Source organism: Centropristis striata, chromosome 2, assembly GCF_030273125.1.
Source record: "Centropristis striata isolate RG_2023a ecotype Rhode Island chromosome 2, C.striata_1.0, whole genome shotgun sequence".
Classification (NCBI taxonomy): Eukaryota; Metazoa; Chordata; class Actinopteri; order Perciformes; family Serranidae; genus Centropristis; species Centropristis striata.
Window position 1 is genome coordinate 28583617 of NC_081518.1, and position 69949 is coordinate 28653565.

General features: G+C 39.1%; 6 protein-coding genes across 7 annotated transcripts; 1 reads left to right on the forward strand and 5 right to left on the reverse strand.

Annotated features, from left to right (window-relative positions):
- Window positions 1–3921: 3921 nt before the first annotated feature.
- On the reverse strand, window positions 3922–42294 carry LOC131983371 (golgin subfamily B member 1-like). 2 transcript variants are annotated; one of them, XM_059348104.1, is made up of 29 exons: window positions 42168–42294; window positions 40016–40075; window positions 37865–38041; window positions 36785–36922; window positions 36411–36524; window positions 35841–35996; window positions 35027–35206; window positions 34807–34929; window positions 34506–34619; window positions 34082–34385; window positions 33499–33614; window positions 33132–33249; window positions 32949–33040; window positions 32721–32871; window positions 28099–28205; window positions 26432–26522; window positions 24755–24888; window positions 24086–24195; window positions 22896–23064; window positions 22701–22805; window positions 10269–21728; window positions 9926–10020; window positions 9311–9347; window positions 8989–9135; window positions 8566–8688; window positions 7698–7795; window positions 7517–7609; window positions 7316–7424; window positions 3922–5828 (listed from the first exon to the last, which is right to left on the reverse strand). In XM_059348104.1, exons 2-29 carry the CDS (start codon window positions 40058–40060, stop codon window positions 5670–5672), a joined length of 14865 nt encoding a protein of 4954 aa, XP_059204087.1. In that variant the 5' UTR covers window positions 40061–40075; window positions 42168–42294; the 3' UTR covers window positions 3922–5669. The 2 variants fall into 2 exon arrangements, with proteins under 2 accessions (XP_059204087.1, XP_059204079.1); XM_059348096.1 differs by having other exon boundaries at window positions 26399–26522.
- Window positions 42295–46517: 4223 nt separating this feature from the next.
- LOC131981938 (guanylyl cyclase-activating protein 2-like) lies at window positions 46518–48779 on the reverse strand. Its single transcript, XM_059346477.1, has 4 exons — window positions 48579–48779; window positions 48299–48448; window positions 46757–46856; window positions 46518–46639 (listed from the first exon to the last, which is right to left on the reverse strand). The coding sequence occupies exons 1-4, from the start codon at window positions 48777–48779 to the stop codon at window positions 46518–46520; spliced, it is 573 nt and encodes a 190-aa protein (XP_059202460.1).
- Window positions 48780–52082: 3303 nt separating this feature from the next.
- On the reverse strand, window positions 52083–54915 carry LOC131983473 (guanylyl cyclase-activating protein 2-like). Its single transcript, XM_059348193.1, has 4 exons — window positions 54721–54915; window positions 54484–54633; window positions 53272–53368; window positions 52083–52204 (listed from the first exon to the last, which is right to left on the reverse strand). Exons 1-4 carry the CDS (start codon window positions 54913–54915, stop codon window positions 52083–52085), a joined length of 564 nt encoding a protein of 187 aa, XP_059204176.1.
- Window positions 54916–59019: 4104 nt separating this feature from the next.
- LOC131983501 (retinal cone rhodopsin-sensitive cGMP 3',5'-cyclic phosphodiesterase subunit gamma-like) lies at window positions 59020–59944 on the reverse strand. The gene is made up of 3 exons (XM_059348228.1): window positions 59841–59944; window positions 59185–59222; window positions 59020–59096 (listed from the first exon to the last, which is right to left on the reverse strand). Exons 1-3 carry the CDS (start codon window positions 59942–59944, stop codon window positions 59020–59022), a joined length of 219 nt encoding a protein of 72 aa, XP_059204211.1.
- Window positions 59945–64312: 4368 nt separating this feature from the next.
- LOC131983492 (retinal cone rhodopsin-sensitive cGMP 3',5'-cyclic phosphodiesterase subunit gamma-like) lies at window positions 64313–64931 on the forward strand. The gene is made up of 3 exons (XM_059348216.1): window positions 64313–64413; window positions 64513–64550; window positions 64642–64931. Exons 1-3 carry the CDS (start codon window positions 64313–64315, stop codon window positions 64716–64718), a joined length of 216 nt encoding a protein of 71 aa, XP_059204199.1. The 3' UTR covers window positions 64719–64931.
- A 2859-nt stretch (window positions 64932–67790) lies between these two features.
- LOC131983482 (retinal cone rhodopsin-sensitive cGMP 3',5'-cyclic phosphodiesterase subunit gamma-like) lies at window positions 67791–68432 on the reverse strand. Its single transcript, XM_059348204.1, has 3 exons — window positions 68125–68432; window positions 68003–68037; window positions 67791–67916 (listed from the first exon to the last, which is right to left on the reverse strand). Exons 1-3 carry the CDS (start codon window positions 68232–68234, stop codon window positions 67840–67842), a joined length of 222 nt encoding a protein of 73 aa, XP_059204187.1. The 5' UTR covers window positions 68235–68432; the 3' UTR covers window positions 67791–67839.
- Window positions 68433–69949: the final 1517 nt, after the last annotated feature.

A 69949-nucleotide genomic window follows, 5' to 3' on the forward strand; every position in this document is an offset into this window, starting at 1 on the left:
TATACTTTTGAGGTCCTTGACTTTTATTTCAATTTATATTACTTTATACTTGTAATCCACTAAATTCTAAGGCAAATATTGTATTTTTTACTCCATTACATGATTTAGCTGACAGCTGTAGTTACTTTTCAGGTCGAGATTTAACATAAAAAACACGATCAATTTAAAGTGATTACACATTTTTATATATAACATTTATTTAAATAGTTTAAATGACAACAGTAAAATGCTGCTTAACATAAATGTAGCATCTATCTATCTATCTATCTATCTATCTATCTATCTATCTATCTATCTATCTATCTATCTATCTATCTATCTATCTATAAGCAAGAAGTGTGTGTGTGTGTGTGTGTGTGTGTGTGTGTGTGTGTATGTGTGTGTGTGTGTGTGTGTGTGTGTGTGTGTGTGTGTGTGTGTGTGTGTGTGTGTGTGTCTAGGGCATATCTCGCTGACCGTTAGTCAGACTGACCTCAGATTTCGTATGTGGCTTGCGCATGGCACGAAGGTGTGCATCCTTGATTTTGAAGATTTTTTAATTCATTTTTCAAAAAAACATTATTATTTACGTAGGACGTGTTGCAGCATTGCACTGTTTCCGATCGGACGGCTTTTAGGGGAGCTCCGCCCCATTGTGTGATAGGCCTCCACCTAGTCAGTAACCCAACTCGCTCTGGATTTCCACGCCTGACTCATCTCATCTGTACGTCTATTTAGCCAATTTATCTTTCGAGTTTTAAAGTGCGCTACAAAGTTCAATTTTCCAATAATATTTGAATGGTTTCCAGCGAATATCAATGTTCAATGTGTATGTGCTGGATGTTGTGCATACCTTATGAAAAGTAAGTGTTTTATAGAGTAACAAATGTTGTAAGCAGAGACTTAGCTTTATTCACTTCTTATGTTGCATTACTATGTAATTCAGGGATGACATTCGTGTTAGCGTAAAGCCCATCATTTGACATGAGATACTTACATGCAATATAGTATATCAGCGAATTGGGTTCATGTTAACTAGCAAGAGTATTACAATCATTGTACATCACACTTTCACACACAACCTCATTTGGCCATAATTGAAAAATCTACTTAATCTCCCACTATACGAATACATACTTCCCATGGGCACTGCACTAGTTAATAATAACCCAGTGATATATTTGGAAAATAATATATTTATATTTAATATATTTATATAATATTTATTCAGGTAGAATCCAAAATATAATGTATTTAATGGATGCATGATAAATATAATATAAACGTATGAAAAAAACATTCTGCATCATGAATACTTTTATTTTGATACTTTGACAAAATTTTTCTGCTAATATTTATGTTTTTTTTATTTGTGACAGGTTGATTAATGTCACTTTGATTTGATTTATAAAAGATGAAGATTTTATTCATGTAAGTGTATAAATCTCACTAAGTTGTTTTTTTAAAATCCTTTTTTATTATCTGTGGATATATTATTTAAGTTACACATTTTTTTGTGCAGATCTCATTTAGCAAATGGAGACAATAACAATGGTATATAAAAGTTCATTAAAGTTAGAAAATGTTATTAAATTAATGAAATTGTTGCATAAAAAATACTTCCATTTTCCCCCCCTACTTTTACTTGTAGGCCTAATGCAGTATTTTTGGATTAGTTTTTCTATTTTAATAATAATAATAATAATAATAATAATAATAATAATAATAATAATAATAATAATAATAATAATTATTATTATTATTATTATTATTATTATTATTATTATAACAATAACAATAACAATAATAATAATAATAATACATTTTTACTTATATACTGTTGCACAATTTATGTGGACAATGCAACAAAAACAGCTTAAAGCACTTTTTATTATAATGGAGAATTCTGGCCAATAATGCTCTTTCATAATCAATTGTTTTTTTATTTATCTGCACCATCAGGATATTTTACACACAAAAAAAGTGAATGAGATTATAGTGTATTTCCCTTGTGTGAGTTTCCACATAAAACCTGTGTGAAGCTTCTTTTACTGCGAGGACGAGAAGCTTGTGTGAAACTTTAATGACCCCTGTGAAATAGAAACATAAAAGAATATAAGTGAGCATTGAGTTCAGCAGCAGCAGAATGTTTCAGAGATCAGAGGAGTGATTAAAAACTCTGCAGCACATCATGAATATCAGGATTTTCAACTAAATTCCCTTTTTTTTCTTGGATCTTTTTAATTCCTGTCGATTAGAATTGTCGACCTTATCCCCTTTAATGCTCTCTGGTATCACACTCACACTTAATTTGCACTATAATGTAAAAGTGCAGCAGCAGTAAAGAGTGCAGCACTTCTAAACGAGTCTCTGGAGAGATCTCTGAGTCTCTGTCGCTGCAGACTGTGGCTCTGAGAACAATCTTTTCTCCTCTGACTGAGAGTGCCACACAGACCAACATCCTGCACAGGAAACACAGTTAATGTTGACAATTCTGCATGAGGAAAAATGTGCAAAATGCAAGTTTCACTATTTCAACATTAAAGTGTATTACATATTTTCTACAGTTTACTATGAAGGTGAATATTATTACACCTACTGTATGTGCTTTATTCTGACACCTTTACTGTTTTTTCTTGATTTCTAGAGTTGTAGATAATGTGTATTTACTTATTGGTAATTGGTTATTGTAGCTATTTTGATTGATAATTAATTGGCTTGTACAATCGAAGCAGCTTTAGATCAGTGAAGTCTGCAGATGATGCTGACTACGTTTTGATTTTGATAAAGCGGTTATTGAGAAAAAAACAAGTCGTTTTCCAGATAATTGAGAAAATGTAAACTTGATTATGACATCATCATAGATCACAGTAAATGGGATCTGCAACCAACCGTTTGGCTGTTTCTAGGTTTTAAGGTTTTTGCTACACAAACACTTTAAGCAGAGAAAAAAAGAATAATAATAATAAGAATGCAAACAAAAGAGCTCCAAGCTGCTATACCTAATGACATCACCATCAGCCTCAGCTGAACTTTGTGTTTAGGTTTAATAAGCTCATGTGAGGATGCTAACATAACAAACTGAGATTGTGGACATGGAAAACATTATATATTTACTCATTATCATGTTAGCATTGAGTTTAAAGCTCCACTGTGCCTAAGTACAGTCTCACGGAGCTGCGAGCATCTCTGCAGACTCTTATAATGCAATCTTGTAAATGCATAAGTTAGATTTTACTGTTAGTAGAACTGCAGCTGCTCTTACATAACATGAGCTGCATTTGCGCAAGGACATAGATAGTACCATTTCATCATAATGGTGGAGCATGTGTCAGTGCTGCAGATGATTGTGGGTCAAAATAGTCAGAAAAGCATGCTGGCTGGTGTACTGGGAAATGTGACTGGATGCAGTAGAACATCCATTTTCTTTGCATACTGCATTTAACTTACTATGCATTGGAAAACACTGAATATTTTCTGGTACACTGAATACCTTGGCTGAATGGATATTGAACATATAGTTGGTCTTGGTCTGAATTTACATTTAAATTAAGGGCCCGTAGTGTATATGCACAGGTGTGTGCCTTATCTCAGGGATAATCAATTAGAAAGATATTTGATATAGATATAAAATTGCAAAAATGTCTAAAAACATATTTTCCCTCTACATATTCACTATTATCATTAGAAGTCATCTTGTGTAGAATTAAGTGCCAAAAGGCTTAATCTTATTCACTTCAAATCACATTTACGAAACAATAAAGTGTGCTGAAACATTTTTCTTTGCCACTGTTTTTTTTGTACAGAATCCATGAAGTTCATCATAATAATTTAAATATCTGTCACATTCATATGTTTTTCCAGATTCATTTAATTCAAAGAAACAGTCTGACAGTTGAGATGGAGTGACGTCAACACAGACACACATCATATAATCAGAGAGAAGAGTTGAATAAGCTTTATTAAAGTTCTGTGGAGATGGTGAAGGTATTGCACCGAGTTCAGCCTCACAGCATCACCAGCTCTTAAAAATAGAGGCAGTAGAGAAAATATGCCATCTGAACATTTATCAGTAGTTCACCTTGTTTTTCATAAATAGATTCAGTTCATCATTTTGTCCATCAATCATACCTTTATGTACACTTTATCATTCGGACAACGTACCAGAAACTCATCAGCAGCTCAAATTTCTACAAAACCGGATCAATTATCAAGCCAGAAATAAATTTTTTATCTTTTGTCCTTAAAAGAACTGCAGATCTGATATTTAAAATATAATTTCTGGCGTGTAAATTTATCCCTTTTGTGAAAACCGTCTCATTTAAACAATCAAGAAGAAATGTACAGTCGTCAAACATCAGGCAGAGAGGATAGAAATGCTTATATATACATACATACAGTCTGAATGTACAGGATGCACACATAAATACAGTAAACCTTAAATACACACAGTATGTACTTTCATATCCTCTGCTTCTTTGTGCAGGACATTTTCAAATGGCACGCCATGAAACGCCTTCTCTACGGGCAGGAGAGAGACATTTTAAAGGGACCAGGGTGGGAGAGGTGTAGTGCTTCTTCGGAGCTTATAGAAGATGATTATATACACATTTGGAGCTTCAGTGCATAGTTTAAACTCAGCATCACGATTATGTGCAAGGTATGACTCCAGGCAGGCAGAAGAAGCAGCAGCTGGTCAGACATCACGCTCGCTCCAGCTCAGGATGAGACTCACGACATCTAGTGTTAATGGATATGGCTTTCTGCACCTTCTTAGGCTTTTACATCCAACTTTAAGTCTTCTTCAACTCCATCAACGTAAGGATTTGAGTCAGAAATTAAAGTTTCTCTCCTCGTCTTCTTTCTACTGAAGCTCTGAGAGGAGAGGGAGAAAAATAAATACATCTGAAATGTTTTCTCTCCTATTTTTATGACTTGATTTCTATGTTCTTTAATAATTCATATTTATTTTTTTTAATCTGTGAAACAGGCGGAGAAAAAAAACAGATGTTGTGTGTTGTTGTAATACTCTTTTTAGCCACAAGGGGCTGACGTGCACCACGACCACATGTTCTCAAAAGTTTTTAGCTTTTCTTCCAGGTGAGCTAAAAATGTCTCCAGAATGAGTATTACAACAACAAAACAAACAAATTTCACCTGGAAAAACTTTTATTTTCTACCTGTATCACAGACAAAAAAAATCTAAGGAACTTAGAAAGATTATTCTGAAAAAAACATTTTTTCATCTGTATTTGAAGTCATAGACACAGGAGAGAAGGACTTAGAAAACAGAATATATTTTTCTGTCTCTCCTCAGGACTTCTGTAACTTTCTGATTGTATCTGAAAACAACAAACTGTAGGCAACACGCTTCTGTTCTGAAGGAGAGAATCGGACTTTAAGGCTTGTTAACCATTGAACATTTAAAGAAAGAAACTTAGAGTTCAGTCTCACAAAAAAACACCTGATAAATAAATATAACATTATATTTTGCAGAGAATCTGTTACCACGTTGTTGCTGCTGTTGAGCAGAATGTCACTGATTGAGCAGAAACTTTAACGTGAACATATTATTAATAACGTTCCCGGACTGGCTGTTTGTGTCTCTGTTAGTGTTTCATCATGCTGCTGCAGCACAGTGAGAATATAAAAAAGCTGTTGAAACTATAAAAAACAGAAGAGTGACAGGGCTACAGGGCTCCAGTGAGGCACATGAGGACGAGCACGTGCAGCGTGAGCAGGTATGCCAGGAAGAAATATCGAGAGCGGGCGCGGCTCGTTAGCAACCTGGAGAAGTAGAGGCTCCGCCCCCTGAGCCAGCGGCGGCACGCCACCATGCCGCCTTTCACCTGCAGGAAGCACACACATTCAGCCATAAATAACAGTTTCATTTCAATCTGTGGAACCAGGAACGCTGTATATCTCTGCATATATTTAAATGTGTTTATTAATTGATGTTTATGTCAGGACATGCAACAACCTATTTAACCTATTTAACATGCTGAAATATATTTTCTCCAATGTGTAATATCTGTAAAATGCAATCAGGAAAACAAACACAAAAAATATATTGTTAATAATAAATGCCAAAAAGCAGAAATGTATGTATATAAGGTGTATAGAATGTATGTATGTCTTATTTTTTATATTCTGTATTCTGCTTTCTACCTCTATGTGTCTGTATCTTGAGCTGCTGTGACAACTAAATTTCCCCACTGTGAGATAAATAAAGTCTAATTTTATCTTTTTTTATCTTATCTCTTTTCTTATTTACACAAGTCTGTGGAGGAGCGAAGGCTAAATTATTTACTAGTAAACAAAATCAATAGGGCTTTAGGAATAGTGAGGAGCTTCTTTCATAACAATGGCCAGCCCTGCAGCTTCTTTTTTATTTTTGCATGTCTATTCATTCAAGTGAAGATAAAGACAAGCACCCCAGGACTTCACGATTCTGTGATTGCAGATTTTTCTGCAGGAGCCTGAACGCACCGCAAAAAAGCAAAACCCCCACATAAAACAGAAACACCGCAGATTTACAAGCTGTCGATAGGGTTTATTTTTGTCATGTCATAGTTAGAAAAAAGGACCACTTGAATGTATTTTGTTTCTGTATTGAAAACTTGAATAAAGGGTTGTATTTTTCAATAATCACACGTGCCTTCCTTTAATCTGTTGGGAATGTTAAAATTTTTGCAAAGAAACTAGTCTAAAGAATCCACCGTGGAATTCTGGGGGGCCTGTAAAGATAAAGGCTACGCTAATATTATTAGTATTTTACCGTTTGTAGAATTAGATTCCAGCGGTGGCGGTGTACAGATTGTTTCCAACTGGAGTGATACAATAATTTCTAAAATTCACAGCATGTTTTTGTCTAATGAAATATTCGGCCTCAATCCATATTTTTTGGTATTAAGCCTGGAAAAAACAATGTTATTGTTTGCTCTCCTGCTTGCTGCACACTAAGTGAGGCACACATCTGCATTATTATTTCAGTTTAAATGTATGCCCTTATTGGATAATTCTGCTGCCTGCAATTGTGATTCTAAAAAAACTGAGACGCTGTGAAAAACATAATGCATGATTTTTGCAAATCCTATTTAAAGCTCAAACTGCAAAACTTATTCTGAATTTGATGCATTCTGTTTTTATTTGTTTTACCAAACATCCCAAACTTTTTTGGAATCGGGGTTGTGCATGACAAAACTGACAATTGTGTTTTTAGGGTGATGATGTCATAAAATATGACAACAGACATTTAAAGATTCATTCAAAAACCTCCAGAGAAGCTTTAAATGTAAAAGATTGTAAAAATGATTAATTGTTGTCTTGTCCGTACCTTTCTTGTAATGAGCGGCTGGTTGGGGTTCAGGCTGAGAGCTTCCCACTCCTCTTCTGTTTCCATCTCGATACTGAAGTCTCTCTGAGCGGACACACTGGAAGCAACACTGCAATACAAAAGCATTTTAAAGTTCTGCACTGTTGAATATAAACATTATATAGTGTGTGTGTAAAGCAGAGACAGAGCCAGATGACGGACCTCTTGGCTCTGTCCTCAGACAGTCTCAGAGCCTCCTCAGCCGTCTCTCTCCTCGCTCTCTCATCAGTCAGACTCTGCTCCAACTCTAACAGCCTGAAAACACACAAACACATATTATATATAGACAACAGTAAGAGAACATCATATAAATCTACACAGAGAGCTGGCTTTGTCTCCTCACCGTTCTCGGAGCAGAGCGGCTTCAGCAGCTTCAGTGATCAGGGAGTTGTTGCTCCTCTCCTGAGGGGCTCCGGGAGCCACCTCAGCATATACTGCACCCTGGTGGAGGGGACACATCACACTTTATGTAATTGTACAACAGTACAGAGAGACAGGAGACAAAGAGAAGGAAAATACAACATGTATATGTGATACATGCTGAAACCACAAAAACGCTGTTTACAGACATGCACACATTCAGCATTATTAATGAGGATGCATCAATCCAAATACTTCAGTGATGATACTGTAGCAAGACTTTGGGTGTCAGCTGATACAGAGTACTGATTTTTTTTATGTGTAAGGCAACATCAGGTCTGACTTATACATTGCTCTCCTATATTCTATTATTTGTTTTTCTTTGTAACAGATAAATACATAAATATAAATGTACTGAATTGTTATTTAGAGTTAAAATCATAAACTGTGCACCAGCAACTTCCTTAAAAGAAAAAAAGAACAAAAAATCGAAATTAACAGTACCGTAATTACACTTCAAGTGTGAACCTTTGAGTCGCAGAAACAAATTGGTCAAAAGCAAAACCTTAAAAAATAAAATTTTCAGTCCACAAGATGGCAAATTCGGGCACACGATAACACATGAGGAAAGATGTATTAGGTATTAAAAATACTTTTTATAGGGGCTAAATCATTAAAGATAGCCATTATCTTTCGAGCACAAGGTCTTCATCAGGCTTTAAAACAGACTGTTTCATGGATCGCCTTCCTGTTTGTTGCTTTTCCCCTTTTCCACAAGCACCCCACACAGATTAGATTTTTGATTTGTGGTTCAATATACAGAGCAACCCGGAGCAACGCTCAACATTTACCTGAGCCTGGACCTGGACTTGGTTTTCCAGCCAGTGGCAGCGATTCTGAGTGTCCCTCAGGGTCTGAGAGACGGCTCTGAGCTGAGCAGAAACAGCTCCTTTCTCCTCCACCGTCTGCTGCAGCTGCAGGAGGAGAAGCGAGGAAGTCAGTGAGGGGAGAAAAGGGAGATTTTTACATATAAACAGCATCCATTTAATCTGTTTCTTTATCCTCAAAGAAATACTTTCATTCTTACTTCACCTATTTTATCTTTTGTTGAAAAAAAAGGGAAATAATTAATGGATAGAAATATAATGAAATGTGTTATAATCAAACAGCTCGCTGCACTGCCCACATCACACAAGAAGTCTGAACTTCTCACACAACGCTTCACCGCCAACGTGTGAGCCACACAGCCAAACACAGCCAAACACACACCGTACCTTCATGTTGAGCTGCTGGAAGTACTGGTCTCGTTGTTGGATCTCGTACATGCAGCGCTGCAGGTCTCCATGCATCTGAACCCGCTCCGCCTCGTACCGACTCACCAGCTCGTCCGCTCCGCTCCGACCGGCCAGAACAACCGATTCCTGTCGCGTGGAAGGAAAACATCACGTGAAAACCTGAGCCAAAGGATTTCTGGTTTACAGAATGAAAAAACTGAACGTTTTCACATTTGAAACTAAACTAAAGAACCTAAACTAAAACTTTAGGAGGATTAAAACATGCAAAGAAATAATAATAAAATTTGAAAGTGTAACTCACCTTGACTGGCAGATTGTCCTTCCTCTCTGGGTCAGAACTGCACAACAGAAAAGGTTTATTATCATAAGGTCATTTTGTATTAAATGTATATTTACAGTAATGAACAGGAGAATGTGGACCAGGTTACAGATTGAGGAATTTATCAACAGTATATAAGGAAAGCATTAGGACCTTCTTTTAATGAATTTAGGTTTTTCTCTCATTCTCCTCTTATCCCACTCCCCTTGTATCACATCCTCATTCACCATAATGCAATGAAGGAGAGCGACCTACTCTATTTATTACAACTTAATTTAGATGCGCAAACTACTACTGATGAACACCTGAACGTGTTGGTCATTTTAAATTCATGTTGCCTTGTAAAATAAAGGCATTTTAATTTTGCAAAAACTCTACAGTGAGCCCAGGATTTTTCGAAGAATACCTGCATTTTATATATATATTTTTTAGGCCATATTTGCATGCAATAAGCCCTTCACAAGATGGAGTAAGCACAGTACACCTGAAGTATTTAAACAGCAACTGTGTGATCACCACAAACACCCAACACTATGTGTCTTCAGTATCAGAAATGAATGAATTAATTATTTTTTCTTTTTTTCAGTCTGCTTTTACCTCAGCAGTGCCATTTCTTCCTGGTAGCTGCTGATTTCTGTTTCCGGTGGCAGTGAGTGAGTTTGCTGCAGCTGATCCGTCTTCTGCATCACCTCCTGCAACAACACCACAGTCGTCAGTGACAAATATAAAACTATTCACCTTTAAAAAAACATTAGTAATCAAACTGAACTCCACCGACGCCAGAACATGTGCATTCCAACAAAAAAGATACCATGCGAGTTGAAGCAATGATGGATAAAATAAATCTACGTTGACGCTGCATGCTTTCACAACATGACACACAGCAGCGAGGAGGAGCAAGCAACAGCCAAACTGAAGTACAGCTGGTGACTGGACTTACCGGCCCTTCTCTCTCATTCTGCAGGGCACTGACACCACTTCCTTTAGCCTGTTGCACACTCAGGGAGGAGACGGCCTCTGGGCTCGACCCTTGTCTGGACTCAAACACTCTCTTGGCTCCGGCCAGCTCGTCCATCAGCCGGTCGCGGTCGTTCTGGAGGCTAGCCATGGACCTGGAGAACGCCGACAGCTGTCTGCTGTACGTGCTGTTCTCCAGGACGACCTGCTTCAGTTCTCTTTCCTTCTCCGACAAATCCTTCGACAGCTCATCAAACAGCTTGCTCAGCTCAGAGTCTGCGTCTTTGCCCTCTAAAGCTGTGAGTTTCTGAACAAGGATGTCTCTCTCTTTGGCGAGCATGGCCAGGTCGGACACGGCTTCCTGCAGACTGCGCTCCACCTTGTTTAGAGCTGCCTGAGTCTCTCGGAGCTCTTCGTCATATCTGTTTCTCAGGACCTTGAAGTCTTCGATGAGCTGGTCTCGGTCGTTCTGCAGAGCAGCCATGGCTTTGCACATAGACTCATTCTGAGCCTTCGTGTCTTTGCTTTGTGTCTTGGCGTCGGACAGCTGCTGCTCCATGTCCAGCAGGTCTTTAGCGAGCTCTGCCACCCGCTGATCCGCCGTCTCCCGCTCATTCCTCATCAGATCCACCTCGCGCTCGAAGGTGTCCAGCTCGCTGTTGTACTTGTCCTCGGCTTCAGCCAGGCTTTTGTCCGTCTCTTTTTCCACCAGCTGCAGTTTTTCCTTGAGTTTATCTGTAAAGATTTTCTGAGAAACTATTTTCTGCTGGAGGTCATTACATTCAGCTGCTTTGGCTGCCACAGCCTCCTGCAGATCAGTGATCACTTTGCCTTCGTTTGTCGCAGTTTTTTCCTTTTTCAGCGTTAACACATCAGCCTCCAGACTCGAAACCTGAGCGGTAAGTTGAGAAATCTCTGCTTTTAAAGTATTGCTCGCCTCTTCTGCCCTTTGAAGTTCCAGCTGAGACTCTCTGCGCTGCTTTTCAGCCGCAGCCTTTTGGTTTTCAAGGTTTTTGATGACATCCTGCTGCTTCTTCAGCAGCACCTTCAGCTGGTTGTCCTTCAGGAATAAAACCTGGTTCAGATCCTCTCTGTACCGGACCAGCTGCGCTCTGAGCATCGCGTTCTCAGAGTTCAGATCATCCATCTGATGCAAGAGTTTCCTTATTTCATGTTTAAGGCCTTTGGTGGCGCCACCTTCCCCGTCAGCAGAGCCCTCTTTACCCTTTAAGCCTAACTGACTCTTTGCTTCCAGTATTCTGTACTCTGACATCAGTCGCTCCCGCTCACTCTGTAAAGACACCATCGAGTTCTTGAACGACTCCACCTTAGCAGCCATCTGCTCCTTTTCCTGGATGGACCTGTTCACTTGAATTTGCAGACTTTTAACCTTTGCTTCGAGGCTTCTCAGCTCTTTGTCGGCCTTTTCTCTCTGGTAGCGTACAGAAGTCAGCCTGTCCTCGTACACGGCTACCTGAGAGCGATAATTAGCCTGGAGTTGTTCTAGATATCCCGACATCTGTCCTTCTTTACAGGACAGCAGGGAGGAGATCTCGGCGTCTTTGCTCTGAAGGAGTGTTTTCAGTTGCAGAGTAATTCCCTCCTGCTTCTCAAAGTCAGCCTGAACTTTGTCTTTTTGAGAGTGAAAAAGCAGCAGCTGAGCATCTGAGTCTGCATTAATCTGCTCGATTTGCTTGAGGTTTAGTTGCATTTGGGAAATTACATCTTCTTTGTCGGCAAGCTGATGATTCAGAGCATTTTTATCTTGTTCTAATCTTTCAGCGTGAGCGCTCAGTTCCTTTACCTCCACACTCATAAGCTCCAGAGTCTCACTGAGCTCGGCGTTGCTGGCGCTCATGACAAAAAGCTGTCTCTGCTGTGCAGCCGCAGCCACAGAGTATTCGTTTAGAGTCCTCTCCAGTCTCGACTTGGTCACTCGCAGCTCGTTCACCTCTTTGTCTTTCACCCTCATGTCCTCCAGGAACCGTTTGATCATGAAACCCTGTTCAAGGAGCTGGTTGTCCTTCTCGTGTAGCGTCTTTTGGAACAAATCGTTCCAAAGTCTGGAAGCATCGGCGCCCTGAGGAGCGGCGGATAACGCTGATAGCTTCGTCTCATTAGTCACTGCTGATCGTTTCAGAGTATTTATCTGGAGATCCTGAGCATCCAGCTGCTGCCTCAGCTCATTCACTCTCTGACTTTCTTTATCTTTCAGATTCTTCAGGTCCTCTATCTGCTGCTGTAACATGAACTGATTCTCCATATAAGAATTGAATTGTTTCTCATCTGTATTTTGTGATTTCTCTGTGACCTGATCCTCTGACTTCTTATTCTCCTCTGACATGTCCAGAGCCAGCTGGTCTCTTTCAGACTCCACACTCTGGATTTTTTCTGTGGCCTGTTGGAGAAGATTCTTGTGTGTGTTCAACTCAGCTTCGACTTGTGATCTTGTCTCCTCTAAAACAGACACTTTCTCTGAGCTTTTCTTCAGTTCTTTCTCCATGTGCTCGCAGGCCGACCGCGAGGTCTTCAGAGAGCTCTCCAAATCTAAAATCAGCTCCTGGTATTTGATGCAGTTTTGCTGCAGCTGATTAATTTCCTGGTGTTTCTCTCTGAGCAGCTCTTGCAGCTCTTTCTTCACATTCTTGGAGCCTTCGCTGCCTCTCTGAACCGTCTTGAGTTTCTCCTCAAACTCTCGGACTAACTTGAGCTGCTCCTCCTCTTTCTCCTGACGGACCTGACTGCTCATCTCTTTACTCGCCGCCAGCTGAGAGGACAGCTGGGAGTTTTTGTTTTGCAGAGCAGAGATGGACTCGGTCAGCTCGTCGATCCTTTCAGAGTTTTTGAGAATCACGGTTTCCAAGTATTCATTTTCATTTTTCACTTTGTCTGAGATCTCCTGAACATTTTCCAGCTCCTCCTGCAGTAGAGACTTATCGTCCTCCAGGATTCTCACCTTCTCATTCAGACTGATAGTCTCTCTGCTGTGTCTGTTAATGATGTCTTTGAGCTCTTTGAGGTCATCATCTTTCTTTCCCAGATGCAGCTCGTGATCATTCTGGATCGTCTCGATTCTTTCAGAAAGACTTTGCTTCTCCTTTTGTAACAAATTGTTGATTTCCATCTGAGCACTGAGTTCTGTTTTCTGGGTCTCGATCTGGACAGTGAGTGAGTTATTCAGACTGAGTGCTTCGTCCAGTTTGAGCTGCATGTTGTTTGTGTATGTATTTGATTCCAAGTGCTTCTCTTCCAATGAACTGCTGGCTTCTTCAAGCTTCTCTGCCAGTCGGTTATTTTCAGTCTCCAATTCACTGAGCTTCAGTCTGAGGTCCTGTGATGACTCGTTAAGTCTGCAAATCTCCGCCTCCAACTGTTGATCTTTGTCAGTCTGTTTGTTGTTTCCCTCCAACTCATTCAGCTCTTTTTTCAGTTTCTCATTCTCTTCTTCTAGCTCCTCAATCTTCTTCTGTTTCTCTTTGGAAAACTTGCGCATCTTCTCTTTAATTCTTCCATTTTCTTCCTCCATCTCTTTCACTTGCTTGTCGAGAATCTCCATTTCGGTTTCGTGTTTGTGGATCTTTCGAAGGGCTTCTTGCCGGTCTCTCTTGGCGCCCTCCAGAAGCTGTCTCATCTTATCCATTTCACTGCTCACATTCTCGTAAGCTTGTAGAAGAGACTCGTACTCTTGTTTCAGATCGGCGTGCTTCGACTTCCACTTGGACAGCTCGTCTGTTTGAGAGTCCTTCAGAGACTCGAGCTGGCAGGAGAAGGCTTGTTTCTGCTGGGTGATGTTTTCGATGGTTAGCTTCAGGCTTTCGCAGGCTGCAGACAGGCTGCGGTTATCACTGAAGACGTCCTCAGCCTCAGAGCTCAGTCTGTCTTTCTCCTTGTTCAGAGACGACACGGAACTCTCCAGGTCCACAGTCTGTTGTCTCAACTTCAGCAACGACGACTCCAGAGCGAAGCACTCGGCTTCTTTAGCTTCGTGTTTGGCTGTCAGTGTTTCTACATCTTCTTTGAGTGTTGCATTTTCCTTCAAGAGTTCTTTCCTTGAGACTAAAGCTGCTTGAAGTTTCCTGGTGAGGAGAGTAATTTTATTCTGGCTGTCCTGATGATTAATCTTGGTGCCGTCGTCTTGAGATCTCTGAAGCTCAACGGCCTCCGTTTTCATCCTGTCAATCGTAGTTTCATGGATTTTACTCTGCTGCTGTAATTGCAGTTCAAGTGCAGCAATTAGTTCTTCTTTTTCTGAAACTTGAGCCTGAGAAACTAACAAAGCATCATCTCTCTCCTTCAGTTTCACTTCAAAGTTTTCAGCACATTTGCAAGACAAACAGTCTTTGTTTAAATCTTCCTGTTTGATGCACATTTCGGAGTTGTTTTGATGAAGCTGAAAATAATTTTCTTTCTCCTTCAGTTGATTATTCAGAGTGGTCACCTCATCTCTGAGCTCATCGATTACTCTGAGAGAGTTTTCTTTTTCTTCCTCCAGCAGATCCAAACTCCTTTGTTTTTCAGCGAGATGCAGCTGTGCTTTTTCGAGCTCCTCAGTCAAAACGTGTTTGTCGTCACTGAGCTGCTGTTGTGTTTCTGATAATGTCTGTTGGATGGTTGAAACTTCAGAGGATTTCTGTGAAGCTAAAGCAACAACTGTCTCAAGTTCCACTTTCATCTGGTTACTTTTCTCCAAAAGATCCTTGTTTTCTTCTGTTAACAGTTGATATTTTTCTTCATGTGCATGCTTTTGTTCTTCAGAGATTCTCAGCTGGTTCTCCAAAACTTCTTTTTCATTAAATAAAACTTGCTTCTCCTGTTCTGTCTTTAGCTCAGCAACTTCAATAGCTTCCCGATATTTCTCAGCTTCTTCAGCTTTCTCTTTAACTTGTGCATGAGCTTTCTCCAAGTCATTCTCTGTCATGTCAAGTTTGGATTTCAGAGCTCCAGCTGTTTGCTCGATGATCAGCAGAGCCTCGTCTTTACTTGCCGTCTCGAGAGACAAACTCTCAAATTTGGATTTAACATTTTCTAGCTCTGTTTGTAGGTTTGACAGAGAATGGCACTGGCTCTCTTTCTCAGCCAGAGACATCTTCAGGTCTTGCAGAGTTTTGTCCCTCTCCTCAACGAGCTGTCTCAAAGTGTCCAGTTCGTCTCGATCGGACAGAGAGTTTTTCCGGAGGTCGTCCAGTTCTTTAGCCTTCTCGTCAAAGTTTAACTGGACAGCGTTGAGCTCATTGGTCTGCTGACAGCGCTGCTCCAGGAGTGCCTTGTAGTCGTCTTTTAGCTCTGCCAGCTCCAGAGTTAACTTCTTCTCCTTTTCCTGAGCTTGCTTCAGTGTCTCTTTGCGTGCCAGCAGAGCAGCCTGGGCTTTTTTCTGGAGCTTCGCCTTTTCAAGCTTCATCTGAGCAAGCTCATTCTCTAAATCAACAGCAGTGGCAGTGGAGGAAGACTTGTCCTTCAACTCATCTTTATAAGTCTTGATTTCAGTTTGGAGCTCATCTACTTTCTGCTCCCAGCTGTTTCTGTCCCTCTCAAAAGCTTCTTCTTTCTCAGCAGCACTGGCCTGCAGCTTCTCAAGCAGGAAACATTTCTCCGTCAGTGTTTGTAAAGTTTCTGACAAACATGTTTCTTTCTCATTGAATGTTGATTGCAGAATTTCTTTTTCTGACTGTAATTGTTCCACAAGTCTTTCACTTTCTGTTTTCTGTTCAAGAATCTCAGCTTCCTTCTCAAGGATCTTCTTTTCAAGAAGAGAAACACTTTCCTTATACATCTTTGCAGCAGCCTGATTTTCATTTGTAACTTCCTGTAATTTATCCTGTAACAGTGAAGCCTCAGTTTTCTCCTTCACACTCTCTTCTTTCTCGTTTTCATATTGCTCGAGTTTTTTCAACAGATCCTTTCTGACGACGAGAGCAGCTTGGAGCTTCTTCTTCATTGCCTCTTTTTCTTTAGATATTCTGGCCACTTCACTCTTTAGATCGTCATTTTTGTGAATCAGCTCAAGTTTCTCTGAATTCTTGGTCTCGATTTCAGTCTGAGAGCGTGCAATATTTTCCTCCAACTGCTGAGAAATCTCCTCAAGCCTCTTCATGGAGCTTATGTGTTCTTGCTCCATGCTTTCTAACTGTGCTGTCAGATATGTTTTCTCCTCACTGAACTTCATTCTTTCGTTTGAGGCGGACTCTATGACCTGAGCGATGGATGCATCTTTATCCCTTAACTGCTGACTGAGTCCAGCGAGTAACTCCTTCTGCTGACTGATCTGAATGCTCATACAGTTGATCGTCTCATCTTTAGCTTGTGATTCACTCTGTAATGAAGAGTGTTTGGCAGCAGCGTCTTTCACTTTCTCTAATTCAGCCATGAGCTGAGTCTGCAGATGCTCTACCATCTCCTGCAGGACACTAATCTGCTGACTCTTCTCATCCTGACTCCTCTCTCCTTCATTAAGTGTATTTTGTGTTTTCTGTAACTGCGCAGCTGTTGCATCCAACTCGTTTTTCAAAGCATCGACCTCAAAGCGATGACTCTCCTGCAACTGTTTTATCGTGTCCTGTAAAGAAGCTTTTTCTCTCTTTAAAGCAGCTGATTTCTCAGACGCACTTACACGTTTCTGTAACTCATGTTCTGCAGCTTTTAGAGCCTGTTGCAGATTCTTGTTCTCATTATCCTTCTCTTGGACCGAGGCTAAGACCCTCTCCAGCTGAATCCTGGACGCTGATGCCTCTGACTCCTTTGCGCTCAGCTGATCAGATCCCTGCCTGATTGCAGAGGAAGCCTCTGCTAGTTTCTCCTGCAAACTGTCCAAGTCTCCTTTCAGAGCATTAACCTTAACATCTTTAGACTTCATTTCATTCTCAACACTTTTCAACTGTTCTGCAAGCAGGTTCTTATCCTGTTTCTCTCTATCCAGAACTAACAGCCACTCTTTCTCAGAGTCCTGCAGAATTTGCTCTATCTTTTGAATGTTGTCTTTTAACTGAGACACTTCTTCATCTTTGGCACTAACCTTTGCTCGCAGGCTCTCCTTCTCAGACATCACTTTCTCCATTGTTTGGTTCATGCTGCTGGACTGCTGCTCCATTTGCACCTGCAGCTCCCCCTGCGATGCCCAGATTTGATGGTGTCTCCTTTCCAGCTCTTCCCTCTCTGCAACATGTTTTCTAACTTCCTCTTTCAAGTGTGTGTTTTCAGTACTAGCGGCTGTAAGGAGCTTCTTGTGCTCTTCCTTTGACAAGTTAATTTCCTCATTCAGTCTCTTATTCTGCTGCTCTAGTTTCTGCATTTCTGACACCAGCTGGGACGTGTTTTTGGCCTGGGACGTGTACTGACTGTTGATTGCATGCAGAGCCATTTCTCTCTGCTCCAGGTTTTCTGTCAGGGCGTTCATTTGTGCCACGACTTGCAGATGTTGTGATTTGAGTCTTTCTATTTCCACGGTCAGCAGCGACACACTGGCTTGATGAGACTCAAAAGCTGCGTCCTTTTCCTTTGAAAGACTGGAGTTCAGATCTTCAGTTTCATTTAATTTGTGATGGATCGCAGATAACTCATTTCTCAGTGTTTCTATCGTGGTCTTTGCTGAGTGATGTTCTTTCTTGGTATCATCCAACAACTTCTGAAGGTCGGAAACCTCGTCAGCCCTTTGGGAGAGTTGCTGTCTGACATCTTGCAGCTCCTCCAAGTTTGCAGCATATTTCTCTTGCAGGTTGTCAAAGGCACATTGTGTTTCCTCTGCTGACTTTCTGAGAGTTTCAGACTCAGCAGACAGGAGCTGATTTTGACTCTGCAGCTGTGACACCAACTCTGTGCTTTCCATGAACTGACTTTTGAAGAGTGAAGCCTCGTCTGCTCTTCTCTGAATGTCCTGAAGAGACTTTGATTGCTCAAACAGAGCCGATTCTTTCTCTTCTAAGACCTTTTTCAGATTCTCTGCTTCAGATATCTGGACATGGAGGCTGCTGTTGAGCTTTGTGACGGATTCTTCAAGGTGTGACATCTGTTCTTTAAAGCTTTCACACTCTGCCTCTCTAGCTTGTAGTTTTGAATTAAGATTTTCAACAGCAGCTGAAGAATGACTTTGATATTCAAGACTCGACTGCTCCTTTTTCTCCAAAGTATTTTTCAGCACAGAGGACTCTGAAGACAGACTGTCAACCTGTCCCCTGAGCTTACAGACAGAATCTTCAAGCTCTGAAACTTTTGCACTTAAACTAACATTGTCATCTGCTTTGTGTTTGAGCTGCTCCTCCTGCTCAGTAATCCTGCTGCTGAGCTGCTGGATCAGATCCTCCTGCTGCTTCAGGGACTCATCTTTTCCTTGCATGATCAAACTGAGCCTCTCCTTCTCTGAGTCTGCTGTTTGCAGATGTGTGACCTCTTCGTGCGTTTTGGACAACTCCGTCACTGTTTTCTGGAGTTCAGATTTTAATCTTGAGTTCTGCTCATTTAGTGCTTGAATGTTATCGTTAAAATCGATGATCTCAGCTTTCCTCTCCTCCTCTTTCTGCATCAGCTGGGACTTTTCTGTGCTGAGTTTCTGCACATTGGCCTTCAGGTTTGTGATTTCAGCCTCCGTCTCTGCAGCGCTCTGGTTCATGGCACCAAGCTGGCTGCTGAGTGAGATCACAGACTCATTTCGTTTGTTCAGCTCGTCTTTGTGGTTCTGCAGCTCATTTGTTACTTCTTTAAATGTCCGTTCTTTCTGCTCAATCTGCTGCTTTGCCTCTGAACAGTCTTGCCTGAGCGCCTCTGCCTCAGCCTGCAGCTGTGATACGAGAGCTTTCTGCTGCGCAACTTCACTCTGATAGACGCTGCACTCCTCTGCTTTCTGCTGGAGCATCGTGTCTTTCTCCATCAGCGCTGACTTCAGGACAGATCCTTGCTCCTGAAGCATTGAGACAGTATCCTGAAGTTGCAGCAGTTGGTTCTGCTGAGCTGCCAATTGGGAACTTTGCTGACTAAGTTGCTTCCTAAAGCCGTCAAGCTGTTCTTCTAGAGTCTGAAGTTGTTCCTCTCTTTCCCTTAACGTTTTTGACAGATGAGCACATTCACTTGTTTTCTCAAGCAAACTTGCAGAGTTTGACTGTTCGCTCTCCTGGAGGATCTTTTTTAATTCCTCTTCTGCAACAGTTAGCGTCTCTTTTTCCTTCAGCAGGTCGTCAATTATTTTCTGACCCTCTGAGATTTTAATTTCAAACCCAGACTTTTGCTCTTGCAGTAGATTCATCTCAGTGACTAGCTCAGAAACTGACTTGATGTTGTGTGCTAGCTCGTCTTGTAGCCTATGATTATCTTCAGTCAGGCTGCTAATCTTCACAGTAAAACTGACGTTCTGTTCAAGAGTTGCTTTAAGCCGTCCGTCCAGCTCAGACAGGACTTGTGTTTGCTGAGCGAGCTCCTTTTCTCTGTACTCACAAGCAGCATGGAGCTGGCTGTTCTCCTGACTCACTGTCTGGATGTTGCTGTTCAAGCTTGCTAGCTCTGTTTGCCTCAGCTCTGCTTCAGACTCGAGCTTTCTGGCTTTTTCTTTCATGACGTGGATTTGGTCACTGAGAGACTTAACAGTGTTGTTTTTATCATTCAGTTCATCTTTGTGTTTTTGACACTGTTGCGTCACATTCTTCAACATTTCCTCTCTATCCTCAATCTGCTGCCGGAGCTGAGAGCGCTCCTCATTAACCGATTCAGCTTCTGCTTGTAGCTTGGACACCAGATCTTTCTGGAGTGTCATTTCATTCTGCAAACTGTGACACTCCTCCTGCTTCTCTTTTAAGACTGAATCCATATTCATTAGCCCAGACTTCAGGCTGCCTTCTTGTTCTTGGAGCAGAGACAGAGTTTCCTGAAGTTGTGTTTGCTGGTTTTGTTGGGCCTCTATCTGCGCTCGGTGGTCTTTTATTGTCTGCTCTTTGTCACACTGGAGCTGCTCTACTTGAGATGTCAAGCTTAGCAGTTGCTCCTGCAGCTGCGTCACCTGCTCCTCCCGCTGCCTGAGCGACTGGCTCAGATTACTACATTCATTTGTTTTTGCCAGCAGAATCTCTGAGTTTGAGTTTGTGCTTTGCTCAAGAACTTTGTTCAACTCATTCGTTCGAAGAGTCAAATCCTCTTTGTCTTTCTGCAGCCGTTCGATCACGGTGCTGTTCTCAGAATGCTGCGTTTCCAATACGGACACTTTGGCTTGTAAGGAATCCTTTTCAAGTGTAACACCTGAAATAGTTTTCACGCTCTCAGTCACCTCCAGTTCCAGACTCTCCTTCTCTTTTGCGAGACGTTCAACTTGATCCTTCAGACTGCAGTTGAGCTCCAGAGCAGCAGAAAGCTTTTCACTGAGCTGATTTACATTCTTCTTGTGAAGCTCGTGCTCCTCCGTCAGCTCTTTGTGTTTGTCTTGAAGCTGCTTTTTCTCCGTCTTTGTATTTTTTAACAGATTCTTGAGTTTGGAAAGATTTTCAGATTTGCTTTGAAGCTCTTTATTCAATTTCTCATTTTCTGAGTCCCGCTTTTGTAACTCCATGTTGAATTTCTGCTTCTCATCCTCGGCCTGTTTGTCACTCGTCTTCAGTTGGTTTTCCAGAGATTCTATGGTCTCCAGTTTCTCCTGCACCTCCTTTTTAATGTGCTCCTCATTCTGTACCTGCTCCTCTAATTGTTTGGATAACGTCTGCATTTCATTGTTGTATTTTTCCACCTGTGCCAGGAGTTTGTTCTGTTCATCCTTGGAAGATTTCAGTTCCTTTTCATACGTCTGCTCTTTATCCTGAAGCTGCTGCTGTAGCTGCTCGCTGCTAGTGTTTTTGTTTTTGAGCTGCAGAAGGAGAACTTCTGAGTCCTGCAGCTTTTGGGAGGATGCAGTTAGCTGTTCCTTCAGTGACATGATATGCGTTTCACATTCAGAGAGATGATTACGATGGCTCACAACCTGCTTCTGGACCTCCCCCCTGAGGTCCTGAATGGTTTTCTTGTCCTCTTCAGTCTGCTTTATCAGATGTTCCACCTCAGAAACTTTAGACTCTCTTTCCTCTTTGACTTTCACCAGCTCCATCTCAGCATCTTTGAGTTTCTCCACTAGCTCTGAGATCTTGTTATCGAGGCTTTGCTGATCTGAAGTCTGGGATTCTCTGATGATCATGGCCTCCCGCTCGGCTTTACTCAGAGCACTTTCCACTCGAAGCAGGTTCTCCTCTTTGAGTTTCATCTCCTGCTTCAGCACCGTGATCTGTTCTGCGTACTCCGCCATGTTACCAGAGAGCGCTGAAATCTCCTCTTCCTTTTCCAACAGGAAGTCTTTAAGTCTGTCGATTTCCCGCTCGCAGCTTTGGAGGTCATGGATGAGTTGGGCTCGTTCCTCCAGGTGGGCGGTGTTTAGTTTGTCCAGCTCCTCGTTCGTCTGATCGAGCTCAGTCTGTAAAGTTTCGATGGTGACCTCTTGCTTTTGTGTCTGAAAACAAGGAGATAAAAAGAAAGATAACGAATCGAGAGGCAGGAGAGTTTTATCACTAGTTCAACGCCACTTAAGGTTAATGAAAAATACATTTTGAGTATGACAGTATCAGAGTATTAACTGATTAACCTCTGTGCCTTTGGTTTTTCAATTATTCAATCATTCTGGCTGTGTCTATGCATATGCCTTATGTTTTGCAGTATTTGACAACATGCAGCAAGTATTTTGCCATATATTTCTATATCCAACACTGTGAAAAAAAATATCCCCATCATTCAGTATACAGGAAATAATTCTGTTTTGGTGTTTGAGGTTTTTTTTTTCATAAAAAACAACAAGCTATGTGAACAAACAAGGTTTAATATTCTGGAAATTAATTAATTGTTGTCATGATCAGGAATGATGGTGGTTTAAAAGATACTTAGATAACTAAGTGAAAGTGCAAAATAATACAAAGTCATTTTCCATGGATTTCTTAATAATGATTTTGGTTATTATAAAGAAAATCATGTTAAATGTCTAGAAATCAGCTCTTAAATTAAACTCTTACGAGGTATTTTTGTTGTTATCATTATATGTGTCCAAAAAATGTACCTTTAGTTGTACCAGCCATTAAAATGAACAAGAAATTGAAGAAAAAGGGTGGTCTAATATTTTTTTTCATGACTGTATGTAGTTTTTCATAGCAGTTTTAGAGAAGTGGGAATTGTTTTTGACAGACAGTGCACAAAAAAAATTAAAAAGCATCAACGTTTCCAGTCTGAAAAAAAAACTTACTGATACGGTTTAAAAGATTTGACTCAGTGAAAGTGGAAAATAATATTTATATAAAAGTTTTATAGTTGTTTTTGACATTTGTCTTCTAAGGAAACCAGTGCAACTATTTAAAATGAGGCACAAGAGTTAAATTCAATCTACACAGGTCACACAATGAATGTATAAAACATGAAATAAAGATTAAAGTCGCACCTTCTCCTTCAACACGCTCAGCTTCTGCGTGAGCTCGACCACTTCTGCCTTCAGCTCGGAGCATTGTTTCTCTGAGCTGCTGCACTTCTTGGAAACATTTTCAAGCTGCGAAAAGAATAAAAAAAACAAAAACTAAATCAGTTATCGCTGAATATTAAAGTGTGAGAAATATAAATTCACAGTCCGAACTCTTACAGTGTGCTCGGCCTGGAGGAGCTTGTCCGACACGTCTTTGCACTGAATCTCTTTGTCGCTCAGAGACTCTCGCAGGCTGCTGATCAGCTCCAGCTTCTCAGACGTCTTGGCCAACGTGTTCTCCTTCTCGATGAGGGAGCTCTCCAGGCACTCTTGAGTGTTACTCAGTCTGACAAACACAATCACAACCAAACTCAGTTAAAACATTTAATACTGGGCTGTATGCAGCAAAGCAAAGTACTTGTAATAATAATTTTTCTATATGTCTGTTTGTGAATATCAGATGGAGTTTGTTATATATGATAAACTTGTTGTGAAATTGATACATTTGGTTGGTTTGTATTTAGTCCGTTTTCTTTCACAGATCAGAAAAGTAAGCAGACTAAATAAAACAAAAAAGATTTGCAGAGGGGCGCATACGACAGTGGAGGGCTGGAAATATATTCAAACTATTATTCATTATTGGTTGGTAAGCTGGCGGTGAAAAATGTAAACACGGAAATAAACAAAGCAACATGGAACTGAGTGCAAACAGAGTCTGTTTGATTCTAGCGGCCGTGATCTACTCTGGTGTTCACTAAACACTCAAACTAATGTGGAGAGAAACGGTCTGAAGGAGCTCCTGTTGAGGCTCCGGGGCGTCAACAATGCGTCGATCCATTATTTTCACAGATGATGTGCTGCGATCAGACAGCTTTGAGAGCCTTGATGCTCCTACCACGACCCGTTTAACCACCAAGGTAAATACTAAATACTTTTGAAACCGACTAAACTTTGGGTTGTTGTCACCATTAAAAAAGCTGATACCTTTTTAAGAACTGACCTAATTACATGCACACACACTATTTTACATCATCTGTCTCAGAAGACTGAGCTGAAACACGTCGGAACTAAGCCCATTTATTAAAGGCTTTTACAAAGAAGTGTGCCTTGTCATTTCTTGGTAAAGACTTAGTGATCACAAAGTGAAGTCTCACCATTTTCTTTTACGGTCTCATGATATATCCTTGGATCGAAAGAGCTCCTTTTTCTTTTAATACCTTTATTTGTGTAGTAGCACTCTTTGGCTTTCTACATATGTGGACATCACAGGCTGAAGAATTGCTTAATGAGAAATCAAAAAGGCAGCTTTTACAAACGATCTTTTCCTCTGTCTGCTGCTGTATTTGTGCAGTGGATGTCAGGCTCACCCTTTGAGCTGTTCGTTGAGGTTGCTAACCAGCAGCTGATGCTTCTCTGCATCTCTGCTCTGTTGACTCCGGACGCTGGCGAGCTGGCTCTGCAGCTTCTCTGACTCATTCTGTGTCGGCAGAGAGAGACAAATCAATATGCACAGATTAAAGAAAGAGTACTGGATGAAGAGATTCACACTGCACACAGACGTGGAAGACAGCAGACCCGCTGGAGAACACTCACTGTTTATCATTTTTATCAAATATTTATTTTCCCGTTTCAAGTGACAATAATTAACTTTGATATTCACCACTTTGGACAGTGACACCCAGTGAGTCTGCGAGAGCACTTAAAGCAGCACGTGTTGGATATTAAAGAAGCACACCACACCATTAGCCGTCACCGCCAGAGGTGCTCTCTAGCGCACACACACGAGAGACCCAACACACCTGAGAGACCCAACATGGCTGCTCATCTTCATCTACATCAAACGTCACCTGTGTTAGAAGGGTTTGTTACAAAGTCCCAGTCCTCGGGGGGGAAACATGCAAATCACTCATCTTTTCCTCCGTAACTCATCAGTAAGTTATGACATAAAGTTATATTTCACACTGTGAGACGATATCTAACAAGAATAATACTGGTTTGACTCAACCCTGGGGCAGTGACATGTCAGGTGAGTTTACCTGTAACGCCTCGATGCGAGCCTGCAGCTGCAGTCGATCCTCCAGGTCCTGACAGCGCTCCTCCAGGCTCAGGATCTGCTCCTGGAGCTGGTTCCTCTCCAGCTCCAGCTCCTCCACAACGGACCGAAGACCGTCTGGAGTCGTCAGCAAACAGACAGGGATTAGAAATGTGACAGGAGCAAATAAAATCTAGTCACAATTAAAGCCCATTGAGGGAAAGAGGAATTTATTGTTGCCTAACAGGACAAATTCAACTGTTAACGTACGTTTCTATCTATGCATGCGTAATTCACTATATGTGTGTGTGTGTGTGCCCTCTCAATATGCAATATGCTTTGATATAATGATCATGTGCTAATATTGCTTTTAAACTATGATTACTACATTTATTCCATCTGCTTAAACTTAGTAAGATTCTATCATCACAAAAAAGATATATATTTTATGTTTTATATATTATATAGACATTGCAAAATCTGTGTCTCAACTAATATCTCGGCGAACCATTAGAGTGGCAGATTGCAACTGCAAATTAACAGAATTACATCAATTTCACAACACAGTTACAAAGGAAGGTTATGTTTTCATCTCAGTTTGTTTTTTTGTCAGCAGGATTATAGAAAAAGTTTGTGCCTGATTTTTATGAAACTTGGTGGAAGGATGTAGCATAGACTGAGGAAGAAACCCAGTAAATTTTAAAGCAGATCCCAATCACGTGGTCTATAGTTTGATTCTGGTTCATGATTAAGTCCTGTAGGTAGCATTTGCATTAACAAATTACATGATAGTTGTCGTGTTTAGACTTGACTTTTTAAAAACATGACAGCTCTATCATATTGGTAAAACAGGAGGAAAAGTAGGTAAAAATCTGTAGGAAAGGTCAATCAGGGGGATCACAGGATGCAAAGCCTATGAAGAAACTACATTTCTTTAGAGCATGAGCTAATTAAAAATATGTTTTCATTGATTGATCATTCATTGATTAAAGACAAGGTTTGAAATGCAATTTCAAGCTCAAGGTTTAGTCACAAACAACCAAAAATTACATCCATCAGCTCTATGTTAAAAAGACAAATTCCAAACTATAATTTTCATTTTCGTTTTGTTTTTAGAACTGTTGATGTACTTTTTGGTTTCATGACAAGCAGCTTAAAAGACAACCAGAAGGGATGAAGAGGAAATGAGGAAAAAAAAGAGCAGAACATGCAACAAACAATAAAAAATAAAACTTACCACGATGTGGAGCATCTTGCCACCTACATTTATACGATCTCACAACAATTCAGTGCATTCACTTATTCCAACAAACACTAGCCAGCTCAACCAGCATGCACGTGTCCAAAGAAAAATACTGTAAACTGATGAAAACCAATGGATGGATGAGTGTCTGACTCTTTGGATTACATCAATTGTCCCAATTTAACAAATAACACCATAACCCCAAGATAGATAGCCCAGGTTTTAGAGTCAAAATATTGGCAGGTTAGATGAAAACATGGCAAAAACAACCAACAGCCACAATCCAACACTCAATGAAATAAGTTTGGAGTGAAAACAACAAAATATCCACCCAAAAATAATTCCCACAGTGATGTGCGGATGAACGTGTGCATGCCAGTTTAAACTGTCCAGCGGGTCTCACACCTGTGTCAGGAGTACTGTACTCGGGCCACCAACCTCCCATGTTCTCTCCCTCCATCGGGGTCGTGCTCTCAGAGGTGCTCCGTGGGTCCTGGAACGGGGTCTGCCCTTCAAACTCAAAGTCCTCCTGCAAGAAGAATCAACTCTTTTCATACAGCTTTTTAAGAAACTTTGTTTATTTGACCAGCTGTTCATAAACTCTACGATTTGATCTTGATTAATTAATGCGGTCAATTTCTGGAGCAGTGATCAGATGTGATTAATAGGGATTTGTCTAATTATTAGCTGGCTTAGCTCGACTGGTGCAGACACTAGAAGGCACCAAACAAATATCTGAAGGGGATAGTTTCATTTCAAATATTAAGAGTTTTTCATATATATATATTTTTTTTTTATAACCTTGGTCTGATCCAGCTCACTGCTTAATGCACAGACATGAGCGGTATTGATCTTCTCAACTCTCAACAACAAAGCAAATTCAGTGTTTCCCACACATTGATTCATTTGTGGTAGGCCCGCCACAATATCAACATGGACCGCCACATATTGATTTTCTATTTCTTACTGTTTAAAATGGGTTAAATCTTGTTTCCTTGAAGAGCTGTGCACAGGGTATTGATTAGCTCTGTTCCTAATCGACCCACTCTTGCTCTCTTACCAACTCATGGACAGCAGGCACGTCTGTGTGAACAGACTAGCTAATATAGTTATTAATTAACATTAGGATACAGCTTGGTTGTTGAGATTTGTCAATATTGACTGCTCTTTGATAACTTTAGAAACACGGGTGTGCTACTTACCACACCACTCCCCAGCTACCACCACAAATACAATCTAATTCTGTGGGAAACACTGAAACATACATTTTTCCCAAAAAATAAGAACCTTCCTTTAATGAGAGTATTAGGCCTCAGTCTGCATGAGCAATCAGGTCATCCACTATGTTGGAGTTTGTTTTGCCGATTGTGAATCAAAAGGGTTATTTTTTGCATCTTTTCTGAAAGATCACAATTCAATTACTTACCTTAACCTCCCTGCTGTCCTCAGGTCAAATTTGACCTGGTTTCAAATGTTTTTATTTCAGATATTTGGGCGTCTTTCATCTAATTGCCACAAAATAACATGAATAAATTCCAAAAAGAAGTGTTAAACTTGTGGTAATGAGTTGGGATTAAGTTGGCTACAGTGTAACACAGAACTGAGTGATAATTTATACTTTATGTTTTATAAATGATCAAACAAAATTGGGTCAATTTTGACCAAGTAGGACAAAAGTTGTACGGTCGATGGGAAGGCAATATTAAGGCTAATCGAAACCTGCATTACAGGGGGAAAAAAGCTGTTACAGAAAAATAACAATAACACAACATGCTATTAATTCTGTGACTGTGCAGATACTATTATTTGCCTGGCTTTGAAGCAGCATTCAAAATGCTCCATAAAGAATGAGAGCAAATATAAGTAAATTTGACATAATTGTATCTTTAAAATGTTTTAGGGCAAGTTAGGAATTTATTTGAAGTGTGATTTTGATAACTTAATGCAGGAAAGGGCAGTAATGGGTAAGAGTTTTCGCAAAATAATTAAAGTTTGGTTGAATTTGCTTTAAGTGTTTTTTAAAAACATTTCAGCATTCAGCACATTCTGAGAGTCTGCTGGTATCACCAAGGCAAAGCCACGCTGATGTCAGCCTGTCCACCTACCTGCAGGCTTCGCTGGGACGGAGCTGCCAGCTTCTTGGCCCTGTGCTGACCGAGCCCCCGAGTCTGAGCCAGCTCCTCCTCCAACTCCTGCTGCCGAGTGGCCAGTGCTGGATCGGAGCAGCCAGGAAAGAACCAGTCATCCTCAATCAGTTTTGTGCCACAGGGAGAGGGGGAATGTTGGGTTGGATTGAGGATGAATTTATGGATGGGAGGTGGGTTTGACATGGATGGGACAGAATGATGGCAGAGTGAAAGAAGACATGTTTTTGAAGAGATGGAGGACAGATTAGTGTGTTGACAGAGATGGTGTTTTGATGAAGGGGGAGATGAGGCACTTTCAACGCCGCAGATGAACTTCGTGACACAGAAAACAGTTTGATCCAACAGTGAAAGCAACAGCAGAGACAGACTGTGAGAGGTATGGTGACAGAGACTGAGAGAATCAAGGATGGATAAAGAGAAAGTTACTCAAACTCCAGATATATGTGTGCACTTTTGTATTTGCATAAAGAACGTGGACCTGAGAAACACTTCAAAAGCAACATTCTGGTCAGAGCCATGCACACCTAATTTGCATAGCGAAGGAAAACAGCAATCAAACATGTGGGAGACAGGGAGCACAAGTGGCTGTGGGAGGAAGGAGAGGGCCCGTTTTCATGAGTCACACTTAAAGCCAGTGTTTCTTCAACAGGAGGGCCAGACAGTTATTTAGAGTAACACAGCGGCGCAGGTACAGAGCTAAAGGAACTCTTACAGTGCATTTAATTTTATTTGGATTTTTCATTTAGCAGCATAGGATGCAAGCAGGGCAATGCCAGATTGATTAGGCTGAACAAAACATGTTCCCATCTGTTTTGTGACAACAGGCTGATTTTTGGTGTGTAGGGGAGGGAGGGGGGGAGGGGGAGGGCAGCTCAAAGCAAAGGGAGGGGCAGACAAAGAAGAGGAGTTCAGTGGGTTAAGCAGTGGCCAGCGTGGGTTCAGCATGTCAGCAGGGTTAAGCAGAGAAAGGCTCTATTCTACGGGACTATGCATACATCATTTCAGCAGTATAGTGTTGAATTTAGAGCATGCAGCAGAAGGTGTGAGAGCATTTAAATCATATAATCATGTAGAATAAAGCAAGTGTGAAGCAGAATAGAGCCAGTCTGTCTCACACCGAACACTTCACCTACACTGACCACAGCAGGAGGGATTATATATGTAAAAACAGAAGAGATGTGAGTATTATTCATGAAGCCAAAACAGTTAGTAGCTGCTAAATTATCTTAGAATTAAATCCTGCTGGTTTTTAAGAGGATTTTATTCTTTCTATGCCTGAGAGCAGAAGTGTCTAACTTCTATAACTTTAAAGCTGGAGTAGGAAGTTTCTGGAAACAGCAAAAAATATAAGAAAAAATTGAAATCCAGCCCTCCTCCTGCAGCTCTCTGCTCTATGTCCTCAGCACCTCTTCATACAGTAAACTGCACAAGTACTAGTCATCCATTTCAATCACAGCTGCAGCCCTGAGCTTCCGGCTACAATTAGCAGAGGGATAACTAAAGTTTGTACAACTTTTTATGAGTAAAAATCTTTTTAAGCTCTTTCAGGCACCTAAAAATAAACATTTCTAGATCCTCAAAACCTTCATCATCACATCTAAATTGTAACCTCTGTAAAATACAATTTATAGAATTCATCTATACCTACAACTAAGGGGTATATTAGAATTCAAGTATAGTCCTTATCCTTAAAACATAATGGTTAAAATTAAGCATTTACCAAACTTCAAGATCTTGCAACCCTGCTATAAGGAACATTTTCTCTCCATATCTGAAACACTTTTTGGGACACTGTAACAAAGATTTCTTGCTGCCCTTATTGTTGTCTGCAGGAGTGAAACAGAGAAATAAAAGTAGTCAACATGTTTTAAGATGTTTATAGTAAATAATAAGCTCGAACCCAGATACCATTTGACTCATGAAACAGCATGCATGCTATTATCACCCTAAAAGCCACATGAGAACAACTTGTTGCTCACAGTTTCCACTTCAGTAACACTCTGGTAATTAGTGTTTCCAGCAGCACTTGATGGCACCAACAACATAAGCTAGTTAGTGAATATGCACCACTTTAATTAAGTCACCAAGTATTACAACCATAGGAGTGATTGGACTGAATGCAAAAGCTGAAGAACTGAGCAATAAGACATGAAAGCTTTCTAAGAAACATTAGTGCAGCAAGACGCACGGCTCGATAAAACTCCTGCAACTAATTAACTGCAGTCGTCTTTGAGGAAAGGTGTTAATTAAACTTTAAGCGCTTTGATTTTTTATTACTAAACTCTAAGTTCATTAATGTCTGCTCCACTTCATTGGTTCAGCAAGTGGCAGTGGCACACAGCTGGTCAAAATCAACAGCCAGGATTAATTTAAAAAGGGACCACCAGCCCTTTTAATTTGGGCCTGACTTTGGTTTTATTTACCTTATAATGGATGAGGAGTATATTCTGTGCGTTATTCTTTTTCATAGATTAGCTGAATGTTTGGAGGGATTATTGTTTGGTTACTTGTATCGTCCTTTTCAAACCAGTAAGCTCTTATGAAATAAAATAATTCTACACATTAAAACACCTGCATTGTGCAAGCTTTCTCAGTAATGACTGAAACTATTCTAATGCGATGAATACAATGACTTCTTCTCTATCTTTTGCACCATAAAGCTACAATCAAAGACATTCTGCATCAATGTTATTACACATATTAAACCTCCTCCCAGAGTTAGTGCAAATCTAGCAATCCCACCACAAAAGGAAAATCACAAATCATATATTTGACATCAGGATATTATTATTGGAGGATTATTCCAGTATATTTTAGTGGGGCCACACCAGAAATCAAAGGATGGAAAGAAGAAACAGTGGGACAGAAGAACAAAGAGGGCTGGAAGAAGGAACAATACAAAGGAAGGGAAGAAACAAAATGACGGACTGTAAAAGTGCAGCCTGCCACTGTACTGCCTGCAGCTCGCCCCAGCAAAAGGAGAATTTCAGGGGAGCTGCAGGCAGTACAGTGACCGAGAGCTGCACTGCAGGTTTTGGGGAGCCTGCATGCACAAAACTGATGGGAAACTGTTCTGTGTGGCTGCTCCCATCCCTGGAGCAGGGGCAGGAGGGGGGGAGTGGGGGGTGGAGGTCCACAAGATGGGAGGCAGCACAGGATAAACCAAATGCTCCCAGTTAACAACGGTGAGGACGGGAGGGGGAAAATAAGAAAAAGAAAATAATGTCAGACAACAGAGGACACGTGATAAACAGTCAAACAAACCCTCACTGCTGCACGACATGGAGGTGGAGTCGCTGGTGGACGGAGTTGTAAAGTTATCACTTCATTAGGTTAATTGAATTTTAGGTGATAATATTAGAAACACTTCGCAATGCTTTTATAATGCAAACTATAACCTCCAATGTCAAGTCAATTTTACTCATATAGCCCAAAACCACAAATCACCAATTTGCCTGAAGGTGTTTTATAATCTTTAAAAGCATTATATTGGGAAAAAACTTGGGAAGAAACACAGGAGGAATGGACAGACATGCAATCATGATGAAGTTTAGATGATAAAAAATAATAATGGTTAATCCTGGATCATTTCATTAGATATTTGCAACTAAAATTTTCAAATGGGGACATTAAATTCATAAACTACGCAGTTTAGGGATGATGGAATAATTTAGAATGGAAAGTTTGTTATAGCAGATTTAGCCCACAATTTAAATTAAAGTATATTAAAGAAAAAGCTGACAGGAGAATTCACAACGAATGGATTGCAGCTGCAGATTGCAGCTTCATCACTTTCAATCTTAAGGTCTGATTCACAAAATATATTGTACTAATCATGTAACAGCACAGATAATTTTGCAGCTGAGAGCAATTTGGCATTTTTTGCTGCCTGATTGCAATTATCCATGTGCCAGAGTGTAACATTTTCTCAAGACTTCAGGCAGGAATTTAAATAGGAATATTAAACAGTATTATCCTCGTCTGTCAAACTCTCTGAAGACGCTAATAATTTCACTGCAACTGTGTGCTGATCTTTGTGAAATGGACTGTTTTGCAATGAGGCTCATTTACATTACCTCATTCAAATATGTGCAAATAACAAACAAGATGCCATTTGCTTGACAGCACGGTTACAGGGTGAATTTCATCCTTTGTGTGTTTTTTTTTCTTTTTGTCTGATCTGTGCACGTTTAGCAACCACAGATGCTGTGCAATCCTGTTTTGAATTCACCTGTGAGATACCTGGACACAATAGAAATTAATGTTTGCTTATGTTTGTGGCATGTGATGCATTTTTCAGAGAGCAGCATTTATTGCAGTTATTAAAAGGAAGGTTTTTGATCAGATATTAGTTACTTAAATAAAGTTAAAGAAGAGCGTTTGCAGTGTGTGAGATGTTTAAGCAGGGTGCATTCGGCAAGTGTGTGCACATAAAAAATACAGACATGCATGTGTGATTTATTATGCAAAACAAATGACTGATGATGAGAGTTTAGACCCTGATTGTTTCTCCTGGATACTAACTGGTGATAATCAACTGAGCCTGTTGAGTTTGTGTCATCCTCCAGAAACAGCCTTACCCTCTCTTTCCTCCTCCATGTGGCTAATCCGGAGCGCCATGGCAGCCTTCTCCTCCTTGGCCCGGTCCTTGGCACTGACCGCCTCAGCAACCATCTCCTGCCACTCCAGCACCTGGCTCTGAGTGTCATCAGCACTGCCCGACTCGCTGGCCTGAGAGCAGCAGGAGCAGAGAGTTACAGGAGAGAAACAATGAGCAGGTAAGTGTAGGGAAAAAGCTGGATCCTGACCTGAGAGGCCGCCCTCTTGGTGAACTGCTCCAGGTCTGCTTGAAGTGTCCTCTGCTGCTCCTCGTAAACCACCAGCTTCGCCTCCAGCATTTCTTCAAAAAAACATCAAGCACACAATGTAAGTTTTGGCATCACAGCTACCAGTGTCAGTGCAGAAGCCACTCAGCTTTGATGTGTTGGTACCGTTCTTTGATCTGAGCTCCTCGTATTGCTCCACTTTCCAGAGGTTTTCCTCTCTCTCCTCCTCCAGTGCTGTGATTTGACTCCGCAGGGCATCCAGGTCTGGGGGGGCAACCCCAGCCTAAAGGGGACAAAATTATCCTATTTTAAATGCTCTAAAAAAACCTACAGCCTTGACAGTTAGTCCTGCATGCTGATATTTAACAAGTGGACATCAACACAGTGTAGCAAATCAAAGGTTAAAGAGTCCTGTAATTTAAGAAAAATGTCATTTTGAGGATAATGGGAGGGTTGATATTGAGGGGAAGAATTTCTAAAAAGGAGCATAACAAATATTTTCAGATTAAATTTAAACATTTTGTCATCTCACCTGGCTTTTCTTCAGCTCGTCCTCCAGCTGTCTGATCCGAGATTTAGACCAGGCTTTCATTTTCAGGAACTTTGCCTCTGATTTGCTAGCTTCGTCTGTTTTTTGCTTTGCTTGGGCTGCAAAACACAAAGAGAGAGAAATCCAGATGAGATGATAATATTTAAGGCTGTAATGGTTTCTGAGAAAGCCCACAGATTTACATGTATTTCCATGACAATAAATAGGGATCAGTATTTTATCAAATAAGGTCATTTTATTTTTACAACAAAATTTGTAAAATATTTGATAAAAACAAAAATCTGGGTGATAAATCTTGTTTGTTTTTTAATATGGTTTGGTATATATTGACTTCTTGGAGTTAAAAAAAAATAACTTTCTGTATAAATGCAGGCAGAAAATCTGCATAAAAATCAGTATTAACGCTCTAATGTTTTGGATTTTAACCTCCCTCCTTCACCGTTTTCTGGCTTAAAGATATGTGTGTAGAGTTAATATGCATCTAACTGCTGACTCTCTTACACCACTATTAAATTTCCTCTTCTGCAGCCGTGAAACTGAATAATCAAAATAAAGGACAACCAACCTTCCAGCTCAGCGATCCTTTGGGTAGAGGCTGAATCTGCGGGCATGATTCCACTTCCTTCGGCCTCCTGACTGGGAGGCGGAGCTGCCACCGGGGCCCTCCTCAGCTCCTCCAGCTGCCCGAGGAGATCCTGCTGTGTTTGGGCCATCTGTGCCTGATGCTGCTCAGCCATTCGCTTCACCTCCGCCTGCTGCTTCTCCATCAGGTCGCGAAGTTGTGCTCGCATCACATGCTTCTCTGCCTCCATCTTGGATTCCAGGCTCTCTCGTTCCACGTGTAGCCGACGCAGCCGCTCAGTGAGCTCCTGTGGGGAGAAAAAGGGAGATTTAGAGGCACGAAGGCAACAAAAGCCAATGCCAAGTACAACATCACAAAATTAATACCAAGTAGAGAATGTTTAAAGTGAAGAGATGTCATCCCTGACCTTTATCTGTTGGTCTCTGCCGTCCACCTCTCCCTGCAGAACATCAATGACCTGTGTTTTACCCAGCAGCACCTCCTCCTTCTCATGAAGCTTCTGTTTCAGAGCCTTCAACAGCTGAAGAGGAGACAACCACACATAATTAACACAAAAAATTTTCAGTGTTCCCGTGTGCTGCACAGAAACATGTGGCTACGGCAGCAACTTGAATATGGTAAGAAACTTCTCAGTTTCCTCCTCAGAAGATTCTGTTCTCTAACAGAAGTTTCCTCACTGAATCATTCAGAAATGTTGTTGTCACTACCTGCTCTAAGTCGGCGCTGGCATCAGACTTTGCTGCCAGCTTGAAGAGCTCCTGTTCGTGCATCTGGTTGAGCTCCGACAGCTGGTTATCTTTCTGAATAATGATGTCTTTGAATGTCTGGATCTAAAAACAAACACAGGGGGGCTCATCAGACACTTCTCATGACAACACTTTGAAACAACTCTCCTGTGTGTCTGAGGAACACCTGAGTGAAACGTACGTTCTGCTCGTACATGGTCTCCTTCTGAGCATATTGCTCCTTCTCTGTGACCAGCAGCTCTTTCAGGCTGTCTGTCTGCTCCTGCAGTAAACTGAAGCGCTCCTCCCCTTCTCCCACCTTCCTGGTCAGGCTCTGCACCAGCAGCTGCAGCTCCTGCATTTCTCCTCCGTCCTCTCCCACCTGAGGAGGTAAAAGACAGTTTATTGATTATGCAATAAACATGCACTGTTGCCACACGCATTGAATGCCTAAGAAAATGTAATCCTGTATCCTTATATCTTCTGTCCTCAAGATGAAAAAATAGCCCCTTTCATAGTGCCTTTCATGCCCGGACATTTACGGCAACAACAACTGCAGCCGCCGTCACCAACTGTGCACAGCGTCCACCGCTGATCGTAAACAAACCAGCTTCGCTAACTGTGCACAGAGTGTCCGGTGCTTGTTGTAAACAAACTGAGGTCGCTAAGTGAACACATGCTGCTGCAGCACATACATACTGTACTGCTACAGAGCTCACTGTATAGCCTATTAACACTGTGCTACTAGTGCTAATAGGCTAACATTTTACAAGTAAGGTATTACTGCTTCTTGGCAAGTTCCATACAAAAAAAAAAAAACACATGGGAATTCAGTGGTGCTGCTCTGACTATCGTCTCCTCCCACCTCTTTCCGCGATGCCGACCTGCACTATGAAAGGGCACGAAAATCACGCCTTCGCGGGATCACTATGAATACCCTAAGGCGAAAAGCCAGCACAGATCTTTCCTGCAATATGACGCCAATGTTCACTCCACATCCCTGTGAGGAATCTGACCTTTTGTTGAGGTGCAGGTGTGATGGGCTGATCTCCTGCCAGTGCTGTTTGCAGGTGAACAATATAGGCCTCTTTCTCTGCCAGCTTCCTGTCCCTCTCGGTCAGCATGGCGTCCATCTCCTCGCCCCGCTGCCGCTGTGACACCACTTCCTTTGTCTGGAAGAAATCAGTAATATTTTCATTAGAAAAATTAAAACAGATATTAATGTTTACTTCCCACTCTGTCGGAGCAAACCTGGGAACATCACCTCAGCTAATTAAACCTCAGAAACAAAAAGGCAAATTAAACAGTAGAATAATAATGAAAGCCCTTCTACTGTGCAGTGCAAGACATTTTTAAATAGTTCCAAGATTAATTGAATTAAAAGGCAGAACTAAGAACTCAAAGAGCTGGGAGTTGGAGCAGATCTCTGGAGCAGAGAAACTGTATGTGTACTGCACTAACAAGACAGGAAGCTGGAGAGTCTGTTCTATCTTTTTAATTAAGTTTCTACCCTTAAACTGCACTCAAGTGAAATATCGCTAAGTGATCAAATCCATCTCATTCTGCCGTACACAAAGATATTTTACCTTGTTTTCCAGCTCCTCTTGTCTTTGTGCAAGCTGCTGTTCTAGTTCCTCAACCTTCTTCTTTAGCAGGACAATTTTGCCCCGACTGGCTTGTTCTCCTCCTTCTGATGACCCCTACAGAGAAACAACAAATTAAATCATGCAAGAATTGGACTGGATTTACCAAAAGATCTGCAATACAATTTAAAATGAATGCTCATATTGCTCTATTTTGTTTATTTCCTTTCATATATATATATATATATATATATATATATAACTTCAAAAGACAATAGTAGATGTGTTTTACAGAGCTTTGTAGCATTTGTGCCCCCTAGCGGTCAAATCAATTACTGTATAAAATGAATAAATCACAGTGGTGTGTGTGTGTGTACCTTTTTGCCGTGTGTTGGCGTGCCCTGCCCTCCCTGCTGCTTCTTCAGCTCCTCCAGCTGCGTGGTTAGAGACGTCACCTTGGCCTTGTTCTGCAGACGCAGCTTTGACATTTTGGACTCCCATGTCTCCTTCTCCACCTGAGTCACAGACAATATTTCCTTTAGTGCAACATTGATATTTCACTTTAAGCTGTGGCACCTTGTGCACAACCAGACCTTATTAAAACTGTAGAGGAGATGCTGCCACGAAGACAGTGTGAGATGGTGGCCTTTAGTGGAGTGAATGTCCCTGTTTGTTTTCTCTCCTGTAAGGTGGCTGCAATGCAAAACATTTACTGTATCGTGGCAGAAATCTAATCTCACATTCCTGCCTTTATTATTGTGTAGCAGACCTTGACTCGGGGGTTTAATAGTTAACTAGACTAGGGTTTTTTTACTCAATGTTAGTGACTAATAGGAGCAGAACAACTCATGTGACCAACGAGCCTGGCTCAGTCAGACACAAATCCCCTTTGAGAAGGGCCCCAGATCATGCACTACTGCATTTAGTATGTGGAAAATTGCACTAAAAATATTCATAACATGTGGAATTATTTTATCATCAAGTGAACAGAAGCTCCCACCCAAAACTTAATTAAAAACCCACAAAAACCCTGGCTTCTGTGTAGTTGCAGTTCATGTTTTAACACTCAACATTATGGTTATTAATCATGCACTTTCATTTAGATGATATGTAACCAGTAAATGACAGACACAAACAATAGTGGAAAGAAAAGCATGAGCAAGCTGTGTCATGATGTGGAAACTAAATATAGTCCTCATTTTGGCACATGGGTTCAGTTATAAGGGCATAAATAATATGTTTACTTCACAACAAGGGCACAATCCATCTGACAATAATCATATTACAAGATTAATTTTAAGTTTAGCCCTTAAAATTATTTCATAGAGCCAATGGACATTAATCGAGTCTTAAATGACACTACTAATGTTGGAGTTTCCTCTCAGCTGGTATTTAAATCAGTACTCCTGTTTACTAGAGGCAAGTCCTGTGCAGAAAGAGCTTCAAACTGTCCACACCTTAAGTTGGTCATCTTTGGCATGAAGCACAGCATCCTTCTCCCGGATCAGCTCCTTCAGCTGAGTGACCAGCAGCTCAGTTTGGGAGAGCCGCTCCGCCATTTCTTCCACAGCCACCTCTCCAGCAGCAGCAGCAGCAGCAGCAGCAGCAGCAGGCCTGTGGGGAGAGCCTGGACCCTGAGGAGAGGGACAGGCTGTGGTTAGTGCCAAAAAAAAGCTCTGAGTTTGGTTGTGAATGAAGCGATCACACATCCTGGTCAGATAGAAAAACAAACAGACCATGTGCTGGAATGAGTGTACTGGTATTTATTTGTAACAATATTGTGGAGAGCCATCTGGAGTTGATCTGGAGCTCCAGACTAACTTTTATTTTTTACCATCATCCTGGAACCATGCCGAAAAATAATTTTAACCAGCCTGAATAAAATATGATTCATCCTAAAAATCAAAATGTTGTGTTTTTTTACTTGGTTATTATCATCTACAGTTGTTAGTTATTAGAGACTTAAACATAAAATTAGACTGACAGGATTGCTTTTAAAATAATCCCAGTGTTATTTGAATTAACTGCTGTTTATTATTTTTTATATTTAGTTTAGGAAAAGCACTTTTAATCAATAACAGCTATACACACAGGACAGGACAGGAGTAAATAATAAATAAATGTTATTCTGACAGAAGTTTGGAAAAATGTCACCACTAATGTAAAGTTTCTGTAACTCCAAACTCAAAGTACTTTTACCTCCAAACTGTACTCATCTGTAGTACATGAATTTACTGTAAACTTGTTCTGTTTGGTCATTAAACTGAAGTTCACAGTTTAATGCTTCACAACTGTGAACAGAAAGTCTCAGTGCTGCTGTGTGTTTAGCTCCGTTAGCCAAACACTCTGCAGGACTCTGCTACAATAAATGGGTTTTATTCTTTCTTGAATATAAAGTCTGTATACCTTACCAAGTCAAACTATTTTTCAGGTAACATGAGGTTGTAAATACTGACGCTCATACACTATTATTGTGTATAGGCTCGTCGAAATTTTAATGAAAATGTCAAGGGAGCTAAATTTAGATCAGACAGTGACAGAAGTGTGTATATAATGAGGATTAGTCCTGTGTGGCTGATACATGATCCATCTAAAAAGAAGACAACACCAAACTAATGTCAGTTATGTGGGTCAATAAATCTTAACAGTCACTGGGAATTCAAACAAAATAAGACATGCTGCTCTTGTACAATCTCAGTACACATTTGGATGAATTGGTGAGTAAATGTAATATTTGAGACCTAATGTAGAGATAACTATTTAGGTGGCTGAGTAAATGGGATGGGGATGCAGGGGGATTTAAGCTGGAGCAGTGACCCCCCTCACAGGAAGTGTGAGCTCTGCTTGTCTGAGTCAAAGCCCTGTGCTCAGCAGTCTACCTAATTCCAGTCTATCTGGGCATCAAATACTGCAAAGCTTTGGCTGGGTTTCCTTTGAGCCAATTAAGTAAGCTAGTAATAGTAAGGCTGCACATTATAACTATGAATTATTTAATGGAAACAGCTTCAGTCTGAAATATTAAGTCAGTTTGGACTTAAATCAATGGTCAATTTTATCTGATCAACTCTCATGTTGAACAAGTGATGATGGAAAAGGTGTGGAAACAGTCTCACAAATGTAAGAGTATAGCAACATTTTGTTTTAACCCGCTGAACCCACTGGGTGTGAAATAAAAAAAGAACCTAAAATTGCACCATTTATCACCGCTAGAAACTGAAAAAAACTGAATTTATTGTTGGATTTTCAAATTTCAAAACGGTCCTTGAATAAACTATCTGTCATGAAGATTTCACATCAGGAAAAATAACAAGTGTCAGCTTAAAATAGTAACGTTTCCTCAAAATAATTTAAAGTGTCTTAATTAAAATTCTGCCCAAAAAAAAACACATGCATTATTATTTATTATTTATTTATTATTATTATTATGTGGAACCACTGTTTCTTACAACCAATATTAGCAAAATTTGTAGAATTGTTGAATAGTATGTAGATTACATTCTCCCCACTATTTGTGAAATGAAGTATCAAAGAAATGGAAACAAGATATGAGACATGTTTCGTGATCATTCTGAATGTAGACGCAGATAAATAAACAAGTGTGTACTTACCACAGAGCCCGGCTGTCCCTCTTCACCAGAAAGCCACTTCAGCATGGTTTCAGTTTAGACCTAAAACACACACACAGTAAATAAATTATTCAAAACAAGGGAAAAAAGTCAATTTTATCCTTGGGGTGTCTGTTTGGGAGTGTCTTGTTTATTATCACTTAGGAAATAAACTGTTTTCAATTAAAAAAAATCCATTCATTATCCATCAGACATATTTCTGTCTTCATTTCATACCCCATGGCGAGTGAGAAATTTAAACCAATGAAGCCAATTAAGCCAACACAATATCCTATTATATAAAAAATGCTTTTACCCTGCCTAATTCATTGATTTAATTTTTGAATGGTCCTTTCATGAGTCTGAACTCCAACATCCTGTTGCAAGTCGAATAATAAATACATTTCACAGAGCAAGACGGTCTCAAAACGCTATTTCACTGTGACTAACACTGTTTTACATTTCAGTTAATGGTAGCTTAGAAGACCTTACATCAAATAATGCATGGAATGATGAACATCTATAATTTTATGATTTATATAATACAATATAGGGCAGTATTTTAAAAGGAATATATCATTGAGATTATTTTCACCGACTTTGCAATAGCGATATGATTGGAGATAATTACTATATTTGCATCTATATTCTTATATTTAAAGAAAAGTATACTGAAACTATCTGGTGTTTGTTTAGTAGAGATCCTTGCAAAACATAAGATTTTTTTAAAATTCTGTGGCAGAACATTTGTAGGCCGAGACATCTCTGTAATAACACATATCTGAATAGTATTTTGACATATATTGTTTTTTCCTCCAACTAATTTTCCACCTCCTGCAATTTGGATATAGCGTAAGTCCATATTGCTATTTTAATAAAATTTCCATTAATTGTGCAGTCCTAATACAGGCGTGGCTGGTTGAACCTTTAAAGAGCAGGACTGGTGCAGGTGAGAGCTGCAGGCAACACAACACTACACTATCTCCGTGCTCCTTCCTTAAAATATTTACAAGCATGCTAGAATAGCACATAATAGATGAAGGAGGCAGGCGGCTTTCAGGTCAGTTTATCTGCCAACCTATCAGCCAAAGACAGGCCAAGTCATTCAAGTGGCTGCTGGGATGTAGGCCAAACACAGAACCAAACAATCATAAAGCCTCCATTGCAGGCTCCATTACAGCAGCAGAGAGGCTCACAGCCTTGTTTCATGACTGACAGGTGTGGCTCTTGGAGTTTGTTGTAGCTTGTAGCAGAACAACTAGAAGACAAAACTGGCCACGACTTCAGGCCTGACAGCACACCTACAGGGTGAAGGATCAGCTACATTTATTCTGCTGGCTGAACAGTGCAACCCACGTGACGCAGGGGAAAATCAGGTCAAACTGGTCCTCTCACGCACATTACAGGAGGATACATTACCCTGAAAACCACTGTGGCTATGTAGTATTTTTTCTGAATTACATGATCCATCAAACTTTAAGCAATTTGTTCAAACAAACACAGCATGTTTTTGTGATAAGCAATGGGCTTAAAGAGCAGGTGCACAATATGCTGCAGAGCATTTCTCTGGCTGTGCCGTTATGGTTTTATTACCTTCTTTACTTTCAGGACTGGATTTACATGGACGGATTGAATTAAATAAAGAGAAAAGTGAGAGTTGTTGTAGAAACGTCATAGAAACAGCCACCGTTTCTGTTTGTCTTTCGCTGAAGATATTCGAGACTTTCGTGTAACCAAATTAAAGTCGAAAGCATAGGGAGTATTGCTGACTATCTGAAGATAAATAATAATTTAAACATTATATTCCTAGCAGTCACTAAAAGTTGTCCGTGGGGAGCCGAGGCTTTGACATTAGCTAAATTACTAGCTTGCATCTCCAAATGCTAACTAACTGGTAGCACGGCTCATTTTAACCACAAACGCTTCACACTTGTACCAGAAGAAGGCCTCAGGGGTTGCGGAGGGTGTCAGCAAGTCTGCCAGTAGTTATTTAAGCAAATACCAGTTATAGCTGACGTTAATCCAGCAAGCTAACTTTATCTTGCTACATGCTAACGCAGCTAGCATTGAACTGCATCTTGGCTACCGAGCCACTTGATGAATTAGCTCGGTCAAGCAGCTCGCAGCCGGTAAATGTTACTTTTCAAGTGCTCACCGGATTCACAACTTCATGAAGAATCCACCTGAAGCTCCACAACGTCGACAAAATCCTGTGAAATTACATTTTATCTCAGTTGGCGACGGGAGAGCAGACGGGACAGAGATATGCATTGGTCACGTTTGTCAACAGACAACTGGGAGGGAGCTGCGCATGCGCACTTTTGTCATAGTGACAGGTCCCGAAGGAAGCAGATTTCTGGCTTATTTGTTTAATTATCGTCGTTTACAAACACATGCTGTGCTTGAAAGTGATGGATATAAGTCTACCTATTAGAGCTCTGTAGAAGTGAAGTCTTCCATTAGCTCGTTAAACGCTTTTTCTACAGTAGAGGCCTCTGTTCTCCATCAAAGAGGAAACAAACACCAGGAGAATCATCCTCCTCTCGATTCCGTTTTCGTTAAAGCCTAATGCGGATCACTTTCTTGTTTTATTTTGAAATTTACAAAGGAATACAGAGGAGAAGCTGTCAATGAAATTGATATAATAATGAGAAACCAAGACATAACATGTTGCAGAAATGTAAATAGTCTATCGGAATTATAACACCATACCGTTCATGTCTTTTTACTCTGTGAATATGTACTATCAACCGAAACACAAATGGCCAAATATTAGGTTATAATGACCACCTTGGGGTACTTATAATTCCTGTTGACATGGCAGTTTGTCAGTGCCTATTCCAAAACATATTTACTCTCTAACCACACGAATTATTGTGTGAAATTGTATGTATTGTTAAAATAATTGATTATTTTCTATATTGGTAAATGATTTTATGCTTTATTTCTGCTTCTCTGTTGTTTGACTTCCTGGTGTCTGTCCCTGTTGTCTGTCTCTGTTGTCTGTCTCTGTGAGTGACGCAGGTCACTATCAAAGGTCAAACCTTGAGTGTAATAAATATCTCTGTGCATTTATATTAAGTCAGACAATATGATTTTGATACAATGATTATGTTTGTGTGTTAATTTTGGTTTAGAAATTTTGACTACATATATTTCATTGTCTGTTTCATATTTTTTAGACTTTTAGAATCTATGTGAAACAGTGAAAATCCTTTGACTCTGTAGACATAATATCTTTGTTATACATAACAAGACAGAATGTTTTTGTTGAATGTTCTGGAGAAGAGGCCAGGTCAGGATGGCCTTGTCTGGGGCAGCAAGCAACCAGGTGGCATTGACGTGCCGTTGTATTAATTAAAACTGGCGAATCAGCGATCAAGAGGGCAGGACTTCCTGGAGGAAATCGCCAAGCATGTTTTGTAAACAAATGTTAGTATTTTAATGGGTTTAGGGTTGTATAGGTTTAGGGTTTAAGTTGTATTTCGTACAGTCTGTGTGAAACAAAGTGAACCTTCAGGTCTGAGGCCTCAGGGAGACAATCAGCACTCTGTGTGTGCTGTCTACTTTTATTGCTGAGGTTGAAGTAGTGTGAATTGAGCAGCAGGGACAGTACAGCCAGTGAAATGTCCAGACTTCAGACTGTGATGGCCCATGTGGGGCTCTGACTCAGAGGTGGCATGAATTATTTGCAGGCACACACATGTTGGAATAACATTAATTTACCTTTTCTGTCTTTACAATATCTCACAGTTTCTTACATTAGTTTTTGGATTAATTTTAAAACAGTGGCATCATGCACATATAATAAAAAGCTTCTTTACTTTATTTAAGTCCTTAATTTAAAAAATCAAATGTAGAAGCCTAAGGTTTGACCGACTTATAGCCAATCAAAGTAAAAGATAACAGGATGGCCAATCGGATTTCAGAGCCACTCCCTGGACCTGCCCTGAAGACACAGTATAAAACAGATGATTTTGTATCATACTTTATTTTACTTGTTGAATCTAGTATATATAATTTATTTATTTATGTATTTGAAAGTAGTGTAAAGTATTCTGCTTACAGACTGAATGAAGCTTGGTGGCGCCTGGTGGTGGGTCACACATGCACATAAACACTGAACTCTCACCCCTTTATGTCGACCTCATGGGACCTTTTAACGTATGGATTTAGCCTGTCTGACTAATCTCAGCCTTTAAGGCTCTTTGCCTGACAATATGATATATCCATTGGCTTCACAAACTACCGACCCAAATCTTCACACACACTGCAGATTTTTCAGATATAACTGTATTGTCGAACTGCAGCTGAATATGTGTATGCACCATACAAGCTGAACAATAGTAAAAATCAAACATGGTATAGTTCTACAAGTCTTTGGAAACTGGTGCATCAATAGTGTCTGTGAAGCTGGAGGATATCACACTATTAGCTAAAGAGCCTTAAAGGCTAAGAATAGTAAGTCAGGCTAAATCCATATAGTAAAAGCTCCCATGAGGATCTATGAGGTGACGAGCTGACACTGAATCACAGAGCTTGTTTCACTGTTTATGACCTCTCAGGCAAACTGAAACACTTTATCATGCTTTGGCAACAAAAATGGGTCCTAGAATAATAAAGTAGGATACACACTAATACATACATACACACACACACACACACACACACACACACACACACTGGCTTGTTTTTTTATTTATTGTGAACATTACAGGGATGTGGAGGATTCATTGGCCCACCTGGAAGATATTATAAACATAACTTGGCATTTAGTATTAAGAAACAACTCGTGGAGACATACCTGTCTCCAAAAACGCTGACTTAAAGCATGTGAAACAATATATATATTAATATTTGTGGATTGCATGTATATAAATATGTATATAAATGGCAAAATAGCCCAAAAATACAAATCTTCTAAAGGTTTCTTTTGCATGTCAGATGCCCATGTGATCTGGTAAAAGCCAATTTGGTCAAAATGCTTTTTTGCTTTATGAAGATTGATATCACTCTCTGTCAATAAAATATGAAGTTACAATCAGGATAACTTTAGCTTAGCTTAACACAGAGACTGGAGTGAAGCAAAGTGTTTATACAGTCCTGCGAATAAGTACCCTGAAAACCACAATATTTAATTTTTACACCCTTTATTTCAGTTTTTGCACAGATTAAAGATGTAACATTTTAGTCAGTGGACTGTATGGTGTTTTCACACTAAACTAACTTTGTGCATGGCTCAAATCAATGTCAATGCAAATACAAGAGTAGATAATGTGCATGATGTGAAAGACAAATATGCAAAATTTTCATAGTTCTTGCATTTGCACTCATTTAAATTTTTCACCTCAAGTGAAGAATTGGTGTGATGCTGTGTTACAAAAGTCTCTAAGCACTGAGGTTCACCTGCATAGCATTGATTGATCCAGACTCCATTCAGAAAACAAGCATTTTAAAAGTTGTTTGCTTGTGTTCTTGCAGACAAACCTGACAAAGCATGAATTCAGACGTTTTACCAATCGGCATCCTTTTGTAGTTATTTCAGCATCATTTTGATCTTTAGTTAGTATCTACATTGTCACTTATTGTGCAAATAAACACAAATTATCCTGCAGGAAAACAATCATGAGTGCTGTAAGGCAAAACGATTTTCTTCCCGTTTGGTTTGTTGTCGTGTGTTTTTAACTTTGGATAGAGCCAGGCTGTTTCCAGTCTTTATGTAAAGCTAAGCTAACAGTGTCTTGGCTTCATATTTAATGTACAGATGTGAAACTAGTGTCAGCAACAAAGTGAATAAACATTCTTCCCCAAATGTTGAATTGGTTCTTTAATAAGATGGCGTGTCTGCAAGGAATTTAATCAAATTGCCATTTATTTCTGCCTTCTGGTGGCAGGATAGGTGCACTGATGCAATACAAGTTTCTGGAAAACAAATTATAAAACCAATTTCAATTCATAGAAAATAAGCGTTTCATGCTCCAGTGCAGAGAAAAACTTGATGGTTAAAGTTTCAGTTGGTGGGTTTAAACATGCATCTCCTTTGAATATGTTTTCCTGATGATCCACAGTCCAATGGGGTAAGTGTCAAGCTGTGATCTCCGTGCAGCAGCTCCCAGATGAAAAGAAGAAGCATTTTAGAGGAAAGATGATCTCTTTGAAAGTCCTCAGTGTCTCTTCAGTCAAGACTTGTTGCTGAGTCTTCACATAACAGAAAGAACATAAGAAGCTCCTCTTCCAATTACAGAGACTGCAGAGATATTGAAGATTTAATGGAAGATTCAGGATCTGCATCTCAGAGCAGTCGGCATGTCCCACAACTGAAGAAAAAAATCTCAGACTCCCAGATCAAAATAAAACAATGTTATTTCCTTCGCTAATCATAAACACAGTCTGGGAATTTGTCTGATTCTTCTGTTTGTAAACGTATCAGACAGACTGAACACTGAAGGCAGATTATTACTGTCACTTTATGTCCAATCATTAATCATTAAAACACATCATGGCGTCAGGTTTTCTTCTCCTGCTGCTCGATGAACCAATCACACGGCCCGATGTCCAGTTTGAGCTGATCCATCACCCACGGGTCCTTCTCAGCGCCCTCGATGAACTCCTCCAAAGAAATCTGACCTTTATAAGACAAACAGAAAGACACACAGTCAGAAATGGAAAGTGTCTCCAAATAAGTTTCACTCATCAATTATAAGAGGACAGGAAATGAGCTGGATGATTTGTCTGATAACTTACTGTCATTATTCTTGTCCACCAGATCAAATATTCTGTCACAAATATCTTCAATATTCCCCGGGATGCTCGGGTCATTGTGTCTCTTTATCTTGTTGATGATCTGAGCAGCAAGAGGGGAAACAAAGCTAGTTTCACTTTAGTTGTTTGAGAGATTTGTCAACATTTAACCCTTCTGTTATGTTTGTTTCTTAGGAACGGCACTTATGTTCGAGTTTGATTATCTAAAAGTGTCATAAACTAAAAAATCCCAATAAACATTGTTAATATTTAATTAATAACACACAGTTTCACATGACAGATTTCTACAGGTGCATCTCAATAAATTTGAATATCATAGAAAAGTTTATTAATGTCTAGCCTGGGTATACCCATACTGCCTTGCGAGCTCGAATTTAATTTCGAACCTCCATCCAGAGCGGGGAGGGACGGCAAGACGATGACGCGTACTACTCGGCACTTGGAAGCTTGTAGTTTTCTTACGGATCCAACATGGCTGCTGCAGACGCGAAACTCTCTTTAGCTGTAGATGGTGTTTTAAATAGTTTAGAGCGAGAGCCGGGGGACAGTGGAGCCGCCGAGTGACCCGCAGCAGCTTGTTTATTGCCCATAAAATCAGTGGATGTGTGTGGCTGAATGACATGAGGGGGAATAAAGCGTGAAAATAAATCTTGCATAAAGCGAGGAGGAACTGGAGAAGCAACGCAGCAAGCAACACTCTCTCACAGACACGCACAACAAACATCCATTTCTGTTGCTCTACTACGTCATCTGGTATAACTGATACGATTGGCTAAAAGCTACCTACAGACGCTTTTGATAGACTTTCTAAGCGCCCAATAAACGGCCCCGGAGGATCATAAACCAAATGAATGGCTGGTTTCCAGACCAAATCTCATTTGAGATTAGTCTTGAGTTAGCCAGGCTAATTAATGTCAGTAATTCAATTTAAAAAGTGGAAATAACACATTATATAGATAAATTGCACACAGAATGAAACATTTCATGTCTGAATTTATTTAATTTCTTCTAACTATAATGATTATGTACTTACTTGATTCCTGTGGTTTATGTCTAGTACCATCAGGTTGAATGCACTTACTGTAAGTCGCTTTGGACAAAAGCGTCAGCTAAATGACATGTAATGTAATGTAATGTAATTATGGCTTACATTTAATGAAGACCTTAAATTTAGTCTCAAATTTTTTCTCAAAAAATGTTATTACAAAACTACAAAACACCAATTGTAAAAAGCATGTTTAATATGGAAATGTTGGCCTCTGAAAAGTATGTCCATCTATATGACTCAATACTTGCTTACTGGAAATGTACTTTTCCATCATATTATAATGTATTGAGATGCACCTGTATATTTAAGCTGTTGTTGATGCTCCTCTAAAGTGGGCAGGGCTTCAATCAGGATTTAGCTGTTTCTGATTGGTGGCTTGTGGTTTTCTTTACATTGTCAAACAAATCTGATTAAACTATCAGACGAACTGAACATGCCTTATAAATCATATCTTATACACTTTATTTCTTACTCACTTTGACAATGTGTCTGACTTCCTGTCTGTCCAGGCAGCCGTTTCCGTCTCTGTCATAAACTTTGAAAGACCATTTCAGTTTGTCTTCGAGTTTTCCACGAAGAACAAGATGCAGTGCTGCCACATACTCCAGGAAGTCTATCTTACCATCCTGAGGAGCAAACAGGACGATCAGTCATGCAAACTCTGACACGGTGCAGCACTGAAGCAAACGCTGAAGATTTTTAATCAAACAACACACTGATTTTGTTCTAAAGCACACGCACACAACACACTGTTACCTTGTTTGTATCAAAGGATCGAAACACATTTTCCATATATGCAGCTTCTTCTTCTGTAGAGTTGCTGTTTATTCCAAAGATTCTCTTGAACTCGTGTAGGTGCAGGTTTCCACTTGGGCATTCACTCGCAAACTTGCGGTAGAGCTCCTGGATGTGCTCGAGAGTGACTTCCTTGTCTGCACCACTCTGTACCTGACCCATACTTAAAACACTATACACACAGAGAGACTGCTAGAATAAAGACAAAAACCTACAGAGAAGCTGTGGGCATGTTCATCACCGTGCTCTGTACGGATCCACGGCTCGCTCCCCTGCAGACAACCCGATGTGGGCTATTTCAAGTTAACCCAAGGAACAAATCCAATTGACTTTTCATTGAGCTTCTCCAAATCCTTTTCAAGAATGCTTCTTTTCTTCAATATTTCAGCTTCCGAAAAACTGAGAAAGTCTCTCCACATGTAGAAAACTGCAGATTGAGTCACTACTGAGCAGTAATAAATTTGCTCCTGTGGCTCTTTGACAGTAAACAGACACAAAGTGGATTGCCCCCTGAAGACAAAAGGCCACCGGCAGCCCTTCAGAGAGATTAAAAGACGTCTGACGTCAAATCCTCAGCGTGGTCTTCAGTAAAACTGTTGATCCACTGAGAAATGGATTAGCACAGGTCACCCATGATTCAATAATACAACAGCTATCCGATTCATACTTTTATCAAAAAATTCACACAAAAATCTCTACTGTGCACCTGTTGGACTACATGCAGGAAAGCTGATTATATTAAGATTATGGAGTCATATATCTGCAGTTTGTGTGTTTTTTTAAAGTGTCTTCATTGGAACAGAAAATGTGAATAATATTAAAACATGAAAAAGAAGAAAGATTAAATTATCACCCTGTGTTTCATGAGAAACAGCTCACGAACATGTGGTGTTGGCCTTTCCTAACCACATCATTCCTCATGAGTTTATACAGAAATTATTATTATGGATTATTATCTTGTTTTCCATGGTACTTAAAGGTATAATACGTTATGTTTCTGGATCAAAATGTCTACAAATTACGGGACTTGTATCATATATTCTTTTGAGTTGTGTTCTTTTATGATCTCAAATGTTTTGGAAAAGTTTAAAACTGATAAATCTGTAAATCAAGTTCAGTGGTGTTTTATGCTCTTTGTGCAGGTCTCAGTGTTATTTGTCTGCAGGAAGTTGTTGTGATTTGCCTCTTCATCCAGTTCTAAGCCATATTTACAGTTTACAGTACACCTTTTAGATCTTAGTAATCTTAACTGTGTATTCTCTCCTCACACACTTTATATCACTCACCTGAACTTCTGCAGATAAACTGATCAGCAGCTGAGTCTTAACTGTGTGTCCACTAAGCCTTGGAGGATTATGTTTAAAGCCCCTCGCTGCAGGATTTAAAAACATTTCTGACGTTGGTGACGCCAAAGACTCTAAAAGCAATTTAATTGAGGTACACAAAGTCTGTAAAAAATAGTTTTTAATAGCAAAATAAATGCAATTCGGAAAGAAATACAGCACAACTTTTCACCTGAAACCTTCTCTTCAGATATGTACAAAATAATAAATAATTACATAACCAACAGACATTGCAGATATATATTAGATAGATTAAATATTTTAAACATCAGTCTGAACATCTCCTGAGCAGTCAGCCAGTTCAATCTCATAGCAGAAATGTGTTAATAAGTTTATCGGTTAAATTTGTGCAGAGAGATGAGAGTTTGGTGACATAATGTAACTTTAAGCTGCACAAACAAATTAATTAGCAACAACAGATAAAACATTCTTAAAATGAATAAAGGGACACATTTTGGATGATTTTCCTCATTTGCGCAATCAAAAAGATTTGAGATTTGTGATTTGAGAAAACAAAAGTTTAAGATATCTTATAGAAACAACCCAACAGTTTGATATTCCCTGAAGAATACACACACAAAATGAGGTTAAGGAGAATAAATAAAAAAAATCAAAGTGAATTCTTCAAATATTTTCATATTTACAACAACTCAAATTATCATGAAATGCTTACAGGGTGTCTCGTAGTGACAAAACCAGTGAGCCTGTGCAGTTCCTCTCAGCTCTGAGGAGTATAAGTCTCTCTCAGCGCGTTTTGCTTTTGCTGTTCGGTCTCACAGTTTTCATCGTGTTTCCAGCTGCAGCAGCAGGCTCGTGTTTCCAGCAGAAAGTTAGTTTAAGAAGTTAGTGACTGGCTGGTGAACATGGTGGAACATTTAAAGAACCAAATGTTTCCCTCAGGACTGGGTGGAGACTTAAACAGAGCTAAAGGGAAAGTGTACTTGGACTAATATTTGCTCCGTGTCTGTAAAAAGGCACCTGTGTAATTATTTATATAGCTTAGCTAGATGTCCTGTACACTCCCCACATCTACAGCTATCCATTCTACTTTCTTTATCTCTGTAGACACATTAAGAGTGAATAATAGGTATCTGTCATTGAGTTTTGATAGAGGTCAAGAGTTAAAGTTAGGTTGCTGGATGTCAAAAGTTATCAGGGAACCTATAAATTAAGGAACAACTTAATAATCTATCGGTTTATGTTTTAAAATTGTTCGACTGCCCCCGAGTGATCCCCCAAAAGTCAAATAATATTGATTTACTTATGGGGAAAAAAAGTTGTTTTTACCTCCCCTCTGCAAAAACAAGCATACTACCAATATACAGTAATGGAAAAAATTATTAGACCACCCTATTTCTTTAATTTATTGTTAATTTTAATGCCTGGTACAACTAAAGATACATTTGTTTGGACAAATATATTGATAACAACAAAAATAGCTCATAATTTAAGTTTTAATTTTAATTAAGAGTTTAATTTAAGGGCTGATATCTAGACATCTTCCATGGTTTTATTGATAATGATTTTGGTTATTATCAAGAAAACCATGGACAATGTCTAGATATCAGCTCTTAAATTAAACTCTTATGAGACAAATTTGTTGTTATCATTATATTTGTCCAAACAAATGTAGCTTTAGTTCTACCAGGCATTAAATGAACAAGAAATGGTCTAACATTTTTTTCCATGACTGTATAAATTAAGGAACAACTTAATGATATGTCAGTTTATGTTTTTAAATTGTTCCACTGCCCCCGTGTGATCCCCAAAAATCAAATAATACTGTTTTACTTATGGAAAAAAATTACCTCTCATCTGCAAAAACAAGCACACTCGCAATATATGTGCATATAGCTATAACTATACTACCAAACATACTGTATATACAAAATAATAATATTTCATGTAATGTATTTTACAGTCCACTGTGAACGTTTCAGCTCATCACACACCAGCGAGCTCTCACACTTTGGGAGCAGCAGTCTAAATCTCTGCAGACGTGCAGACGTGAAAGCTGAAGCGAGCTCCAGCTCCAAGTGTCAGGAAGCTCCGACACAGGAAAAAACCTTCTGCGTCAGCCTCAAACAGAAAGCTGTGGGCGGGGAAGCCACTCACTGACGGCTCACGGTAGCTTCCCACAGTTCTGGATGACCCAGCCGGTGGCGTTGACATCCAGCTTCAGCAGGTTCATCACCCACTCGTCCTTCCGTGCGCCCTGCATGAACTCTGACAGCGAAATCTGACCTGTGGACCAGAAAAATACAATAAGAGTTCACCTTTATGATGGGGAGAAATTATATGGAACAAACTCCCAGAAAACTGCAGATCTGCTGCAACTCTCAACTCTTTTAAATCAAGACTAAAGACTTTTCTGTTTTCACTGCCTTTACTGCACTGTAACTTTTATACTGCACTGTACCTTTAATCAGCTCACCATCAATTTTATTTCATTTTATATTTAATATACTTGTATATTTTTTTAACATTTCTGATCTTCGGATTCCTCTTGTTTAGCAACGAGTAGAGATGAGTAGAGAATTTGATATTTTATTTTAAAATTAATTCATCCGCGAGCTTTCAATTTTAACATTTGATATTTGAATGTACTACTTTTTTTCTGAAATTATATGTTTTGATATGCAAATGATACATTATCTAATCAAATATGTGCTCATTTGTGTATGATTCCAGAACATAAATCTGAACATTGGAAGAAGCCAGGTTTAAAACTCTTGTTTCGTTTGTTGACAGACTCAAAGGTTTTCCTTCTTTCAGCAAATATTGGCAATTTTTAGCCATGATCATAGGAATACAATTTTCTATTAATCAAGCTATGAATTATATATGAACAAAGTCCTAGGCAAAAACCTTCAAAATATAGATATATGAAACTGAAAAGTTCTACAAGTCTTCTGAATTGTTTGAATATTTAAATGAAGTACTATCTAATGCAAACACAAATAGACAAAGTAAAGTAAAATAATCCTCTAAATGTGTAATTTGGCTCTCAAAAAAAAACATTTTCTGGAAGCAAGATAGCCCCAAAAATGACGAAACAATGTTTCTCCTTAACCAAGAAGACATGCTGTACTTTTATACACTTACATCATCATAACCTGTGGTCAAATGTTCTTGTTTTAAAAAAACATTTCACATAAAGTCACATGAAATGTAAAAAAGTGTTGCTGATTAATTTTTGCACTTATTTTTGACTATATACAAGCTTCTGGTGTTCAACTGTAGTTTAATTACATGTTGAGAAAGAGACACTGAAAGACAGAATATAAAATCACTAATGTATTTCATCTTACCGTCATTATTGTTATCCACCAGCTCAAAGATCCTGTCACAGATTTCAGACGGCGTCATGCTGACGTCACTTGTCTGTAGTTTGATTTTGTAAAGAATCTGTGTGAAATGAATGAAACATGTCTGTGAGGAAGTGCATCAGCATTCACTTCTTGCTTTATCTACTGAAGCTTTTACTTCTGCACAACATACAGAGAGTCATACTGTCACTGGCTGCAGGCACACATCATACAGGCTTTCATTAACAGGTCCGAAAGTTACAAAATAAACTTTAAGGTTAAATTAAATGACTTCAGACTCTGGAACAAACAAGCAGACTTTGCAAAAACAAATCCAACTACAGTTTTTTTTCCTCTAGCAGCTCCCAGATATGTCCAACAAATGACTAATATTATACAGACATGGAAAAAATTATTAGACCACCCTTTTTCTTCAATTTCTTGTTCATTTTATGATAATTTTTTTGATAATGATTTTGGTTCTTATCAAGAAAACCATGGAGAATGTCTTGATGTCAGCTCTTAAATTAAACTCTTATAAGCTTTTTTTGTTATTATCATTATATTTGATTGTACCTTTAGTTGCACCAGGCATTAAAAATAACAAATGCAATGAAGAAAACAAATTAAATCAAATCTATCAAATCTATCAAATCAATCAAAATTACTTTATTTGATTCAGTTATTCTGTTAGCTCTGGGAAAATGAGACAGCCTGATGGCTGTAGGAGGTCCACTGCTGTTTGTTTGGTCCATAAAGGTTTTGTGTTGCGGATGATTTCAGGATGGACTCGAACATCTTGACAGTGCAAGGGTGGTCTAATAATTTTTTCCATGACTGTAGGTCTATACCAAACATAATAAGGTGTGTTTTTTGTAATACTGTGACAAACATGATGTAATTTCTGTCAGGCAAATGAGTTCACATGTACAGTGGGCTAATTTTAGAGGCTTACTTTAAAGCAGTTCAGGAATAGCCCCACAGAGACCATCCACATTGTGTAAGACCCCGGCCACTGGGCCACAGCTCTAATCTGCCCTGAGAGGATTTGTGTTACAAAACCTGGTTTATTTTGACAACATGACACATCAGCTGAACACATGCCACTCATCTTTGTTGAAATTCATCCTACTTTCTACAAAACTTCCACTCATAACATTTGCAAAGGCACCAGACAGAAAAGTTCAGAATACATGTGAATGTGTGTTTCCTCACCCTGATGATGCGTTTCACCTCCTGGCGGTCCAGCTTGCCGTTCCCGTCCCTGTCGTACATCTTGAAGGACCACTTGAGCCGATCCTCAATATTCCCCCGTAAGATCAGGTGAAGTGCTGCCGTGTACTCGAGGAAATCAAGTGTGTTGTCCTGTCAGCAAATAGTGAAGAGATGCATTCACAACAGAACCAAAGATCACATTTTTAGAGGAAAAATGCTGCTTCTTTTTTTTTTTACCTTGTTTGTGTCAAAGGAGTGGAATATTGTCTCGATGTAGAGGGATTCCTCTGCACAGCTGCTCGCCACCCCGAAGATCCTCTTGAACTCGTGCAGGTGCAGGGCGCCGCTCGGACACTCCTTCATGAAAACGATGCACAGATCCTGAATCTGAGCCAGGTCCACCTCCTCACTGTGGCTCTCCTCTTGTCCCATGGCAGCTCTGTTTTTTTAGTTGTTTTTTTAACTTAAAAATAAGTCAAAAGATGTGATTGATTGAGTGAATGTTTGGCTCTGCAGGTCACTAAGGCATCTGCTCACACACAAAAAATCAAAGTGAAGAGCTTTGCACTGTGAGCAGCAGAGGAGAGCAAGTCAATCCTATTAACTTGTTAATCACTTGATCTCCAGCCAGCGAGGTGTTATTCAAGAAGGCCCGATTATCTGGCAACACGGTTGATACCAAGCGCCAAAACACCATTAACTGATATCTAATTAATTATAAAGTCACTTAAACCAGCTGGCGTTGAAATCAGCTGTCGTGCTGACTTAATCTACTTCTTCTTAATCTAAACAAAGATTATCGGACGGCTCAAAGATAAAACAGGAGAATAAATGTATTCTGCTGTTTATTCTTTGTTTGCAAACGTTTACTTATGTATTTATTCTTTCTTTCCTACAAGCAACATTCCCAGTTTTCCTAAAACTTGTAGGATCATGAGATGAGGGTCTCTGTGGCAGTGATTGGTCCAGTGTGTGTGTGTGTGTGTGTGTGTGTGTGTGTGTGTGTAGAGTTATTTTTAGCAACTGATTAAGGGGAACAAATATAGCAACAGCTTCCATAGTTTTTTTTTAGAGACAGAGGAGAGAGTCTGATGTTCCATTTATTCACCAGATGTTATCAGACTGTTGGATGGCCGTTTAAGCAGTTATAATTCCATAATCATTATCACATAAGAGCCAACTCTACCTGTTGGCCCAGCAGGTTTCAGGTTTAGGCATAAAGAAAAGGCTGCCGTTTCATTCAGTTAACACTACAAAACTACTTTTCTACGGTTAGGCCGAAAAAGTTCCTGGGTAGTTTTTATGACAGAGATTGTTAGAACGAGACAGTTTATGAAGTTAAATAAATGTACATAATTGCCACAAGTCAAAGTAGTTACAAGCAAAACTTAACTAATCAAAGTGACATAGTTGGGGTTACATAAAAATCTGATGCACTGAAGTGACTTTACTTCAAATCACATGGTTTAGTTTCGTTTTCACATGGGCAACAAACACTGTTCTCCTAACTATTAATTTTCATCACTTCATCACTTCTGCCTCAGCATCTTTTACAATTACTAATAATTATAATTACATAGCTGCCCATTGAATGAGCTGATAACGGATGGTTACATTGTAATCAAGGTTCTCTGAGTAGAGAGACTATCTCTCCACTCCGTTACATATTTCATATGTACGGGGAATGACCCCCCTGCTTGTCAGGGTATGTGGTAATTTCTTTCAGACTTGCCCGGCCATGCCCCACAGATACCTGCAAGCACCTGTGTCAGGGTTCAATCAGTGATAGTTTGATCTGGATCGTTCTCTTTTGTTGCTGCCCTGTTAGCTTATCCTAACATAACCTACCGGTTAGCCTTATCCCCGCAGTCAATCCAACCTCATAACCTGATTGACTGTGTTATCAATCAATCAATCATTAATGTTTATTTGTCACAAGGGATCACATAAGGTAAGATGGCAAGTTGGCGGTGCTCGGCGCTGTTCGCGGTGCTGAACTGGGTGAGGGCTGAGACACTGACAGGTGATTTCTCTCTTAAGAACATTTACTGATACATAAAGAAAGAGTGTAGGCGGGTGCATGTATGGAAAAAAAACAACACCTAACCCTAAAAAAAAAATTCTAACAAAAGGTTTCTCAGCCTTTTTTTGTAGTATTAGATGTCCTTAATAACATACTAAAAGTTTACCAAATTCTAAACCAATAGAAAGGTGTCATCAAAATGGGCAGGAAGCCACCAACACTAGGCAAAGCCATATGAGAAAGGAGAAATATGTAGTTACTGAAGGGAAACTGTAAAGTGTCTGTGGTGCAAGGTGCTCATACACTAAGGCACACTGGAACTGCAAAGATCTTTGTGGTTGTAAATGTAATAAATAATATGAGTGAAGCTAATAAGTTCAATTAAATGGATGCATGTTATTCATTTTTCAGAATACATGCACTGTACATGACTTGATTAATGAGTGATTAATGATTAATGAGTTTGAAATTACGTAAATACATGCCCAAAATGAACATAATCTTTTTGATCAAATAATCATCTAGTGATATTCTCAATAGCTTTAATGGATTCCTTGATGCAGAAAATGTAGATTTTGACACCAAGATTGACCTTCTAAGTGGCTTGGAAGATATATTGGTCCTCATAGATTTATATGGTCCGATCCGCAATCTTGATGAAGTGGCTCCCATCAAAAATTTAAACTTATGGTGATAGAGAGCATGTGGAAAAAATGTGGAGCTTTTGTCCAACGAGTCCCCTTTATTTAGCTCAGCCGCCTGACTAAAAGGAGTAATGGTCATTTTAAAGACCTGGTAGCCGTCATTTTGAAAATGGGGCATTTCTTGGAGTCAAAAATGGTAAACCTTTAGTATGTTTTTAAGTACATCTGATACTACTGTCAACCACTGAGAAACCTTTTGTTGGAATTTTTTTAGGTTTAAACCATATTTGCATCTGACTACTGAAAGATATAGATTTTCGGAGGGTCTCTCTCCATTTATTTAACTCGATTCACTCAACACCAGACAGAATGATTGAACAATAATCAGCCTGCCCAAACTGTGGGATCAAACCAACATCATGTGCCTCTTTGTCACTGGTTGAGGCTCTGGAACCAGTCTTAGAACATCTTCAGGTTGATACCAGATTATGTCAAAATAACTCATGGTTCTTACCAAAGCACAGCTGTCTAACACCTGTATGATCCCTGGATATGGATCCCCATCATATGTGACCACACACCATTTTCCAATCAGTCCCTCATGAAGGTCTGCAGTGGGCTGAGCTGTGGTGACAGGTGTGCTTGTGGATACGAGAGTCTCAGTGTCACCTCTTACTTCCATGTCTACTGTCTGGGGACTGTTAGGGATTAGCAAAAATGAGATTCCCAGTAATAGAACTTTTGTTCCATTGATTTGCTGCTACAGTCAGAGAGACTATGGGGAAATGACACAAAGGGGTAAATACATTTGATTTAATGTAACTGAGGGTTGATGATTATTCCTGTGAATTGCTTCTTATTGTAAAACAAACCATGGCACTTTTTATTTGATGTGAGTCCTTTGAATGAAGAGACAAGCTGCAGCAGGTGTTTGTCACTAAAACTGCTAATAATAAATATAATAATAATGTTTGGATGTTTTAGAAAGTCTAGTAAATATAAACACATAACAAAACATAATGACAAGCACCCCTTAATTATCATATTGTTTATTAAAGACTTGTGACCAATAAGTACTGAGTTTGAGTTGGAAAATGAACTAACTTCACTGATGGACAAACCGTGATATAAAAAAAATTCTAAGTAACCTCAAACATATGAGCGGTATGAAACTTATTTGTATTTCTGTATTTCTGTTCCTTACTGGCCGACATAAAGCAATATACAGTCATGGAAAAATTAATTATGAATATAATGATAATGACAAAAATATCTCAAAAGAGTTTAATCTAAGAGCTGATATCTAGACATTTTCCATGGTTTTATTGATAATAACCAAAATCATTATCAAGTAAACCATGGAAAATGGTTAGATATCAGCTCTTGAATTAAACTCTTATCAGCTATTTTTTGTTGTTAATTATTATATTTGTCCAAACAAATGTACCTTTAGTTGTACCAGGCATCAAATGAACAAGAAAGCAAGGAGAAAACAAGGGTGGTCTAATATTTCTTTCCATGACTGTATCTGGGAAAAGCTATAATATCATTAACAATCAAGACCAATAATACCATTCCTGTTGATTTAGGATACAAAATAAATATTGTACAAAAACACCAGACAATGAAATGGATTGAAGAAAATAACTTTAATACCAACCAATATGATTATACATAATAGTGACATTTATTGTGCCTACACTGACTGTGAGTATTACAGGTGATCTAAGTTATAGTTAGTATGAGGTAGATTTATTCATTTGTGATTTCACATTTGTGTTTATAGCAAAAAATAATATATATATATTCAAAAAGAACCTAAAAAAATAAAATATATATAATAGCAGAATATTTCCTGGGCTAACAGGTCTACACGATGCCAAACTGAGCGAGGTCGCTGAGCTCCATGTCCCCAAACGCCTCCCAGGGACAGATCACTGCAGAGTCTGATGAGACACAAACACACTCTGAGTCAACAACAAACACTAAAACATGGAATTGTTATCACAGATTAAACATGAAGCTCAGCCTCACCTCCCAGTCCATCCATCCCCGGGACGTCGTTGTCAAACCTATAAAAAAAACAAAAAAAAGAAACTTACATGAAATATTCTGCAAATATTAGAGCTGTTCATTGGTGGAAAGAAACTAAATTAATTTACTAGAGAGCATTATTTAAGTACAATTTTGAGTTACTTTAAAATCTAAAATACAACTCATTGTAAAAATGATTAAACACGTGGTGTCCAACTTTCTGGTGTCTTACAAAAATCAGTGTGTAGTCGGGTCACATTACAGATGTTTATGAGTTGTTAACAGCTCCAACAAATAGTGATTTCCCCTCTAAACTTCAATAAATGTTCAAATGGTCCAATATGTCAGCAAAAGTCCAAAGTTACATTTAGCTGCTAATACATATGTACTTTTACTTAAGTCATATTTTTAATCCTTTTACTTGGACCAAAAAATAAGTTTATACTTTTATTTTTGGTTTCAATAAATGTATCTCTGTAATAATTTTAATCAACCTCATCAGATCTTGTTTTGTGAAGCACTTTGGCTGCACCTTCGCATGAAACTTGCTTCTAGAAATCATGTTATTGATAAAGTCATAATTGCTGTTTTTGTACTCTGGATGTGAATCCTTCTCCCAGCATGAAGTGTGTGTGAGTGTGTGTTATCAGTCTCACCCCTTCTGTCCAGCTTTGGGAGCCTTGCTCTTGAACTGCCTGCTCTCCTTCTGCTTGAACTTGGGCGGAGCGGCCTTGGTGCCTTGTGTTGCTGCTGCGTTCATCGTGGAGACTTCTGATCACAGAGGAAGAAAAAGTTTTTGTTACTCATCATAACTGCTGGAGGAGATGGAGACGTGCTGCTGCTTCTCCACAAAACATGTTTCCATGTGACTTCATCCTCTTATCTTTTCCATTTTATGGAATTCTATTCATAACCTGCTCTCCCTCGTCATAAACACTCTCCATATTTACCATGTTAATCCTGTTTGTGCCCTGAAGCCAGAGGTCAGCTGTAAGATCACAACCTGCCTGTGAGTCAGGGATCAAAAAAAAATAAACAAGATCTAATTGATCCTTCTCATGTTCTGGGCTCAGGGCAGATTACCACCAGGATTATAATCTATTTTTCAAAAGATAATATTCAACAAGTTAAGATGCTGAACATCCAGGTCACCTCGAGTGGATCTGCATTACAACTGAGTGAATATAATAAGACTAATCTTAAAACTGAAGACACACACACACTCCTCACTTATTTAAAATGTTGACAATTATAAGAAATATCATCGCCACAACTGAAAAAAGACAAAAGATATTTAAATGACAAATTAAATTTCAGGTTCCTAGTTGGAGTCGGAATCAGAATTGTCTGCCTCCGAGCTTATCGGCATGTTCTTCTGACGTTTTTGAACTGACTTAGAAAATCTAAATTAAAACAATGCAGCTCCAATATTATTCTATTTCATCCACACTGTGTCCAGACTCATTGAACCGTCAGGAGGAGGATGTGTGTGTAGGACTACTTAAAAAAAGGAAGCAAAACAGTGTACTATTGTGAAAAAACTGGGTGGTTTATCTTTACATCAATAAATTCATAAATGCATTATAATTGATACATTATATGTTGGTTGATATATAAAAACTTCTCACCTTAGACTTGCTGAAGTTAAAGATGACCAACAGTTTTGAGTCATTTGTATTGAATTTAAAACTTGTTGAAAGTATATCAATTTAAGAAAATCAGGTAGTAGTAGATAAAGTTAAGCAGTGTTACTCATAATTGATCATATTGTGATGATGATTTAAAGTTGTATTATTAGATTTCATGTTTCATATTATAAACAAACAATGTCATCACTCGTTATCACACATTTAAAGTTTAAATTTTTGCAGAAACAGTTAGAAACTCTATATTACATATTAAATATTTGATTATTTTAGCCATTTCAAGTATTTAAAAATGCACATAATGCACTTACTTGTTTGTTGAAGGATGAGACGTCAAAGAAAGTTCTCTTTGCAGAGAAGAAGCCAAAAAGCAGCTGCAAGACAAAGACGGAGTCTTTCTTCCTGCAGTCTGTCTATTCTTTGTCTTCATCGTGCCGTCACTCTGCTTTTATAGCCTCGACTGAACCTCCTCCCAGTGTCGGACTCGGCTTAATACTAAGCCTGAAGTCAGTCAGACATCATCACAGTTTGAGAGCCAGACATTTGTTACTTTTTTATTAATAAAAAAATATTAAGAATACATTTTCCACCTTTTTTTCTTGCTGTGTTTCCCTTAATAATCTCAAACAGTATCTAAACAGTAGCTGACTCTTTGAAAAAAACACCACTCACTTCAAAATAAATTGAAAATGGTGAATTCACCGTAGTTTGTTGCTTTAATCTCTGGTATCTGATGATTAATTAAATAAATGGCAGTTGATAGATTCTATGCAGTATTGGGCCGGGGTCTTACAGGGTCAGCAGGGTGAGAAAATAAAGGATTACAGGTAATAATCTCTCACACACTGACAGGTCAGAGCAACATGAGACCTTTGCATAACAGGGAACATGTAATAAACTGTTAGGCTTTACAGAATCTCATTAACAGCATCAGAGACTTCAACCTTTAAGGTCATCATGAGACCAACATGCATGAAAACAAAGAGCAGGATATAAAGGGAGCACCAAGTGACTCAATGACATGACGTAATACACAAATAACACGACAATCTTAAAACAACTTTCTGTGTACACAGGAAAAAAGTCTGTATCATACAATCCTGACTCCAAAGAAGTTGTGACACTGTCTGTTTGTGTGTCAAACTCGCCAGTTTGTGTGTAAAACTTGTCAGTTTGTGTGTAAAACTCGTCGGTTTGTGTGTAAAACTTGTCAGTATGTGTGTAAAAATTGTCAGTTTGTGTGTAAAACTCGTGAGTTTGTGTGTAAAACTCGTCGGTTTGTGTGTAAAACTTGTCAGTATGTGTGTAAAAATTGTCAGTTTGTGTGTAAAACTCATCGTTTTGTGTGTAAAAATCATCAGTTTGTGTGTAAATTTGTCATTTTTTTGTGTATAAGTCGTCAGTTTGTGTGTAAAACTTGTCAGTTTGTATGTAAAACTCGTCGGTTTGTGTGTAAAAATTGTTAGTTTGTGTGTAAAACTCGTCAGTTTGTGTGTAAACCTTGTCAGTTTGTGTATAAAAACAATCAGTTTGTATGTAAAAATTATTTGTTTGTGTGTTTAAAACAAAGCTCAACTTAAAGATAATTTGTAGTGTACATATTTTTAACTACCTGGAGCCTATATTAATATTACAAAGCACATGAGTGTACTACTTCTGTGTACTTATCTTCACTGTGATCGTCACTGAATGTCCTACTTAGTGAGCTGAGTGGTCAGTCAATCTATTTAATAAATCTTACATAATGTGTGAACATTACACAATGTGAAAACTGTGACAGCAAACACGTCTGCACTCTCCTGAACAGGCTTATCCACAGGCCTGTCTCAGAATACACAAACTGAGGTCGCGCAGTATGAATGACTGAATTACACATCAGGCTTAGAGACACATAAATGCTGAGAGAGACACACAACCTTCACACTCTTCTCTGCACCAGTCGACGCACTCACTTTACGGTAAGAGTCTTTATGTTGAGATGTTTTCTGTCAAAGCTTAGAATTATATTTGGTTGGTTTTTATTGGAATGTGTTTATCCTCTGCATCAAATAATTTCTTTATGAATGAAAAGATGAAGTATGAAGTGTAGCTTTCACTTTGTTAAGGGAACCAAACAACTTTTAACCTTTTTCTAACATCATGCTTCATCGGTTTTAGTAGATTTTTGCCATTTTGGCTGAAATCCAATATGGAGATAAAAGATCACATCTTCTGCAAAGAAGAGGTCACTGTCTGTCCTGTATGCCTTGCAGTTGGTTAATGGCCAGTAGGCACGTGCAGTAGGCCTCACCTTTGGGTAAGCAGCAGAATGACAAAACTAGAATCATAAAGTCTAGTTAAAGAGCACATATAGCCAAACATAGTGGAACTAATTTTAAGACGAGCAAACTCTGGCTTAGGATGCATTTGTACAAAAAAATGACAAATCAGTTTACTTACTTTAAAGATTGTTTTTAGTTTGTACACCACTATGCATCTCCAGTTAAATTGGTATAATGTCACCACTGCCCATTTGGTTTGCCCCACTGTATGAATTAGTGGGAGAAACACTGACAAAGAAAGAATTTGAGGCAATATTATCAATACCATCATGCAACGAGGTCCCTCAGGGACATTTTACACACATTGCCTCAGTCATCAGTTATAAAGAAGATGTGACGACTCTTTCTCCTTGTGTCTCTGTATTTGTCGTGTTGTGTGTCTGTGCTCTGACAATAATCTGCTCTCTCTTAAAGCCTCACTGTGCTTCAGAAAAGGTGCTCGTTAAACCATCTAACAGTGTCTGAAACCTGTAACTTTCTGAAAAATCAGACACTTTGAACTTCTCACTCAAGCTCCCTCTTTTCATTGTTCACACAACTACACTACTTCCATCTATTTTTGTGTTCAACTGAGTCCACTGTGAATGACTACAAAGAAGTTGCTGTTTGAAAGTCTGCACTCGAATTACATCAGGACAATAAGAGAGAGATCCTGGAGAGAGATTGGAACAGATATAAACACTTTGAAGCATACTGAGGCTTTTATCGTATAGAAATATTTTACTGTTGGGTAAGGAGGTAACGCTTTATAATGAGGTTCTTAATAACCATTAATTAACAAGTAATAAGGCATTGTTCTCGCTTTAGATCCGATAGTTGCAAAAAGCATAGTTAACTTATAGTTAACTTATAAAAGATGAGCAATAAAGTATATTTTAATATCAATAAGCAAACAAAATAAGATTAATAAAGGCATGGCAAAGACATAATGGGTGGGTCATGGGTGTTTGTAATGCCATTATTAACACTTATATAAGCTTATAAACACACAATAATGTTAATAAGCATCTTGTAAGGACTTATAAGGGCCTTATTACTTGTTAATTAATGGTTATTACAAGGACCTTAATATAAAGTGTTACCGGTAAGGATGGCTGCTGTTTTTGTCTCAAGTACAGGACATGACAGACAAAGCTCATTGATCTTTTAATTTGTGCAGAGATGAACGCAGCAGCTCAAGGCTCCAAGGCTGCTCCGCCCAAGTTCAAGCAGAAGGAGACGAGACAGTTCAAGAGCAAGGCTCCTAAAGCTGGACAGAAGGGGTGAGACTCACTCTGATCTCTCTCATATATACAGGATAAACATAAAACATACTCCATTAATATATAATGTATATAACACATTATATAATTATTTCACAGCTTTGACAATGATGTGCCGGGCATGGAGGGTCTTGGAGGTAATTTATTTTTTATTTATTGAAGTTGTTTGCTGTTTCAATCAAGTGGATCTTGTCTATTTGCTCATGTCTCTGTCTTCCTGTCCTGCAGACTCTGCAGTGATCTGTCCCTGGGAGGCGTTTGGGGACATGGAGCTCAGTGACCTGGCTCAGTTCGGCATTGTGTAGAACTGTTTCAGCCTCTGAATGACACCTGAATATATATTCTCCTGACGTCACAACATCCAAACATGATTATGAACATTCCTGTTTTAAGATGGCAATATTTATTTGAGTAGAAATTAATAATTGTACGTAATAAAATAATATATATTATTACCTTTATAGTATGTTAGCTTTGGTATCTTACAGTCATGAAATAAATGTTTTCTTATAATGGAGAGAGTGAAGTGGATGTTTAGAGCTGTATCTGCAATCTATAATGGTTGTAAAATGAGGCTTCTTACTCTGCTTTGTGATGAAGAATAACAGATAATTGTTTGGTTTAATGTTTGAAATTGTATTTTTCCTAAAAATAAAACTTATTTTGTAACATATAATGTGTCAATTTTTTTTTTTCTCAGTGGATATAAACCCTTCTGAGCCAGAGACATAATGAGCTCAGTGAAGAGTCAAACTGACCTCTTGGAAGCATCAGAAAGTAAACAGTAAACACACACAGTGAATCCTGGAGGAAAATATTATGTACATGAGTTATACTGACTATTCACCAGACAGATGGTGTCAAAATATGTCATAAATAGTTTGAAGAATCTCTCTGATAATCAGGTGGTGTGTGATGTTATGTGATTGGTAAGAATTGTCTTGAGGCTGCTAAATCACATTTTCATGAGCCCAGATATGGAGCCTGGAGCGTGCCACTGGACCATTTTTTTTTTGTTTGTTTTTCAATGGTTCAGCAGGTAAAATGTGCAAAGTGAACTTCCCCACCTCAGATACAGCACAAATGCTTGCCTGAAAAGCACCGGAACTATCCATCCACTAGCACATCTTATTTTGCACAAACAGTGAGCAGCAACAGAAAGACAAACCATCTTGTCTTATTTGTGTTCCTGCACATGGTGAGTGTCATATCTGCATCTGCAGCCTCACAGTCTACTTCCTGTGGCTGAAGTCAAATATTCCAAACAATTCCCTCCTATGTCCTTTCTTTACTACTTTTCCTTGACTGAAAACATCATAAGGAAGACTGAAGATACACTACCAGTCATTGTATTTATTTTATTCTATTTTAATTTATTTTATCTTATTGTATTTTATTGTTCTATTGTTACTTCATATCTTTTTATTGTGCTTATATTGTGTTATCTATTTATTGTTGTGCAGCACTTTGAAAACCTTGTGTTTGCTAAAATTGTGCTATATTAATAAAGTGGATTGGATTGGAAACCAGTCAAAAGTTTCCTTCTCATTCAATGTTTTTTATTTATTTATAATATTTTCAACATTGTAGATTAATAACGAAGACATCATAACTATGAATGAACCATAGGAATGAACACATATGCAATTTTGTTGAAAAAAAGGTGTTAAACAAACCAGAATATGTTTTATATATTTTATATTATTTTATTTTATTATTAATTTATTTTATTTATATATTTTAGATTCTAGTTTTGATGAGGTATTCACCTCTTGTTTTGATGAAGCTTTACACACTTCATTCATGAACTGATCCCCTGGATGCTTGTCATTGACAAGCGCCTCGTCAAGAGTTTTTGTGGAATTTTTGCCTTATTAATGTGTTTGAGAGCATCAGAGCGAAAGATTAAAGGCTACTGTGAAGAACCTAGCATCTAAAACATATTCTGGTTTGTTTAACACTTTTTTGTTGTTGCATCAAAAGTTCTGATTTTTTAAATATGAATCTACATTAATGAAAATATAATTAAAATAAAGAAAAATAATTGAATCAGAAGTTGTGTCCAAACTTTTTACTGGTACTGTATATAATGATATAATATCATTATGCTGCAGGAAGTTGAGGTTATTGACATGCTTCTCTACAATATTCAGAAGCTGGGCTACAAAAAGCAAATCTTTACTTTTTACTTAGGGTAGAAATCGGAAAAATTAGATTGTGGATACAAGTGATCTAGGAACATTTTAGGGTCCCAGAACTGTAAGGCATGGCTGGGGAGAGGGACTCTCGTTAAGATATAACATTTGTACATTGTTAAAAACTAAATCTACTAAAATATTGATTAATCATATTGGTCCCTATTTTCAACACAGCCAGCAGTAAAACCATTGTTTACCTACAGTATGTTGTGGTCTGCTCTCTGGCTCTGTGCAGCACATTTTTCTAACGTTTTTCAAATTTAAACATTCACATCTTTCCAGCACAAAGTGATGAGGTGAACCACTCGTCAATGTCACACAGGCAGCCAATCAAATTAAGCAGGAGGCGGGCCTTGCTGCTTCATCACATCCTGTTTTGATGCCAGTAGATAAATGCAGACCAAAGATTGAAATGAGTCATATTAAATTAAGATGACTTTAATTCCAGGAGCGCTGTCTGAATACTAATCTGTGAACACATACAGTTGCATCTGAATCTGTCTGGTGAGTATATAATGCTGTTTACTGTGGAATTAAATTGGCTAGCTAGCTAGTTAGCTGGACGCACAGAGAGCATAAAGTGGTTGTGTTGTTATGATTAAAAAGGATAATAATACTCCAACAGACCAGAAAATGTGGCAAAAATTATTTTATTTGACCAGCGTTAACCATACAGTTCACAAGTCTACTTGATGTAGATAGATAGATAGATAGATAGATAGATAGATAGATAGATAGATAGACAGATAGATGTTCACAACAAATATTTACATGGACTTCAGGGAATTTGTTGGTAAGTTGGTTTCCAGTTGTTCACCCGTTGTCCTTTAAGTGAAACCCGAGCAGCAGTACAGTGTGCTGCACTCTTACAGGTGCTGGGCTACACAGGACAACAAGGCCACAACAGAGACCTCCTGAAGTCTCATTCTGAGGTAATTAAAGATATATAGAGAGCTCAGAGAGATGCTAAAACTTCCAGATGGTGCGGTGCATCGGCCAAGGACTGAAGAAGAGTAATTCTCGGGGGCTGCTGTCCAAGAGCTTCTTCCTCCAATTATCGAGGGGAGAGAAAAAAAAATCTCTCTCCCTTCATCAGTCGTCCTTAAATGGTTCCCATTCAGGCTCATCTCCACAGCCAGAGAGGGGGAGAACTCACGAGGAGAGCATAGAAAAAAAGCTGCTGGATTGCAGCCACCAGGAATAAACTGTTTCCATGTTGGCTGAAGGTCTAAACGATGCCAAACTGAGCCAGATCACTCAGCTCCATGTCACCAAACGCCTCCCAGGGGCAGATCACCTCAGCACCTGCAGGACAGGAACCAAAGCTTTTAAGATCTCATCTTTATCAACTACTTTAGTTGCTTATCGGGTATGCATTGATTGATATTTACCTCCAAGGCCCTCCATCCCCGGGACATCATCAAATCTAAGAAAAAAACAGAGACTCCATTATCTCACTGTTTGAAAGAATGTTTGCAGTCATGTTGTGTTTTCTTTTCTGTTCTGGACTCACCCCTTCTGTCCAGCTTTAGGAGCCTTGCTCTTGAACTGCCTGGTCTCCTTCTGCTTGAACTTGGGAGGAGCGGCCTTGGAGCCTCCGGGTGCTGCTGCTGCTGCGTTCATGTCTATAAACACAACAGAGATTCAGACATTTGTCGTAGAAAGAAGAAGCAGAAAAGGAACAACTCCACATGTTACTCAAAGTGCTACAGCAACAACACAGAACATGCATGCAACTGTTAACAGCTACAGTGTTTGCTGCTGTGTTTCTGCTGAGTCTCACCTGCTGGTTTGTTGGGAGTTTGGATCGGCGAAGAGAAGCTGTTTGGAAGTTCTGAGCAAAGGAAGATCTGCAAAACAAAGAGAAGGTTCTCTTTCTTTTTGCAGTCTCTCTGTCTCTTGTCTTCTCCCCTCTGTGTCAGGGTTTATATACCAGCTCTGGTCAGACTCAAAGCTGTTAATAGAGTTGAGATGGAGTATTTACAGGGATAATCTTATGACCCTGAGAACAGCCCGTACCTGTGGTGCAACACGTACTGTTTACCCCTCTGTGAGTGTTTACCAGACATGAAGCATCATAAGCTCATCACTTAAGTCATGGTTATTAGTATGGTCTGCAAAAAAACAAGAAGAACTAGATGTATAAGTGAGCAGTAACCAAAAAGACTAGGAAAATAAGTATGTAAGAAAATATTGCCCATAAATTTGGAATAATTTTGTTTTCAGACAGTTAATTGTGGTTTCATTTTCATTGTGATATGTTTGGAAGAGATTGATTAATAAAGTTTTGATAAGATATATACAATGTATCTGTCAAGAATAAATCACATTGTCACAATCATTTTATGGAAAGAGGTAAAAAAAAATATTTCATTCCAACTTCATGGGCAACTGTGTATGTATTGCAATATTAAATTTTGTATTGTATCTCAAAAATACGATTGATTTTATTAATAGTTTACATGCAAACATTTCTGTCAAACAGATTGCAGAAAGAAAGTACTGCTCTGGTGTTGGTTGTTACAGAAACTGATAAATGCAGGTGCACCTGTTTTGATTGCATAACAAAGTTGACTTTTCACAACTGCACTATATCCCTGTAATGCTCAGGAACATTTCCTGCAGGGGGTTATGTGTGAATGGGAGCAGGGATCGAAATTCAGGGAAATCAGTACCACCAATTTACCACCTCAAGACTTTGTAACATTCCAGGGAAAATGCCAGTACTGTTGTGTGTGATTAGAGAGCAGGATCTTTGCAGGGACAAGCACATAAAGGGCAACGATTGTCAGACAAAAGATGTTTTCACATGGAGCAAGTGAACCAATCACAAGACTCATGAATCTGCAACTTGCTTATGGTTTAGCATTTAGCTTTTCGTGGATGATTTCATAACTTACAAGCAATACAAGTTCTTTTGTTTGCAAACAAGCCCTTTTTTTCCAAGACTGGCTGGAAATTGGACAGATTCATGAATAAGGGAGCTCCTGTCAGTCTGCTGAGAGGCTGAAAATTAATAGGTAGCTGTTAGAGATGCTGTAGTATGAGACAAAATAACAGGAGTACCATGTGAGTGAGGCATAGTGAGACAAAAGTTCTAAGCTTTTGTGGCATGTGTGAGAAGTTACAAGATGGAAATGTTTCTGAATGTACAGCATGTGTGAACGGTGAAGAATTATCGCACTAATTTACCGGGAACGATGTGTGACTAAGGCTTTACTCAGATATTATGCAGATGATAGTGTGTTCTTTGAATAGTGACAGTTTTCCTAAAAAGAATTGCAATATATCGCAATACATGAATGGTAAACCCTGAATTTATGTATCATATTGTCAGA

Excerpts from the sequence above, each read along its gene's own strand:
- LOC131983371 (XM_059348096.1), bottom strand. The coding sequence starts at position 40,060 with ATGCTGAAGTGGCTTTCTGGTGAAGAGGGACAGCCGGGCTCTGTG. Across the intron at positions 36,525-36,784 it reads CGCCAACACACGGCAAAAAG|GGGTCATCAGAAGGAGGAGA; the intron begins GTACACACACAC and ends GTTTCTCTGTAG. Across the intron at positions 22,806-22,895 it reads TCCTCCAGGCCGAGCACACT|CTTGAAAATGTTTCCAAGAA; the intron begins GTAAGAGTTCGG and ends TTCTTTTCGCAG.
- LOC131981938 (XM_059346477.1), bottom strand. The coding sequence starts at position 48,779 with ATGGGTCAGGTACAGAGTGGTGCAGACAAGGAAGTCACTCTCGAGCAC. Across the intron at positions 46,857-48,298 it reads AAGTCAGACACATTGTCAAA|ATCATCAACAAGATAAAGAG; the intron begins GTGAGTAAGAAA and ends CTTGCTGCTCAG. Across the intron at positions 46,640-46,756 it reads GGTGGACAAGAATAATGACA|GTCAGATTTCTTTGGAGGAG; the intron begins GTAAGTTATCAG and ends TGTCTTATAAAG.
- LOC131983473 (XM_059348193.1), bottom strand. The coding sequence starts at position 54,915 with ATGGGACAAGAGGAGAGCCACAGTGAGGAGGTGGACCTGGCTCAGATT. Across the intron at positions 54,634-54,720 it reads ACTCCTTTGACACAAACAAG|GACAACACACTTGATTTCCT; the intron begins GTAAAAAAAAAA and ends ATTTGCTGACAG. Across the intron at positions 53,369-54,483 it reads AGGTGAAACGCATCATCAGG|ATTCTTTACAAAATCAAACT; the intron begins GTGAGGAAACAC and ends CATTTCACACAG.
- LOC131983501 (XM_059348228.1), bottom strand. The coding sequence starts at position 59,944 with ATGAACGCAGCAGCAACACAAGGCACCAAGGCCGCTCCGCCCAAGTTC. Across the intron at positions 59,223-59,840 it reads CCCAAAGCTGGACAGAAGGG|GTTTGACAACGACGTCCCGG; the intron begins GTGAGACTGATA and ends TTTTTTTTATAG. Across the intron at positions 59,097-59,184 it reads GGGGATGGATGGACTGGGAG|ACTCTGCAGTGATCTGTCCC; the intron begins GTGAGGCTGAGC and ends GTGTCTCATCAG.
- LOC131983492 (XM_059348216.1), top strand. The coding sequence starts at position 64,313 with ATGAACGCAGCAGCTCAAGGCTCCAAGGCTGCTCCGCCCAAGTTCAAG. Across the intron at positions 64,414-64,512 it reads CCTAAAGCTGGACAGAAGGG|CTTTGACAATGATGTGCCGG; the intron begins GTGAGACTCACT and ends ATTATTTCACAG. Across the intron at positions 64,551-64,641 it reads GGGCATGGAGGGTCTTGGAG|ACTCTGCAGTGATCTGTCCC; the intron begins GTAATTTATTTT and ends CCTGTCCTGCAG.
- LOC131983482 (XM_059348204.1), bottom strand. The coding sequence starts at position 68,234 with ATGAACGCAGCAGCAGCAGCACCCGGAGGCTCCAAGGCCGCTCCTCCC. Across the intron at positions 68,038-68,124 it reads CCTAAAGCTGGACAGAAGGG|ATTTGATGATGTCCCGGGGA; the intron begins GTGAGTCCAGAA and ends TTTTTTTCTTAG. Across the intron at positions 67,917-68,002 it reads GGGGATGGAGGGCCTTGGAG|GTGCTGAGGTGATCTGCCCC; the intron begins GTAAATATCAAT and ends CCTGTCCTGCAG.